We start from the raw sequence: 70106 nt of genomic DNA on the forward strand, positions 1-70106 counted from the left end.
TACTGGGAGGGATTGGTGGACTAATTAACCAATCAGAGCAGAGAAGGCAAAGAATGACGTGTAGGAAGAGATCCTATTGTGGTGATATCCTGAGGATGACAAAGTGTCTCACTCTAAAGGAAGACCTAAGGAAATGCAACAAGCATGTGGCCTCTCCCCAGAGAGGAGACAGTATCTGAGATGTGCCGTTGCCTTCTTCCTCCAGTCGTCTATGGTGTATATTATATTATTGGGCCGGTGAAAGCATGTGTTGTAAAGAAGCTTTGGTGGACTGCTTTGACTTTCTCATATCCTACTTAGCGTATTTAAATCTATAAAACACAGATAGTAAACAGAAGCCACTGAACACAATACAAACATTCCCCAGGCATCTGCCAAACAATGATTTATTATCATAGTGGGAGCGCATGGGCAAGTTCTGAGGATCATTTTGACTATTTAATGAGTAGCATCGTCTGCCACACCCATATAAACGTGATATTCAATGGTAAAACCATCATCTAAGACCTTGTCCACTAGCTTAGACCTGCAGTGTAACCAGGTTATACCTGTTTTTTTTATATAACTCTTGTATGATATGTAAGTACAGTATATGCAGTATAAGCACATTTAATTATTTTTCATTCCAAATAGATACATGGAAAGGAAGAGGGCAAATGACCATATCTGTTGAGTGTGCGCGTGCCTCATGCGTCTTACATGATCATACCTAGGGCTGGGTTAAAAAAAATCGATTCTCCGATTTTAAATCGATTTTTATTTTAATCCTTCGATATCGATTCATATGTCCAGAGATCGATTTTTTTTATTAAATAAACATAGGCTATAATATTATAGGCTGTGTGTGGTAGTTAAAACATAGTTTCAAGTTGACGTTTATTTGTGTTTGTAGTTTAAACAAAATAAATACTGTCGGCTACATAAATGGAAATGTTTGATCATTAATATCGACTTTTAGAAATGATATAGGCTGAAATCAAATCACTGTGCATAATTGTGAAAGTGACTTTATTGACAGATGAAAAGGCTGTTATTTACCCTTTGTCACCGCCTGCTGAGTAAATATATGTGTAACTAAAACCATTAAAATTGACAACCGGTCCGCAACTTTCTTTCCCATGTATCTACCGGTCCTTGGCGCAAAAAAGGTTGGGAACCCCTGTGTTACATAACTGGACAGTCATGTAATTCAGGTTACAGCTCAAAAAACATGTTTTAGTATCACTAACCAAATCGATATTGAAATCAATCGAATCGGAATCGAATCGAATCGAATCGGGATTAATCGATTCGGAACCTTGTGAATCGGAATCTAATCGATTCTTGAAATTTGAACCAATACCCAGCTCTAATCATACCACCCGGCATGTGCTCACCCACCTCCCCATGTGATGCCCCTTATCTCAGCGCTGTGTTAGCCTGTGTTAGCCTGGGTAAACCCAGCCTCCACATGACCTTTATGTACTATCAGTCATGAAGAAACTTACGCTACAGAAGAAGAAACTTACGCTACAGAAGAAGAACCCTACGCTACAGAAGAAGAAACCTACGCTACAGAAGAAGAAACCTAGGCTACAGGCATAGCATAGCCTGTGAAGTAACGTTGAAGGCTGGGTTTAGCCAGGCTAGCCTAGCATAGCCTGTGAAGTAACGTTGAAGGCTGGGTTTAGCCAGGCTAGCCTAGCATAGCCTGCAAAGTCACGTTGAAGGCTGGGTTTACCCAGGCTAGCGCTGTGTGGGACATGGGAATGCTCTGTATAGGCCTCTCAGTACAGCAGGCACCAATCAGCAAATAAAGTTGTTGCATATGAAGAGGCTATAAAGTGGAATATTACTGTAGTTTAGGGTTGTACTAAATAGTTTGGACATTCAATCTTTCATAATGCTGACATTAGAATAAATAAATAAAAAATCAGCATTTGAATATTAGTAAAAAAAAAAGTTTGTCAGCTTTCAAAAGTTATTTACTGTGTTCGTCATTGCAGACAGACCATTAAAGTGAGTCCAAGACTGTTTACTGTCTAGTATACTGAGATGATTGCCAGTGCAGTTTGCAGTATCCTTCTGTTAGTGTGGCTTCTGGCTTCTGTCATTGTGTTTCTCTTGAATTGTGCACATTGTGAATGGTGATGATTGAATGAACAAACTACTCCAGCTTAATGTACATCAATGAATGAGAAAACCAGAGATCATCCTAGTACAAGATTTGTGCTGTGTAACTTTCACTGCAGTTCGATTCATTAGTTTCTAGTGTTCATTAAAGAAAGTTGATTTAACAAAAAGATTAATCAGATGAATCTCTTTATTCAACTTGAGTATTCTTTTTAACGTCATGACATCACAGCAGATATTCGAATATTCGTGGAAAAACCTCAATAGAATATTCGAATGTGAAAAAAGTATCTTCGGTATTTTGTACAAAAGTCAAAGTAAACTTAGTCTTTACATCAAAGTCAAGGACCTTGATAGGCTAGGAAATGCCTGAGTGCTATTGCCCTGTATGTGTGTGTGTGTGTGTGTGTGTGTGTGTGTGTGTGTGTGAGAGTAATGTGGTGTAGTGTGTGTGAGTGCTATGTGCCCTGTATGTGTATGTATGTGTGTGTGTGTAGAGTGTGTTGAATGATGGTGTGTTTGTGACGAGGGGGAACTGGAAAGTTTCACGCCTGAAGGGAGGACAGTGCTGTCCTGAGAAGCTGGACTCAAACTAAAGCCCCGTGATGACACACTACTACACAGTCCTCTCCTTTCTAGCTGGGAGGTCACACATTGCCCTAGTTCCTGTTCACATGGGTGAGAATGAGTGTGTGTGTGCATGTCACTAAGATTTGCTGCTGTGTGTGTGTGTGTGTGTATGTCACTATGGCTTGCTGCTGTGTGTGTGTGTGCATGTCACTATGATTTGCTGCTATGTGTGTGTGTGTGTGTGCATGTCACTATGGCTTGCTGCTGTGTGTGTGTGTGCATGTCACTATGATTTGCTGCTGTGTGTCTGATCTTGGGTTGATTAATAACAAACATGTGATGGAGAAAAAACAAAAAAAGTGTTTGGTTCATTTGGGACAAAAAGAATCGATGCACGAATGATGACGTATTACATCAGCGTTTCCCAAACTATGGGTCGGGACCCAATTTGGGTCACGGAACCCGTGGGGGGGTGGGTCACCAACTGGTCGTGATGGCAACTCATTACCATATGTTTTTTGTGAGTTTGGGTCCCAGGGAGACACAAAATGTATCTTTTGGGTCCCAAGATGAAACAGTTTGGGAACCCCTGTTTGGGAACCCTTCCTGTATTCCATGGAAATGTGAAATAGTAATAGATGCAAGTTGTGCACGGTCAAGTCACGTAGAATCAGCTCCTTTATTAAGTACAGCAACTTGAGGCATCTGCACAGGAAATCGACATCTTTTGAACACGGAATACAGTGTGGCATAATATGCATCAAAGTACCAGGAATATATTCATATGCGAGTGTCTTTAGTGTTCTTCATTCCATGAAAGGAGCTCTTACACAGAGCCAGATACAGTGTACAGTCTACATCATCGCATTAGTCACACCCTAGATGTCTCCACAGTTCATCGAGGGAGTTAACAGTTCCTGGTTAATTAAAAGTGGAAGTGCCTCCATTTTGAGTTCAGGAATGGGCGCAGTTTGTGTAAACAGGGAAGTCTCTCATTCTGCATGGAATGTTCGCTCGGGAAAACCGAAGTTCCTCTTCTTCTCGATTCTCGTTCACTCCCGACTGTTCTGAAGCCACGCCCACCTGCTGTCCCGGTTGCGGCTTGTCACTCCCTTTTTTTTTAATGATGCGTCGCCATGGGAACAGTCTCCAACTGTCCTGGAAAAGCATCGTCATCCGCCAATGGAAACAAGGGTCAAAGTGCACGGAAGGATTAAGAGGGGAAGAGGGCAGCAGGGGACAGTGGCTCTTCCTCAGCAGGTAGGAGGGGCTTATACATAGATTGACAAGGGGAGAGAGAGGGCCTCTAGACATAGGCAAGACCTTCTGCTTGGAGGTGCAGTGTTGGAAGGAGTGGGGCTTATGCTATCCGGGGCGTTGGCTGGGGCGATGCAGCGCCATGCTAGGCTCAGGTGTAGCGCGGCATCTCGCACTGTTCACAGCGGTTGAGTGCAGGGTGGTTGAGGAAAGTGCAGCTTTCACAGTTCCACTGGGCGCCCTCGAAGTCCTCGTCCCTCTGGGGCGTCGCCACCGGCTTGGAGCCCTGCTCCCCTTCTGGCCGGAGCAGAGGAGAAGAAAGAAGAGACACAGTGTTTATCCACATGCTAAAGTGCAGACGACAGCAGCAATCTGAACGTGATTCACTCACATGGTGGAATAAACCATTTGCTGGAATAAACCACTCAGGTTTTCACTCGGGAGACGAGCGTGAGGCGTGTATTCAAGCATCAAGCGTTCAAGCATGAATGTGGATGGACGCTAAATGGCTCGGTTTCTCATCTGGTTTCCATGCCAACAGATTTGTCGAGGCCAACACATGCGCCAAGGACAGTCTCGTCTTTAGTCTTGCTTTTGACAAGATAATGGCCAAAAGCCTCAATGTGGTGGGATGCCAAACAGGCTTAAAGAGAGAATGATGAAGAGGAACAACGATCTAAACGGTAGAATGCAGAATATAGAACAACCCAGTGTTTCTCAACCCAGATCTTCCCACAATATCTCTGATCCCCAATAGACTTTTCAACACAAAGTTCCACCATTGTTTTGGTTTTTTTTGGGTCCACATCCATGTGAAAAATGTCCCATGAGCCACTTTTGTGTCCCAAGGCACCAGTCAAAAAATGATACAAATAAGAATAACTTGAGTTGGCGAGTTCTCACCTTTCTTCCCGGGCTTGGGCGGCACCACTGGCCCGGGCTGAATGTTGTCATAAAAGTTGTTCATGGCTTTCGGGTCAAACTTCCCTGTAGAAGGAAGCAGAAATGGGATATGCGGCGTGAAGAAGCCTCATCCATCAACTTGTGCCCAACGCGCTCTACTTCTGACTGGGCTCCACTCTTTCAACATGCTGCACGCTTCAAAGGGCTATGTGCACGAATACATATTTGTGTGTGTGTATGTGTGTGTGTGTGTGTGTGTGTGTGTGTGTGTGAGAGAGTGCGTGTGTGTGTGTGTGTGTGTGCATGCGTGTGTGTGTATGTATATGTGAGAGTGTGTGTGCGTGCGTGCATGCATGTGTGGGTGCGTGTGTATGTATGTATGCGAGTGTGTGTGTGTGTGTGTGTGTGTACGCGTGTGTGTGCGTGTGTATGTGTGTATGCGAGTGTGTGTGTGTGTACGTGTGTGTGTGTGTGTGTGTGTGTGTGTGTGCGTGTGTATGTATGTATGCGAGTGTGTGTGTGTGTGTGTGTGTGTGTGTGGGTGTGAGAGAGTGCGTGGCGTGCAAGTGTGTGTGTATACCTCTTGACTGCAGTAGATCTGTCTCCTTCAGGGTGCAGTCGATATCAATCTGAAGCTGTCTGTTCAGATTCCGCAATCGGGTCATCTCTTCAGGCTGCAGCCGGTACAAACACACACAAGCCGTTTAGATGAGACACAAAGAGACAAGAAAATGAGCCAATATGGTGACACACAATTCTGCTGTCGAAAATTGAGGAGAACAAGCCAATTTTACTCATTTTACTTGACAAAATAAAGTATATTTTTTTAAGGGATATTATTGGAATATTTCTATTTCATTTGACATCATTCAGTTCAACTGGATTTAATTTTGCATACATGAGCCATATCCTCCTGATATATATCGATGTAAAACAATTATTTGTGATTGTGATATTGATTTCCGCCATTGTGCAATTTGTGCCATTATGGATCAATGCACTGATCAGGTTTTTTGTGGTTGATTGCAATTGACCAATTTTGTAATAGTATGATCTGATCACCAATCCAAACGCTGATTGAAACAATAGCACATCATGTAAAAGTGCACAAGTAAACACATTGACATTTGAATAAAGCCTGTGTCTATCCTTTAATTGGTCTGGCCTAATAACCATGTGTAATAGTTCAATTTAGTTTTTACAATTGATTGTGTCCTTGTTGTGTGTTTTCATTGTGGCAGCAAAGCCTTCTGTCCAATGCATTAAATTGTTTCTAATCACACAGGATATGAAATCCACAACAATATAAATTCATATATGTGAGTTATGTATGTGAAGAATCAAACTAATGTTAAAGGAGCAGAATGAAATGTCTGCAAGGCCATTTAAAAAATAAGATCGGCCCATTCTCCATTAAAAAGAGTCCATATTCAATTCCAGTCACATGTCAATGAGAATAATTAATGTAGGCCCATTATGTGATAGTGCAGCTGACATTTAGTTTTTAAAAATTAAATTAAAATGAACATTTATTTCATTTAACCCATTGATACCTGATGCAGCATTTGTGTGTGTATCCCTTTAAGACCCGGGCTTAAAAGGATATACACAAATGAGGGATATTATCATCTGCATCAGGTATCAATGGGTTAATTTAATTTCATGTTTATTTGTGTAGGGACAGATATACATAAATAGAACATTTAGCAAGAAACGGTCTGATGTCATATATCGCAACATTTATAGCCTAAGATCATTTGCTTTGCAATCCCCATCCCTAGATGTTATTAAAAGAAAATATACAATACAATCAAATAAACATGAACAGACAGAGAGCACACATAGAAAGATAGAGGGTATTGAGTGGCAAAGTGACCGCCTACTTCCTGCTTCTGCACTGTACCAGAGATTTTCATCTGCCATTTATTTTCCCATAGACATTTCGTAAAATGCTTATAAAAATAGTTTTACTTGTTCAAACCAAACGGTTCAGATATATTTAGAAACAGGAGAGACAACATAACATTTCCCTCAGACAAAACGTTTTAAAAAAAATGCTGATTTTAGGTTTTGGTCTGAGTGAAATGTTCTATGGTCCTTGACAATAGCCAGCCCTAATGTCCAGCAGTAAGCTACGTAAGGGTGAGCAGTGACTGTGTGCTCCCTCTCCCAGGTGTGTGTGTGTGTGTGTGCGTCTCTGTGTGTGTATGTATGTGTGTGTATGTGCGTCTCTGTGTGTGTTCTCACTCTGGGGATCAGGCTGGTGGAGTTGACTCGTCTGAATCGTCTCTGCAGAGCATCGTACTCCATGTTGTTCACCTCCCCCTTCAGACCCTCCAGCTTCTGCTTCTCCAGCAGCAGCTCCTTCAACAGCCGCTCCATACGAGCCCGCTGGTGCAGGAGGAGAGCTGCAAAAACACACACACACACACACACACACACACACAGGACTCAAAACACATACACTGAAGCGCTAGTGTTGTAGTCTCAGTTCTATATCCGTGTCGCTCAGCTGGAGACAGAACTTTCATTCTACAAACTTGGTGGAAACAAAAGAAACCTGCATTGTGGAACAAATCCAGTGTTGATGGTGAGCCTGCATGCAGAACACTTGTAAACAGATCAAACACAATCAAATAATGTCACGTTGCTCAGGAGGACATCCATTTTTCTATTTGAAAAAGCTCTCTCCATGTTACCAAGTATGGGGGTAAAGCGTAATTTCCCGTAACCTGACAAAGGGGCGTGTGTTTGTTAGCGGCCGTTGGCGTTCTCTGCCCCATTCAAACGACTATTTTTGACAAGAAGTTCCCAGACGATTGGTAGGCAGAGCTCTCCAGAAGATTGGTAGGCAGAGCTCTCCAGACAATTGGTAGGCAGAGCTCACCAGAAGATTGGTAGGCAGAGCTCACCAGACAATTGGTAGGCAGAGCTCTCCAGACAATTGGTAGGCAGAGCTCTCCAGACAATTGGTAGGCAGAGCTCTCCAGATGATTGGTAGGCAGAGCTCTCCAGAAGATTGGTAGGCAGAGCTCACCAGACAATTGGTAGGCAGAGCTCTCCAGACAATTGGTAGGCAGAGCTCTCCAGACAATTGGTAGGCAGAGCTCACCAGATGATTGGTAGGCAGAGCTCTCCAGAAGATTGGTAGGCAGAGCTCACCAGACGATTGGTAGGCAGAGCTCACCAGAAGATTGGTAGGCAGAGCTCTCCAGAAGATTGGTAGGCAGAGCTCACCAGAAGATTGGTAGGCAGAGCTCTCCAGAAGATTGGTAGGCAGAGCTCACCACACGATTGGTAGGCAGAGCTCTCCAATCGTCTGGGAGGCTGAGAGACTCTAGTTGGAGGGATCCTGAGAATATATATTCCCTTCTTGCTCATACTCTGCATGACACACTACGAGTAGCGTTTTTGATTCAAAAAGTCTGTACTTGTTAGAGAAACCAGTCCGACTCCTAGCATCAAGTCTGTCTTTGTTAGAGACACCAGTCCTAGCATCAAGTCTGTCTTTGTTACAGACACCAGTCCTAGCATCAAGTCTGTCTTTGTTACAGAAACCAGTCCTAGCATTAAGTCTGTCTTTGTTACAGAAACCAGTCCTAGCATCAAATCTGTCTTTGTTACAGAAACCAGTCCTAGCATCAAGTCTGTCTTTGTTACAGAAACCAGTCCTAGCATCAAGTCTGTTTTTGTTACAGAAACCAGTCCTAGCATCAAATCTGTCTTTGTTACAGAAACCAGTCCTAGCATCAAATCTGTCTTTGTTACAGAAACCAGTCGTAGCATTAAGTCTGTCTTTGTTACAGAAACCAGTCCTAGCATCAAGTCTGTTTTTGTTACAGAAACCAGTCGTAGCATCAAGTCTGTTTTTGTTACAGAAACCAGTCCTAGCATCAAGTCTGTTTTTGTTACAGAAACCAGTCCTAGCATCAAGTCTGTCTTTGTTACAGAAACCAGTCCTAGCATCAAGTCTGTCTTTGTTACAGACACCAGTCCTAGCATCAAGTCTGTCTTTGTTACAGAAACCAGTCCTAGCATTAAGTCTGTCTTTGTTACAGAAACCAGTCCTAGCATCAAATCTGTCTTTGTTACAGAAACCAGTCCTAGCATCAAGTCTGTCTTTGTTACAGAAACCAGTCCTAGCATCAAGTCTGTTTTTGTTACAGAAACCAGTCCTAGCATCAAGTCTGTCTTTGTTACAGAAACCAGTCCTAGCATTAAGTCTGTCTTTGTTACAGAAACCAGTCCTAGCATCAAATCTGTCTTTGTTACAGAAACCAGTCTTAGCATTAAGTCTGTCTTTGTTACAGAAACCAGTCCTAGCATCAAGTCTGTCTTTGTTACAAAAAACAGTCCTAGCATCAAGTCTGTCTTTGTTACAGAAACCAGTCCTAGCATCAAGTCTGTCTTTGTTACAGAAACCAGTCGTAGCATCAAGTCTGTCTTTGTTACAGAAACCAGTCCTAGCATCAAGTCTGTCTTTGTTACAAAAAACAGTCATAGCATCAAGTCTGTCTTTGTTACAGAAACCAGTCCTAGCATCAAGTCTGTCTTTGTTACAGAAACCAGTCGTAGCATCAAGTCTGTCTTTGTTACAGAAACCAGTCGTAGCATCAAGTCTGTCTTTGTTACAGAAACCAGTCGTAGCATCAAGTCTGTCTTTGTTACAGAAACCAGTCGTAGCATCAAGTCTGTCTTTGTTACAGACACCAGTCCTAGCATCAAGTCTGTCTTTGTTACAGAAACCAGTCCTAGCATCAAGTCTGTCTTTGTTACAGAAACCAGTCCTAGCATCAAGTCTGTCTTTGTTACAGAAACCAGTCCTAGCATCAAGTCTGTCTTTGTTACAGAAACCAGTCGTAGCATCAAGTCTGTCTTTGTTACAGAAACCAGTCCTAGCATTAAGTCTGTCTTTGTTACAGAAACCAGTCCTAGCATCAAGTCTGTCTTTGTTACAGAAACCAGTCCTAGCATTAAGTCTGTCTTTGTTACAGAAACCAGTCCTAGCATCAAGTCTGTCTTTGTTACAGAAACCAGTCGTAGCATCAAGTCTGTCTTTGTTACAGAAACCAGTCGTAGCATTAAGTCTGTCTTTGTTACAGAAACCAGTCGTAGCATCAAGTCTGTCTTTGTTACAGAAACCAGTCCTAGCATTAAGTCTGTCTTTGTTACAGAAACCAGTCCTAGCATCAAGTCTGTCTTTGTTACAGAAACCAGTCCTAGCATTAAGTCTGTCTTTGTTACAGAAACCAGTCCTAGCATTAAGTCTGTCTTTGTTACAGAAACCAGTCGTAGCATCAAGTCTGTCTTTGTTACAGAAACCAGTCGTAGCATCAAGTCTGTCTTTGTTACAGAAACCAGTCGTAGCATCAAGTCTGTCTTTGTTACAGAAACCAGTCGTAGCATCAAGTCTGTCTTTGTTACAGAAACCAGTTCTAGCATCAAGGTTGAGATTGTAAAATGACACTGGTAAATAATTGATGATGATCACATAAACAATTTGATGGAAGATTGTGACCACACTAAGCACAAACAGCATACTGTACATAAAGCCAACACAAAACAGGCTATAGAGAAGACATTGGTAGTGCCATCAAAATGCCATCAAATGTGGCAAGGGGAATGATCTCAAAAATCATGATAACATGCAGTGACTGGATAGTTGTTCAAATACCACAAAACTATGGCCTCCAAATTTACCACATAACTGAATGTACACAAAAAACAGTACATTGTGAGCTTAACAAAGCTGCATTTATGGCAAAGCTACCATCCAGAAAGCCATAGTATCCAAGCACACATGCAAATAAAATACACATAAGCTGCTGTAACAAAGCCTGGACCAACAGTGTCAAGTAACATGAGCGAAATATACAGAAGGTTTATGTTGGGACAAATCCAAAAGGATGCCCTCACAAATCACAACCTGTAGCCAACTGCTACAGATGGTATGCTGTGCCATTCCATCCCAACAGCCTTTACAGGACCAGGTGCACCATATGGTGGACGGACACAAGTGTCACAAAGAGGGGGCACATTTATCAACATTCATTGAGAATACAGGAATGCGGCAGAGCAAAATGCCCCCCCCCCCCAATAAATCAATATTAATAATAATAATAATTATTATTATTATACGGTTCAAAAGGATTCTGATTTAATAAGGATATATGATACTGCATTCAGATTTGATCAAATTCTTCCAAACCCAAGATGATGCCCCAATATACACTGCTAAACAAATTCAAAGGAGGTTTCAGGAACAGTGAGTGATCTGTTGTTCTCAGGCCAAAAGGCTATTTCCTTATTGTAGACAGCAGAGATACAAACACAAATGCGAAGACAAACGCTACTAACAGTCAAGAGTGTGTGACACACACACACACACACACACACACACACACACACACACACACACACACACCTTGTGTGTAGGCGTAGTCATCGGAGCCTGAGCTGGAACGCCGTGGCATGCGCTGAAACTGGCTGGCGATGTTCCCTGGCAGGGCAGAGATGGGCAGGATGGGTGCGGGGGCAGCGTTGTGCTCCCCCTGGTGGTCGACTATATTGAGGAGAGACTCTGCCTCGGCCACAGGCGGCGAGCTGGGGGGCCTCTGGGCCTGGCCCCCCGGGGACACTTTGATCTTGAAGGTGTAGGCTGACTGGCCCGGCTGGGGAGAGGAGGCCGGCCGGGGCCGCGCGGGGCCCTGGTGCTGGAGGTACATCCCGGGGTGGAAGGAAGCCGGGCCGGGGGGTCCGCTCATACTGATGCCCCTGGAGGGTGAGCTGGGCGAGGGGCTGGTGGCCATGTAGAGAGTCCCCTGGGGTGGGTGGGGCGTGTGCACAGGGGAGTTGCTGCGGGGCCGCGGGCCCTCCAGCGTGATCTCTATCTGGTTCTTGAGGGCGCTCTTAGAGTGGTAGGGCCTGTAGACGGGCGGCTGCTGCTGGGCTTGTTGCTGCTGGTGGTGGTAGGGCATGCCGGCGGGAAGCGTCGGGGAACTGATGGGGAGGAAGACATATTGCTGGTGCTGGGGCTGTGGCTGGGGTTGGTGCTGGGGCTGGGGTTGGACCTGATGCTGGGGGGAGCTATAAGGCGAGCCATATGTGGGAGTGCTGTAGGGCGACTGCTGATGCTGATACACTGGCGCCCCAGGGGAGGACCACGGGGCTGGCTGCGGGCTCTGGGAGGGTGAGGGTCGGATATAGAGTGTGGTGTTGCTGTTGGGATAGTGGCCAGGGGGGATCTGCAGGGCCTGAGGGGCGTTGGGTATATTCTGGGACAGGGTCACTGTTATTGGGTTCATATTGTAACGTGGGATGGGCGAGTAGGTGGGAGACATGCCCTGCAAGCTGGGCGGAGGGGTGGGCGTGCTGGCAGAGCGGCTCTGATCGTTCATGAAGAAAGGGTTGTAGCCGGGTGAGGGGGCCATGGTGGCTGGGGCTGACAGCGGCTCCGGGTAGTTGGGCCGCTGGGGTTCGATGTGAGTGTCACTGGAGCTGTGTACGAGAGAGCGCCCCACTCCTGCTGCCCCTCCATTCGCCTTGCCTGCCTCTGGGGGCGGGTAGCCCAGGCTAATGTGTAGCATGTGGTTTCGGCTCAGACGGCCCTCCTCTGGACTGTGGTGGAACTCCCCATAGAGGTATCTATTACTCTCCTGAGCCAGCAGGTGGCAGCACAGATCCAGGTTATTGTTGTTCTGAGACACAGCAACACAGAGCATAGTCATGCAGATTAGACCAGTGGGAGTGTTAATGTACTCAAGTCATGTGGCTGCTGTCCTACTGTCCAGCTTACATCACAAGGGACTAGACTAGCCTTGGGCTGCCACAGTCTGATGAATAACACAAACATAACATCCTGACCTAAAACAAAGCAACTTTCTACTCAAGGCAATGCCTCAGTGACTCCAGCTTCTCTGAGTGTGTGAGTGAGTGAGTGAGTGAGTGAGTGAGTGAGTGTGTGTGTGTGTGTGTGTGTGTGTGTGTGTGTGTGTGTGTGTACCTGCAGAAGGCACTGGGACACTACCCCCTCTGGGATCTCTGGAAAGCGCTGCTTGAGGTCCTGCAGGATGTGGTAGTCTAGCTGAGAGCTTCCCTGCGCCATTCTGAGCCGACACAGAGTCAACGGCCCCACAGCTGCAGACGCTGAAATAACCAACCTCCTCTCATCCCCTAAAGATACAGTGACAGACAACACTGAAACCTACGTGTCATAGAACGACTGCATCAATCTTATTGTCCGTCTAGAGTAAGTCAAATGTCTGTCACACACCCTATGTCCTCAGGACATAGCAATTAAACAGCTTTAGGAAAACATGTCAATCAGATTTCAAAAATAAGATCAAAATATCCAACAAGACAGGTGAAACAACTGAATTGTGACACACAAACACCTCAACACTTTTGCTAACGTTACTATAACAATTCACAGAGGGCTGCTTCTTGGCATTGTGGCTGTCATTCTGTTGTTGTTTGTTTTAGCCATATTGTTGCACCCAGCAACGACGACATGCCATCGCTAGCAGGCTAGTTAGCAGCAACAGATAGCCTCCTATATCACTCAAATAACGTTAACGTTACTACACCGTACGTTGTGCTGTATGGCTACCAGAGGCATACGCTGCTGAGGCACTGCCCCGGTGCTTGTAATTCAATGCTAACGTTACAACCCAGTAAACAAGTTAGCTAGCTGGTTAAATGCGGTTACCTTAATTCGTCATTTAATTACCTGCTAACTTTGCTAATGCTAACATTAGCCATACTAAGTTAGCTCCTGATGGCTGGTCAGCTGCCACAGCTTAGGAGTTGATCAGCTAGCTAACCATGCTAAAGTTAGCTAGCGTTAGCTTAGCCACTACGGCTAGCTGCAACTTACCATATGTTTAGTTTCTCATGCATGTCTTCGACCATAGCACAGTCCAGAGGACATCTCCGATTATTTCTAAAGTGATATGCTGGGGGTTCTAAAAAAAATGTTTGCTAAATAATATTTGCAGTCTCGCATTCCAGTATCAGGCCCCTGTCGCTGAACTGCACAACATAAGGCTCTCTATCGCGATAATGTCAGATTTCTCAGGCTCAGGACCAGGAAGTTCCAAATCGACGCTGTCAATGCTGCGCATGTCTGATGACATCTGACAGTTAGTAGTGGGACCATAGCCTGGGACTGTCTACTTCAACCCGGGTACATGAGAGCACGCTGGCCCTTGGCCTTGATACAGTCCATTAAAACACACACACACACACACACACACACACACACACACACACACACACACACACACACACACACACACACACACACACACACACACACACACACACACACACACACACACACTGTAGTATATTGATGGACAGTAGGTCATTTATCAACTTCACTTCATATTTTTTAATTGAAAAATATATTCTTCTGAATTAAGTAGGCTACTTACTGATCATTCAACAAACGCAAAATCTTTAATTTAGTCAGATTGGAAATTATTCTTGGTTAGGACACCAAAATGCCATGAAACAACACACTGAATGTAGGCTATGGTTATGACAAGCACTCTATTTCATACACAATCAACATTGAAATAGGGTACTACATTCAAAAGCAATAGCCTCTGAAAAGAGAAAGCATTCCTAAATAAACTGGGAATGGAATGGAAAGTGAGTAGGCAGAAGCAAGAATATAATGCAAGAATATTAGGATGTGAGCGGATTAATGGGGATGGTCTATAGAATAATTAATACGTTATAAGCTGTCTTTCAGTGTAAACAAGTCCAGGCACCAGACATCCAAGCTATAGAAAACTAACAAAAAATAAAGAAAATTAGATGACCTCTCAACACTAGAACTGTTATTGATAATACTAATATCCCTGTCACTGCTGAAATGTATTTACTTTCAAATCATGCATGTAAAAAACACAAGGAAATTAATGACTTTGTTTTACTACAGTGATGAAATGGAAGACAGGGCTGTGATGCTCACTATTTATCTTCTTATCAAGTTCATTTGTCAGTTGCTCAGTCTAGTCTATGGTGGTTAGCCTTTGAGCAGAACAATAAGACACTTATAGAATCTAAAATGATTTTTTTTAACCCCACTTTTTGTTGTTAGCATAATAGACAAGCTAGGCTTTTCTCACTCTCTAACTAGCTGTTTTCACTAGGGGGCAGTGGGACATCCAGTAATTCGGCAGTAGCACAACTGTATAGAGACAATAGCAGGAAGGAACTTGCATTGGCTTCTGTCGAAAGGAAATAAAAGAGGGTGTAGAGTTTAGAGCAAGCCTATCAGCACTTAATGTAACGTTCACAGTTCAGCAGAGAACACAGTCAATATATGAAGGGGAAACAGTTAATGGTCTGAACTTGTGAGAGCAGAACATACCTGTTGAGTGGTGCCATGTGAAATATTATAATAAAGATAATAGAGGAATATGATATAGCAGTGTGTTGCTGAGGGTTTTAGGTCACTCACACCTCTCACTCCAGATCACAACTATACATCATGTGAAAAGTTGGGTAATGCTTTAGAATACAGCCCGCAAATAAGCATGTAGTTATAGTATATCTACGGGGTACAAGGAGTGTAGTTATAGTATAACTATGGGGTACAAGGAGTGTAGTTATAGTATAAATACGGGGTACCACACTGTAGTTATACTATAACTACAGATCTTGTTACCCTCTAGTTAAAGTCTAAATTCACTCCTTGTACCCCGTAGTTATACTATAACTACACCCCTTGTACCCCGTAGTTATACTATAACTACACTCCTTGTACCCCGTAGTTATACTATAACTACACTCCTTGTACCCTGTAGTTATACTAATATAACTACACTCCTTGTACCCCGTAGTTATACTATAACTACACTCCTTGTACCCCGTAGTTATAGTATAACTACACTCCTTGTACCCCGTAGTTATACTATAACTACACTCCTTGTACCCCGTAGTTATACTATAACTACAGATCTTGTACTCCGTAGTTATACTATAACTACACTCCTTGTACCCCGTAGTTATACTATAACTACACTCCTTGTACCCCGTAGTTATATAACTACATGCTTATTTGCGGGCTGTATTCTAAAGCGAATTCACTCCTTGTATCCCGTAACTGCACTCCTTGTACCCCGTAGTTATACTATAACTACATGCTTATTTGTGGGCTGTATTCTAAAGCGTTACCAAAGGTTGTTTGTAATGATAATTAAGTCAACTACTCAACCAGCCAGTGGGTGCAGAGTACAGTCTTGCTTGTCAGGGGTCCTTAATATAGCCAGCAGCTGTTAGCTGATAGCACTGGCATTTCTCTTAACTAGATACATAGGGAGGAAACTGAGCTTTTTAACTCTGGGCCACTTCAGATCACATTCTCTGGCCCAAATTGTAACCCCCCCCTATTAACCTCGGCTGCACAGTAAACACATGTTGAGTCATATGGAGTCATGTGTGTCTCTGTAACTAGCATTACATGAAACTAATACTAACTCTGCAAACGCTGCTCTCTGGAAGAACGCTCTTTTCCAGCTTAAAAAGGTTTTGAGTTGAACTGGCTCTTGTGCCCATGCAGGCTGGCAGCACCTGTTCGGTGGTGGAGTTGTTTACTTCTGCGGAGGAACATGACAGCTGAGCTCTTAGTAACCACAGCTGTTGAGACACTTTCATCATGAGTATTGTAGTCCTTTCTTGTGTAGTTCAAGAGTGGAGCTAACCGTAAGAAATCATGCAATTGACTCAGAAGAGCGCTATAGGAACTTCACATCCGTCATTCACCACAAGAGGAAAACAACACATAAATTACCTGGTGACAGCACCACTGCCACCTGCTGGCCGGGTGAGAGAGGCCTTCACAGGACTTTAAAGTTCACCACCTATGGGTCCAGTCTGGTTAGCAGCAGCACATACAGGCCTTCAGCAATGCCTCCACTGAACGTGTTTAGAACATAGCTTTCAGATCATCTTACAGACTCAACAGACACTAATACAAAGCTATTCTGTCCACCTCAGAGGCATTCTCATGTCTTGTAAAGACATTGCAGGCGCCGCACCTTAGTGAAATAAATTAGCCTATATATCATTTGGTGGACACTTTAAGATAAGTTAAGTTCTTGATCAGGGAATTGATATTATTGATCTTAATTGGTACCTTCGAGCTGTGGCAACTAGCCTGTCTGTGTCCCTCACCTAACCTAGATTTGACCCATTGAGCCAGTCCACTGGGGTTTCAGTAGGGGTGTATGGGCTCAAAAAGGGCCGTACCATCACAGAACATATTGACAGGGGAGTCAGGGCTGAGCTGCAGCAGCTGAGGCCCAGTCTGACTCAGGCTAGCTGTCCCTACCCTGCTGATTAGTTGCCACAGCTGTGGCGCTATTTATGGCAGTCCCCTTGTTGTCCCTGATGGCCTGCAGGACTCTGGACAGAAGAAGACAGAGATGCACCTGGGGTTCACAGAACTGACCTCCCACCCTCCAATCCATGCCTTCATCTAGAGGAGGAAGTGACTCAATGAGATGAGGTGAAGAGAGCATTTCCTAAACGTTGGCATGTCTGCTATGCAGAAGCAGAAGCCACCCCTTTCTTGCAACTCGTTTCTTGTAATGGTAGTTTGGAATGTAACATGAATTGCCTGCATGCTGATAATGTGTCCAGTTTCTGTTCCTTTCAAGGCTTCCCAGCATCACCACAAGATCCAAACTGCTTCCTGTCTTTCTCTCAGTCAACTAATGATGCATGCTGGTCTAGCTCTCAGATTTCAGCTCCAAGTAATTAGCTGGAGGTTTAGCCCTCTTGCTGTCCCGTGTCCCCCTCACTGGACACTGAGTGAATACTGCAATTATGTAACATTCCTTTCACTGCTCCAGCTGACATTGACCTTTGACCTGTAATGTGTATGTCGGGCCCTATTCTCCCACAAGCCTTCGGCGCTAAAACGGGCCTTAAACGCAAAAAAACGTGCCTTGCGCCTGTTTTGGGACGATATCAATATGGCTTTAGGCTGCCAAATGCGCTTTAGGCCGAATGGGCGTGGCGCAGCCCCAGAATGGGCCAAAGTGGGCGTGTCGGCCTTAAATCTCGGCGTACTGATATCTTGGCACCTGCCTTAAATTTAGCGCTTTGCGCCTTTGAAAACCAGGCCTATTCACTGCGCCAGTGCACTTGTGCCTCTCCCCTGTCACCCTTCTCTGTCTCTCTCTGAAACCAGGCGTATTCAGTGTGCCAGTGCTCTTCTGCCTCTGAGTCACCCTTCTCTCTCTCTCTCTGACTCCCTCGCTCAAACAGACACAACACATAGCAGCCACGCAGCACCCAGCTTCCCATAGGAAATAGCAGTTGTAAGTTTACTGCCTGTGAATGTCCACTCCCAGCATGCAATTGGGTCCTCCATTTCGCTACTAAATAGAGCCGAAATAGATATAAAAGGTAGATCTAAAATAATGTGTAATGGTAAGACAACCTGCAATTGTCGAACATTTCAATATTGGACCAAATAAAACATGAAATGAAACACCACCCTATGTGAAACATATATGTCCTCTTGAGCCTATATATACCCTGTGTGGATTTAACGTGATTTAGGTAAGTGACAGCGGAACGCGCTTCGGAAGCTTCTACTGTCATCTGCTATACTGTGATGTGCGCTCCAATAACTTCGCCCTACTCCACATTTAGTTTTACAATAAAAACACATTTATGCAATGACTTTACATAATGTAGGGTATATTTATGTGCATCATTCTACCTGCAGCAGGGGAGAGAAAACGATATCTTTCTGGACAAACTTTCACCAATCTAATAGGCTATATTTTTCTAGCTGATGCGTTTAGTACATTATTTTCACTTTGATCTTGCTATAGTGTAGCGTATTTACATGCTTGCAGTATTGAAACTGCAGTTAGATTGGTTTGAGAAGCATAATAATATGGAATAATAGCCTATAATGCAGACAGACAGGCTGGATGAAGAGAGGGGGGGGGGGGGCAGAGCGTTTGGCTTTCGTCTGGTTTTGCGGGATCACTGGAATTGGAGCTAAAAAGGCAAGCGTGCGATTCGTTTATTGCACTTATCCAATGAGCATGACGGTGCATAATTTTACGCCTAAAAGGCGTGGTTGTAATGCTTTGGGCTGCATCTAGCGCCAGCACGACGATATCAAGTGCGCCTTTCCACGCCCACTGCTTTGATCTGCGCCTGCCGCTCGGCCTAGAAACTGCGCCGATGCAACGATAGGGGCCGTCATGTCCAAATGAAGGCAGTGGGCTCTATTCTCCCACAGGCCATCGGCGCTATTACGGGCCTTAACCGCAAAAAAACGTGCCTTGCGCCTGTTTCGGCAAGATAGCAATAGGCTTTAGGCTGCCAAATGCGCTTTAGGCCGAATGGGCGTGGCGCAGTCCCAAAGTGGGCGTGTCGGCGCTAAATACCAGCCTAGTCATATCTTGGGAGCTGGCCTACATTTAGCGCTTTGCGCTTTTCAAAAGCAGGCCTATTCTTTGCCTTCACTGCTTCTTCTCTGTCACCCTTCTCTCTCTCTCTCTCTGAGTTCCCAGCATGCATTGTGTTTCTTCATTTCGCTACTAAATAGCCACCAAATGAGCCAAAATAGATATAAAAGGTAGTTCTAAATTAATGTGTAATGGTAACACAGCCTGCCATTGTCAACATTTCAATATTGGACCAAATAAAACCTCGAAATGAAAACACCACCCTATGTGAAACATATATGTCCTCCTGGGCATATATATACCCCTTGTCGAGTTAACGTGATTTAGAGAAGTAACAGCGGAACGCGCTTCGGAACCGCTTCTAATGGCATCTGCTATACTGTGATGTCCGTCCAATAACTTGGCCCTATTTCACATTTAGTTTTACAATAAAAACACATTTATGCAATGACTTGACATAATGTAGGGTAGTTATGTGCATCATCCTTCCTGCAGCAGGCGAGAGAAAATGATATCTTTCTGGACAAACTTTCACCAATCTAATAGGCTATATTTTTCTAGCTGATGCATAGAACATTATTTTCACTTTGATCTTGCTATAGTGTAGCGTATTTACATGCTTGCAGTATTGAAACTGCAGTTAGATTGGTTTGAGAAGCATAATAATATGGAATAATAGCCTATAATGCAGACAGACAGGCTGGATGAAGGGAGGGGGGGGGGGGGGCAGAGCGTTTGGCTTTCGTCTGGTTTTGCGGGATCACTGGAATTGGAGCTAAAAAGGCAAGCGTGCGATTCGTTTATTGCACTTATCCAATGAGCATGACGGTGCATAATTTTACGCCTAAAAGGCGTGGTTGTAATGCTTTGGGCTGCATCTAGCGCCAGCACGACGATATCAAGTGCGCCTTTCCACGCCCACTGCTTTGATCTGCGCCTGCCGCTCGGCCTAGAAACTGCGCCCATGCAACGATAGGGGCCAGTGTGTCAAGGAAGGTTTTCTAATCAATATGAGTATTACAAATTCTATGATTATACTTTACTGCACAAAATAAATACATCTGATGGCAATAACGATAAGGTTCTTGTGTGAATCACCTCTTAAAAAAACTCCATAGCATTAAATATTCCTATAGGGGGTTGTCGTTTTGCTGTGAAATGTGCATAGTAGCCTGTCCTTTTAATATTTATCATAGGACAAGTATTTTTCATTGGGGACTTGTGTTTTTGTACCCATTATACTTCTATGCCCAGTTGTCCACCAATATGAGGCCTGTCAGCAGCTGTGCATGGAGCCGTAGAGCAGACTCATTTGTCTGAATCAGGGTTTATATTTACAGCCACTTACTCATCTTAGATTCAAGGATGTATCAACAGTCAAATATGAGGGTTATACTGTATAGACCTCAAATTACATACATGAGTCTGTCTAGTTGTGGTAGAACTTGATGTGACTGATAAAAACAGGTTATTATGTGGCTCTTGACATGTTGATTCCGTTATTGCAGCAAAGTGACAGCCATGTCGACTTCAAAACAAAAGGCAAGCTGTTGTCTCTTCAAAGATAAGTCAGGCATGCAAGCTCTGACAGTGAGCAAGTGGCCTTGATACAAGTGTGTTTGGGTGCAAAGGTTTGCCATGTCAGTTACAAGCAGATCCTTGCAGCCCGAAGAGTAGCTGGTAAGAGTGTCAACTTTCGCTTGTAAAAATCACACATCAACAGACCATTTCTATCTATGCTATCCCCTGCACATTGTAAATGTAAGCCATCAACATCATATATGTACTTATCCCCTGTACATTGTAAATGTAAGCCATCAACATCGTATATTTACTTATCCCCTGCACATTGTAAATGTAAGCCATCAACATCATATACTGTATGTACTTATCCCCTGTACATTGTAAATGTAAGCCATCAACATCATATATTTACTTATCCCCTGCACATTGTAAATGTAAGCCATCAACATCATATATGTACTTATCCCCTGTACATTGTAAATGTAAGCCATCAACATCATATATTTACTTATCCCCTGCGCATTTGTAAATGTAAGCCATCAACATCATATATTTACTTATCCCCTGCACATTTGTAAATGTAAGCCATCAACATCATATATTTACTTATCCCCTGTACATTTAAAATGTAAGCCATCAACATCATATATTTACTTATCCCCTGCACATTGTAAATGTAAGCCATCAACATCATATATTTACTTATCCCCTGCACATTGTAAATGTAAGCCATCAACATCATATATTTACTTATCCCCTGCACATTTGTAAATGTAAGCCATCAACATCATATATTTACTTATCCCCTACACATTTGTAAATGTAAGCCATCAACATCATATATTTACTTATCCCCTACACATTTGTAAATGTAAGCCATCAACATCATATATTTACTTATCCCCTGCACATTTGTAAATGTAAGCCATCAACATCATATATTTACTTATCCCCTGTACATTTAAAATGTAAGCCATCAACATCATATATTTACTTATCCCCTGCACATTGTAAATGTAAGCCATCAACATCATATATTTACTTATCCCCTGCACATTTGTAAATGTAAGCCATCAACATCATATATTTACTTATCCCCTACACATTTAAAATGTAAGCCATCAACATCATATATTTACTTATCCCCTGCACATTGTAAATGTAAGCCATCAACATCATATATTTACTTATCCCCTACACATTTGTAAATGTAAGCCATCAACATCATATATTTACTTATCCCCTGCACATTTGTAAATGTAAGCCATCAACATCATATATTTACTTATCCCCTGTACATTTAAAATGTAAGCCATCAACATCATATATTTACTTATCCCCTGCACATTGTAAATGTAAGCCATCAACATCATATATTTACTTATCCCCTGCACATTTGTAAATGTAAGCCATCAACATCATATATTTACTTATCCCCTACACATTTGTAAATGTAAGCCATCAACATCATATATTTACTTATCCCCTGCACATTTGTAAATGTAAGCCATCAACATCATATATTTACTTATCCCCTGTACATTTAAAATGTAAGCCATCAACATCATATATTTACTTATCCCCTGCACATTGTAAATGTAAGCCATCAACATCATATATTTACTTATCCCCTGCACATTTGTAAATGTAAGCCATCAACATCATATATTTACTTATCCCCTACACATTTGTAAATGTAAGCCATCAACATAATATATTTACTTGGCTGAAAAGGAAAAGGAAATAGGCCATGGCAAAAGGATTAGCCTTTTTCACCTTAGCCATTTTGTCTGAAAGGCAGGAAGTAACTAGCCTGACTCTGCCAGACGGGGGCGGCACTGTTGTCAAAACAATACCGCCCCCATCTGGCTGTGTCAGGTTAGAAGTAACACAGGTGCAAGCAAAACATTAACGAGGGCCCCGGCACTGGAACACCTAAATGGATTGGAAGTTGGAAACCCTCATTAATGTGTGCTTGTTAACCTGTGTTACTTCCTGCCTTTTAGACACAAAATGGATGCTGGTGAAAAACATAGACTGTATGGTGAAAAAGGCCCATAGGATGGACTATAGGATAGAATAGGATAGGATAGGAGAGCACCTGTAAAAGACTGTATAAAACTAGATGTTTTATAGAACACTTTTCCAACCAAAGTTAGTGCTCCACAACAAGAGCATAGCCTAAAAGATGTAGGCCTATACAAAAATAAAAACCAAAAAGTTAGACCTACTATAAAAATGAATATCAAAGAAAGAAAAAAAGACAAACAAATGACAATAAATAAATGTTCAATTAGCCAAATACATTTTAATTAATGTTAGGCCTATTGACCATAGGAGATTCAAAATAAATGTCATTCTATTAGGTAATTAGCTTAAACTTACTGATTGAGGTCAATCTTATAATGATTTATAGGAGATAAAATGGTAACTTAATTGTAAATTCATCATGAGCATCACAGACTCACACATAGTGATTTTTCGTAGGCCTTTTCTAAACATTTGCAGCTGTGTGACTGCAAAGCAAAGGGGCTCAGCGTGTGTGAGGCAACAGCTGAGGCTGCTGCTGGCACGTGAGGAATGTGGTATCCGGTACAAAGTAACGTTACTTTTATAGAAACTAACGGCTCACCGAGGAGTAACCCCCGCCAGAGAGTAGGCTAACCCCAGCCAGTAGACCTGCTGCCGCCTGGCCTGTCCGGTGCATGTGGAGCGTCTCTGGACTGGATATTTACACGCAAAGGATTTTTATGAGAAGGACCACAGCGAACTAAAGAGGTAAACTGTCATTTTATTGTACTAATTTATTACGTAGACAAAAATGCTTTGTAAAACCTCACAGAATTGTAAAAAAGAAAAAAAGAAAAGGAAAAAAAAGTTTGTTCATCTGAGCAAGGTCAAAGTTGAGTTTGTAGAAAAGTTGCTTCAAGGTAGCCTATGGCCTGCCTGTGATCGTGAGACTATCTTCATTGACGGTTTTCTCATTTATAATAGAGGAATTGTTTTTGTGTAAGGCTGCATGGCCTCATGCAGACTTCAATCTACAATATTTGATTATAGTCAGGTTTCATGTTAGCAGAGTGGTCAATTAACATGTTCATCTAGATTTGCCTCACAGTTTAAAAACTTTTTTTTGACACACACTGTCATGATACCTTGTGCCAGCTGCCTGAGTAGCTACATCATGGCAGCCAGAAATAGGACTTCACTGACCTAAATTTATAGGGTTATATGATATGATATGACAGTCAAGTTAGTCATGTAAATGATTGGAAGAAATGGGTAAAGAATCCAAGATAATCCAGATTTGATCTTTGAAAATAACATCTTGATCTAAAAATGCACTATGAATATGGAGTCATAGCCTAATTAAATAAAGGATATGATTCACAGTGCAGAGACATTCAGAGGTTCATTGTTTTTTAGATGTCATATTGCAGGATAATCAGGGGGATGATGATTTGTACCTTAAACCAACCATTATAGCTAGACACATATCGTGATGCATTTAAATGTAGTAATTCATATATCTGCTTTTTTAAGCTATAATTTGGTTAATATCAGCCTTTACACAGAAAAATATAATCTATTTTTAACAAGTTAATAGTACCATTCACATAGCAAGGAGTTGAACAATTATTTAGTTAGTGACCCACTGTCAGGAAAGTTTTTGGGGGGTCGGCATCACTGTAATAAAGTAGGCCTACTGAAGCCTGACCTGAGGGCTGCATGTGGAAACTGCCAGGTGGCTGCTTGCCAGTTGAGACAACAGTCAGTTTGTGCCGTCAATCTTCTGACCTTCAGTCTTGGTTGGCAGTGCACTCATCTTTGTGAATGGAATGGCAAAGCAGGATCTAAGCTGAAGGTTTAGGGATCAGAGAAAACACAACGATCACAATAAGCTCCAGGCATGTTATCACTTCATTGACTGAATGATAAGCATCATGAGGTCAATTGAGGCCTTGGTTTCAACTTCAAACAAGATGTAGGCTACTGGCCTAGAATGAACATGTGTATTGTTATTTTGCTTCTACAAATTCAATCACATTTTTAGAAAATATCTACAATAAGTGATGCTTTTGGGAAGAAAGGAAAGCTACTCCATGATGCATAATTCTACATTCGGCTGCTCCCTGTTGCCCTGTGGCACTGAAACGACAAAACTCCCCATGAGCAAGGTCGTATCCCACTAAGATGACGAGAGCTTCTAAATTCATGTTCATAGCTGAAGTATTTCAGAACGCTGATAAACGGCAACAGTTTTGGTGATGGGTGACTAACAGCCCAATTGTCTCGCTCTAAGTCTGGCCATTTTGTCAAGGGTCTGTGGGGCGACATGTGGGTGCCAACTTGAGCTCCGGCCAACTGCCTATCACCTATCAGAAATAGCCACGATCACATGTCCTGGACACACAAGTGGGCTATAAATAGAGTCCAGCAGGCCTCTGGTGCGCTCTGTCTCAACATACTGTCTCTTCCTCTAACGCTGTAGTGAAGTGTCTGTCACAGAAACTAACTCTGTAGTGAAGTGTCTGTCACAGAAACTAACTCTGTAGTGAAGTGTCTGTCACAGAAACTAACTCTGTAGTGATGTGTCTGTCACAGAAACTAACTCTGTAGTGAAGTGTCTGTCACAGAAACTAACTCTGCAGTGAAGTGTCTGTCACAGAAACTAACTCTGTAGTGAAGTGTCTGTCACAGAAACTAACTCTGTAGTGAAGTGTCTGTCACAGAAACTAACTCTGTAGTGAAGTGTCTGTCACAGAAACTAACTCTGTAGTGAAGTGTCTGTCACAGAAACTAACTCTGCAGTGAAGTGTCTGTCACAGAAACTAACTCTGTAGTGAAGTGTCTGTCACAGAAACTAACTCTGTAGTGAAGTGTCTGTCACAGAAACTAACTCTGTAGTGAAGTGTCTGTCACAGAAACTAACTCTGTAGTGATGTGTCTGTCACAGAAACTAACTCTGTAGTGAAGTGTCTGTCACAGAAACTAACTCTGTAGTGAAGTGTCTGTCACAGAAACTAACTCTGTAGTGAAGTGTCTGTCACAGAAACTAACTCTGTAGTGATGTGTCTGTCACAGAAACTAACTCTGTAGTGAAGTGTCTGTCACAGAAACTAACTCTGCAGTGAAGTGTCTGTCACAGAAACTAACTCTGTAGTGAAGTGTCTGTCACAGAAACTAACTCTGTAGTGAAGTGTCTGTCACAGAAACTAACTCTGTAGTGAAGTGTCTGTCACAGAAACTAACTCTGTAGTGAAGTGTCTGTCACAGAAACTAACTCTGCAGTGAAGTGTCTGTCACAGAAACTAACTCTGTAGTGAAGTGTCTGTCACAGAAACTAACTCTGTAGTGAAGTGTCTGTCACAGAAACTAACTCTGTAGTGAAGTGTCTGTCACAGAAACTAACTCTGTAGTGATGTGTCTGTCACAGAAACTAACTCTGTAGTGAAGTGTCTGTCACAGAAACTAACTCTGCAGTGAAGTGTCTGTCACAGAAACTAACTCTGTAGTGAAGTGTCTGTCACAGAAACTAACTCTGCAGTGAAGTGTCTGTCACAGAAACTAACTCTGTAGTGAAGTGTCTGTCACAGAAACTAACTCTGTAGTGAAGTGTCTGTCACAGAAACTAACTCTGTAGTGAAGTGTCTGTCACAGAAACTAACTCTGTAGTGAAGTGTCTTTCACAGAAACTAATCCCACCAACAGACCTAAGGCAAGGAAACAAATATGAGAAGCTGAAATGAGATGCATCCGATAACTCATGATGTATTCCACATCACAAAATACCACCGCTTTCTCACGCAGCTCGTGCGTGCGTGTGCGTGTGCGTGTGTGTGTGTGTGTGTGTGTGTGTGTGCGTGCGTGTGTGGGATGTTAACGCAGTACCCGTGTGATACACACACGGACGCACTGTGCACCTGGTTGGGGTGAGGCAAAGGTCAAGTGACGCCTTGGGGTTAGGGCAGGGGTGGGCAACTATTTTTCATGGGGGGCCACATGAGAAACCCAGATTGTTGCCGGGGGCCGAACAAATATTGTCATGCCATAACCCATGGATGGACAACTTTGATGATAGAGAGGACCACAAAAAAATGTCCTCACTACCAGATTTTGCTGAGGGCTGAACGGCACCAGCACAAAAAATTTGGGGCATTTGAAGCCAGGTTTAGAGGAATAACTCATTTTAAATGAACAATTGTGATGTCATTATTCAGTCTTAACCACCAATATTTGATCCTTTTCCTCACTCACTCCTATGTCACCACCTGCTCTCCCTGCAGGGCTTGAAATTAACTTTTTTCACCACCTGCCAATATGGCTGCTAGATTTTAAAGTTACCAGCCAATTAGAATTTCCACTAGCCGAAATGTTTTTCTTGAAATAAACCAGAATATGAGTGGGTTAATTTAAGCATAAGTATCAGTTAGTGGCCCGGGATTCTCAAAGCCTGTGTTGAGGGTCACACAAGAACAAAAATGCACTCTTGAAGCTAAATAAATCCAAAACCAACAAGTTAATTATTTAAATTTCTACTTCAATGTAGAACAGTCATTTCTTACACATGAGATTACTTTTAGCCTTTTAGTCATAAATATTATTGAAAGATATTCCATATTCCAGACTGAAATGCTATAACAGAAGAGTATTGCCCAGAATGACATGAACATTTGGACACTTATTCAGCGGATATATATATATATATTTTTTTTTTGCAATTCCATTGCGGGCCACACAGGGGACGCCCGCGGGCCGCATACGTTCCCCATGTATGGCTTAGGGTGATGCACAGAGGGGTGAAGGGGGTTGGGTTTAGGCACTGGTAGCCACTTGGTTGGGGTTAGGGTTTGGATACGATGGAGGACTACAGGGGAAGGGTTAGAGTTAGCATCTCCATGGGAAGACTTTAGGGGTCGGGACCCCCTTTGTCACCCCTTAAAGGGGCTCTTTCTTGCCTGGAGACCCCCTGGAGACCACCCAGCCTCCAACCAGGTGCGCAGTGCTTGTTTATGGCTTGTACACACTACCCGACGGTTGTCAGTCGTCAGCCTCTGTTCTTTTCGCACTACTGTCTGTCCTGTAACCAGGAGTGTTTGGATGGTGGTTTTCACACTACTGTCTGTCCTGTAACCAGGAGTGTTTGGATGGTGGTTTTCACACTAGATGACTGAGCTGTGACAGGATGACACATTACAAGAGAATCCCTGATCAGTCCACAAACACAGTCTTACACTGGGCTTTATTCTGTCTAAACTCTAAACAGACCCTAAAACACAGACTTACACTGGGCTTTATTCTGTCTAAACTCTAAACACACCCTAAAACACAGACTTACACTGGGCTTTATTCTGTCTAAACTCTAAACACACCCTCGCACAACATATATGAGTCATTCTACGCATTTGATTCAAAGTATGATTTATTAAGTCAGCGTTATTAAGTTTACTGATATCTCAAATATTATTTGGGGTTTCAATAGATAACAGAGTGATCTTAGCACACATCTAAGATTTGCATAGCTACTTAAATGCTTTTTATTTATTTATTTATTTTTTGGTTGTGGGACAGCAGTTTGTACCAATCCCATAAATTGTGGGACAGCAGTTTGTACCAATCCCATAGAATAACTTCTTCCATCAGACCACTCGCCTGCTTGACCAGATACCAGAGCAGATATTTAGCAGGCTAGATATCTGTGGGACCTCTGTGACTCATCGGCGAGCACTCGGAGAGCTCTTTGAATAGTTCACACTTCACAAGCGAGCGCACCGAGCCAACGTGATTCGTCTCTAATCTGGGGGCGTGTCGCTCACAGCGCCTAGTCTGAACCTGGCATAAACGCTGCGTCCACATGAGTATCATACTTACGCACAAGGGTGCCGTGTGCGTTAACATCCCGTGTACAACACGAGTGAGAACGGGTTGCATTTTATGACCTGCTTCTGTTAGTCGACACTTCATGTCCCAGATCCACTTTGTTTGAACCAATCTGACATCTTCCAATCAAATAATAATAATAATAATAATAATTGATTGGATTTATATAGCGCCTTACTAGACACTCAAAGCGCTTCACATATCAGGGGAGGGAGGGGGAGGGGCTTCACATATCAGGGGAGGGAGGGGGAGGGGCTTCACATATCAGGGGAGGGAACTCAACTCAAGTTGCAGGAAAGAACCATGAACTATAATGTTACGTTACTTAGCGGCAGTTGGAAAAAATGATACCAAAGATAATTCTGTTTGTGTACAAAAACTATGTGGTGGTCAACAAAAAACAAATTGCAGTATGGAAAACGTACAGGTCGAAAATGACAGACATAGACGACTTAGGACTTGGGACTTTTCAGTCTTGACTTGAGACTTGGACTTGCCTGTCTTGACTTGGGACCTGAGTGCAAAGACTTGAGACTTGTGACTTGCAAAACAATCACTTTGTCCCACTGCAGATTACCAGTGGATGACGTGTGCATAACACCAATAATGACAAGACTTTCTCTAATCATATTTAGGATCAAAGTAATGAGACAACATGGTAACATTCCCTCCCTGCTTTTGCTTTGCAGCTATATTTGAAGAACCTGTTGGAGAACTTGTCAGTGTGGCGCAGACATGACTGAGGTGGCACAGGTGACGGCTGACGTGGCACACCACATGACTGAGGTGGCACAGGTGACGGCTGACGTGGCACACCACGTGGATGATGTCACAGAGGAGCGCGACATGAGTGACGTGGAAAACGAAGAAGAGGACGTAGCAAACGAGGAAGTGGAGGCAGAGGATGAGGAAGATGAGGAGTCACAGAAAGAAGACATAAGGACACATAACACAGATGACGAAGCCAGTGATACGACTGACGACACACAATGTAACGGGGTGGAACACAGAGAGAGCGACACGGCCAATGAGAAGAGGGACAAATCGCAGGGCGTAAATGGTGTCACACAGGACACAAATGAGGAGGGCGACGCAAATGAAGCACAAGAGAATATTTCTGATGTAGCACTGAAACAAGAGGTGAGAAGAGTGTCCCTTTAGAGTCAGCTAACAGCTAGCTGCTAGCCCATTCAGGACTCAGAAATGAATTGCAGATGTTTTTTAAGGCTTAAAGGGTAGTTCTGATTTTTGGAATCCTATTTGCTACTGACATTTATTGGTAGACTCCTTTCTCAGCAACATCCATGCTGTTCCTCATACTAGCTCCAGAGTAAGTGCACGTTCACACAATAGGCAGGGCCGAAGCTTGAGGCAGGCTCAAGCTGAACTGACGCTTAACCGTTCACACAAGAAGCCTTCTCTTTTCCTCTCAGCGCCTCCTCGGCACACCTTGAACCCGCCCACAACTCCCATTGAATTAATGCCCGGCAGCTTCACGCGTCACGCCTGGAAAATAGGACTGAATCCTGAACGCTCGCTTCAGCGTGGCGAGGCGTGCGGCTGGTGTGAACGCTCTCACCTGTTAACAAGGACGCCGAAATGAAACTGCGTGGCTTCGGCGTTGCTTCGGCATAGTGTGTGAACGGCCACTAAGCCACAAACCCATACAAGGTCAATGGGGTCACGCTCCTGTCTGTGCAAGCTGACTGAGGCTAACTGATGTCTTGGATAGTCTTCAGTCAGCTTGCACAGACAGGAGCTAGTATGAGGAACTATTCCTTTAATATCTCAGTGGTAGCTACTCTGTCTACAACCACCATTTTGTTCCCTGAAAACATCAAATGAAAGCTATATACTACTAGCTGCTATCTGGATATATGATTTGTGTTTGGTGTTTGATGCAGGATTTCCTGTACTATTAAAGGGGAATGGAAGCCATTTACAGAACATTTTTCCCACCCTTCACAAGATTATTTGTATCTTTTGAACAGAAAAGGGTAAATACATTCTGATTTCTGTTCTGTATCACCCACAAGTTTCTCTCTAATTTGAACATATGGTGGAAAAGGCAAGTCTGAGAGAACTGTCTTTAAGACACTTTTCTTGCTTAAAATCTTTGAGGTTCTGTTAATTTAAAAGATTGACTACAAGTAGCCTACGTATAACATGATCTATACTGTCTGAAAGTGTGCATTCTCCTCTTGAACATTATGTAAACTTTTATTGTGTGTTTATTGTCTGAGCACACAGAAAGCAGTTATATACAGACAATGATACAGACCAATGCCCCCTAGTGATTGCCGAATTCGGCAATTTTCATCGCGGGTGATAGAGTGTTTTCATACATTTTGGTGATGTGTTATATAAGTGATGTGTTGTAGGATTCCCTTCCTTATGGATCTTACTTTTCACACAAGCCTTTACCCCCTCATCTTATTGATCCTTCATAGAAACTACTCCGATCCAGGAAGCCGGTGGCCAGGAGCTACGTGCCCAAGGACAAGGACAAGGGTGATGTGAAGAACAAGTTTGAGGCCATGCAGAAGGCCCGGGAGGAGCGCAGCAGGCAGAGGAACACTGACGAGCAGCAGAGGAGGAAGGAGCAGTACGTCAAGGAGAGAGCGTGGAGCCTCAGGAAGCAGCAGGTCAAACACTGACTGATAACCACTAACCCGCACCCGTGACCCGCATGGCACGACCAGGCATGACCCGACCAGGCATGACCCGTGACCCGCATGACCCGACCAGGCATGACCCGGTTGGTGTGACCCACTACAGTGCAGCAAAGACATCCACCACACAGTGTTTCATATAAATAATTCATATGGTAATAATATCAGTCCAAAGTGTTCTATTTGTCATGATCTTAAAGCCATTTCGACAGTAAAGGGTATGCTTAAAGGACAACTTCACCCAAAAAGCAATGCTGATTTATTTTGCACCTGATCTCACATATCCAGCGTTTGGCACTTATTGAGAGTTCCTTTGAGTCAAGTTGTGGACCAGTGATGTCATTTGTGCATAAATGATACTATCTTCACTATGATTCTAACATGTAAAATAAATAATATATTAAATAAAGAATTAATACAAATAAAAATAATATAGTGAATATGGTCATTTTAATTTGCACTAAGTACACCTACAGAAAGTGACTGCTACCTGCCTGGTTTCTATAGACAAGCTCTGCATCAACACTGACTGTGGTCAAATAAATGATGTGATGTGAGTGCATAGGCAGCGGAACACATCTGAACTTGGGGGGGCCGGGGGGCGTGTCCCCCCCACCCCCCTTCACACACACACACACACACACACACACACACACACACACACACACACACACACACACACACACACACACACACACACACACACACACACACACACACACACACACACACATGTCTGTGAACCACCATCATTGATTATTATTATTATCATCATATAAAGATTTTGGTCGTTTGAAGCCAGATTCATATAGGAATATCTAATTTTAAATTAACATTAGGATTAGACGGTTGTGATGTCAGTATTCAGTCTTAACAATCATATATTTGCTCCTTTTCTCACTCACTCCTATGTCACCACCTGCTCTCCCTGCAGGGTTTGAGATTAAACTTTTTTTTTATCACCAGCCAACAATTAATTTTGACGCTGCGTCGAAGAAAATTTTATGTTTTTTGGACTTTTATCCATATTTAGAAGAATATTTAATTTTAAATTAACATTAGGATTATACTGTTGTGATGTCATTATTCAGTATCTTCTCCTTTTCTATTATTAGTATTAGTATTAGTATTAAATACTGAGTATCTCATGAAAAACTATTAATATTGCATCTTTTGTGTTTAGCTCCGTCTCACAGCATTGTAACATTGTAGTGCAGCAAGAAAGGAAAACTACTGTAAACATTTGAACCATATTTCTTGTTTAGTTAGAACCTATAGCTAGCAACATCACACATCTCCTGAAACACCATTTATAATGCATCTTTCTTGATTAGCTACATCACATCGCCATCTCCTGAAAAACATTAGTATTGCACCTTTCTTGTGGCTACATCACAGCATCTACTGAAAAACATTTACAGTATAGTGGATCTGACTTGTTTAGTTCACTTTAGATTCACATCACATCTGAAAAACAACCAGTCGAGTGTGATAAGTAAATGAGGTTTAATTGTAAAAAAAAAAAAAAATCTTTAAAAAAAAAATGCCTATGTGTGAGTGGATTATCAGTGACAGAACAAAACAGCCTCTGTGTGTGTGTGTGTGTGTGTGTGTGTGTGTGTGTGTGTGTGTCTGCGTGCGCGCTCACGCGTGTGTGTGCATGTATGCTGCATGAGTGCATGTGTGTGTGGCCTTGGCGCAGCTCACCAGGACCCGACACTTGGCTCATCTCCTCTCCATGCCACAACAACCTGCTCCAATCAAAAGCCTACCTGCAGGTCACATGACCCAGCTATTAGCAGGGATTAGGCCCTGGTTCTTGCTGGGACCAGCATGGCTCCTGAGATGATCCCAGCTAAAGCGTCGCCTCACCAGTCACACACTCTCTGTCCTGTATCTGATCCACCACAGATAAAAGAACTGCTCGCCTCCAGCGATGAGGAAGAAGAGGTGAAGCCAGCCAAGGTGGAGAAATCCTACGTCCCCAAGATCACAGGTACATGCTGGGGGAGGGGAGGGAGGGTTACAGGTACATGCTGGGTGGAGGGGAGGGAGGGTTAGGGGGGCTGAGCAGTCTGATAGGATGGTGAGAGGAACACCACTGATTAGGGCTGGGATATCAACATTATATTGATATCGTGATATGAGACTCGATATCGTCTTCGATTTTGCATATCGGAATATGGAGATATGGCATGTGTCGTCTTTTCCTGCTTTTAAAGGCTGCATTACAGTCGTGATGTCATTTTCTGAAATTACCATTTTTATTAGCAGACTGTTCTATTAGCTGTTCTATTATTTGCCTTTACGCACTTAGTCATTATATCCACATTACAGATGATTATTGATCAAACATGTCATTGTGTCAATATGTTGTGAAAGCACCAATTAGTCTGTTTTTGATCACAGTCTTGTTTGAGTCAGAGTGGTTGTGACATCTCACATGTGAATTTGACTTACAACTGAATATTTAGCCCACTTTGTAGAAAATACCAAGATATACATTCATTGTGTATCACCATTCAGCCTACAAATACAGAGATACCATTTTTTTTGTCCATATGGCCCAGCCCTAACCGATGGTGACGTGTTGTGTTGTATTGTGTCGTGTTGTGTTGTGTTGTATTGTGTTGTATTGTGTCGTGTTGTGTTGTGTTGTATTGTGTCGTGTTGTGTTGTATTGTGTCGTGTCATGTTGTGTTGCGTTGTATTGTGTCGTGTTGTGTTGCGTTGTATTGTGTCGTGTTGTGTTGTGTTGTATTGTGTCGTGTCGTATTGTCGTGTCGTGTTGTCTTGTGCTCTGTGGGCTCCTCAGGCAGTGTGAAGGTTGTGAATCTTGTGCTCTGTGGTATGGTCCTCCTCAGGCAGTGTGAAGGTTGTGAATCTTGTGCTCTGTGGGCTCCTCAGGCAGTGTGAAGGTTGTGAATCTTGTGCTCTGTGGGCTCCTCAGGCAGTGTGAAGGTTGTGAATCTTGTGCTCTGTGGTATGGTCCTCCTCAGGCAGTGTGAAGGGGAAGTTTGCAGAAATGGAGAAACAACGACAAGAGGGGGGGAAGAAGAAGACGGAAGGCGAGAGGAAGAAGAGGGCTGCCCAGGAAGCCATGGAGAAAGCCAAGATCCAAAAAGAGTTGGCTCAGAAAGCTGCCGAGGTACAAGCGCTTTGGGGAGGGGGGGTCCTTCATGGGGGGCAGCTTTGGGGAGGGGGGGGGGTCCTTCATGGGGGACAGCTTTGGGGAGGGTCCTTCATGGGGGACCGCTTTGGGGAGGGGGGGTCCTTCATGGGGGACAGCTTTGGGGAGGGGGGGTCCTTCATGGGGGACAGCTTTGGGGAGGGGGGGGGGTCCTTCATGGGGGACAGCTTTGGGGAGGGGGGGTCCTTCATGGGGGACAGCTTTAGGGAGGGGGGGTCCTTCATGGGGGCAGCTTTGGGGAGGGGGGGGGGTCCTTCATGGGGGGCAGCTTTGGGGAGGGGGGGGGGTCCTTCATGGGGGACAGCTTTGGGGAGGCGGGGTCCTTCATGGGGGGCAGCTTTGGGGAGGAGGGGGGGTCCTTCATGGGGGACAGCTTTGGGGAGGCGGGGTCCTTCATGGGGGGCAGCTTTGGGGAGGAGGGGGGGTCCTTCATGGGGGACAGCTTTGGGGAGGCGGGGTCCTTCATGGGGGGCAGCTTTGGGGAGGCGGGGTCCTTCATGGGGGGCAGCTTTGGGGAGGAGGGGGGGTCCTTCATGGGGGACAGCGTGACTGGATTGTTTAGCCGCAGCCTTCTGGAGGGAGTGGCTTACTTGTATCTGTAATCATTCAGGTAATCCTCAGCTGCCACTCGGCTGAGTTATTTTAGGTGGCATTTGAAAGACAGACAGTTGGCGGAGGCTGGATGTAGGTTGGTCTAAAAGCAGCAATAGTGTTGCCAGCATGGGAACTCGATCTAAAAAGATAGATTCATTGCATTGGCTCTTAGAGTATATGGGCACAGAGGGCACAGAGGGCACAGAGGACATAGAGGACACAGAGGACATAGAGGACACAGAGGACATAGAGGCACAGAGGACAGAGGGCACAGAGGACACAGAGGACATAGAGGGCACAGAGGACATAGAGGACAGAGGACACAGAGGACACAGTGTCTGCAGATAAACACACTGTCTTTAGGAAAATGCAGGGAAATTCTGCATAGTATATTTCCTTTAAAGCAGCCCAGTTAAAATTGGACAAAGAACTGACTCGGTGATCTAGAAACAACTGGACCACCCCACACTGCCAGGTGTAGACAGCAAGTGACTGGCAACTGTTTCCCACACCACCCACTGACTGAATGAGCTCCAGTCCTCCTCCTTGCTATGACTGAATTAGACGCTCCTATCTTAGACTGACACTTATACACTGACCTACTGTGGTGATGGCCATCAGGCAAACAGATACACTCCTATCAGCAGTCTGTCTGTGAGTCTGCAGTGAGTCACCTACATCTCATGTGTTTTGCCCTCTACCACTGAATAGTAGATTCACCAATATGAAAATGTTGGCCGATACCGATATTAACATTGATGTTTATTGCCGATAACTGATATTTACAGATGTCGATATCTGTATAAAAACAAGTTTCTATGATAATCATGTTTTGTACATAGTGAAGAACCCATGTAAACACTGTGAATTTGAAAAAGTACCGTAATGTCTTTCTTAAAGTTTGTTTATTTCCAAAACATTTGGAAAAGCCCATAAATCATAGATTTAGCGCATTGTTTCCTCTCATATGAAAATTTTGGCCGATAAGATGACCGATATTGACATTGCCTGTTATTTTGCTCATCGGACTGATACCGATATATTTAAAAATGACTAACCTCGGCCGATATGATTGCTGATATATTGTGCATCCCTACGTGTTTGAGGAACACAGTTTCATTTGTCTTTTTTCCAATATAAAGCTTTTGTTTTATGCAGTGCCTAAATTCCGAGGCCTTCCAACCCAATATCTTGCCAATATCTTGTATTTTTTACGCAATACTATTTTGTATTTTATGAATGTCTTACATGTAATTCCTTAAACAATCGTACATTATCCTTCATCTACCTTCCAGGATGGAGATGACACCATCCTGGTACGGGTGGTGCCTGTGAAGTCATCGAGAGCTCCAGGCAGGATCAAGGTGAACTTTGAGGATCTGGAGAAGAACCGTGAGGAGGAGCTGCAGAAGAAGGCAGAAGAGGAGAAGAAGAAACGTTACAACGAACACAGACGCTCCTTCAGGGATGCCAAGCGGCGCTCGGTGGTCGAACAGGTTTGGACCAACGCTTGTTTGTGTTTAGAGACATTATCGCCCCCTATCTCTCTGTTTGTTGTTGTCAATTTTGTCCTGCGCCTTTAACAACTAAATTGAATATCAGTGTACAACTTCAAAATCACATGAAAATTCTTAGAAGTCAAAACTGGTAATTACCATATTACAATGCTGAAATTCATCCTCAAGTTCTGAATATCCCCTTTTGTTTTCAAGGTACTGTACTGTAATTATCACACTATTAGGAAATAAGGCTTTTAAAACTCCTAGAAACATTTTTTTATCAGATGGCCTTTTACAACCTTCTACTCTCTCATGGCTGAGTTTTATTCTATTTTATATTATTTATCATATTTTTGTATATTTGATTTGATTATTAGATATTTTATCCGACTGCACTTGTTGTCTATGGGATCTGTTTTATGTCTTATCTTCATCCTGTTTTATTGCCTTTTTGATTTGTCTGTGTGAAGCACTTTGTAACTTCTGTTTTGAAGTGCTATACAAATAAAGTATTATTATTATTATTATTATTATTATTATTATTATTATTATTGGTTGTTACCGATCTGCAATGTAAAGTGCTACTGAATCTCTTTAACACTAAACATTTGAACCCTTGGTGTCCTCTGCATGGCATCTGTAGGACGAGGAGGAGAAAGCTGTGGACAAGGAGCAGGTGACTCCAGGGAAGCTGAAGATGACGTTTGAGGAGCTGGAGAAGGAAAGGCAGGAGCAGAGGAGGAGGCAGGCGGAGGAAGACGCCAAGCGCCGCCTGCTGGATGAGAAGAAAGCCTTCGATGAAGCCAAGCTGGAAATGGTAAGCAGGAGTTCCAAGAGGGTCTTCTTTAATAACATTTTATAACAGCACGTTATTTTTGCAATACAAAATGTCAACACATTTTGGAGATAATCATATAGTGGAGGAGTAGTATAGTATAGTATTTTATGATCAATCTCCTTTCCCATGTATTCTGGTTTTGAGAGGCAGAGGTAACAGGGAAAATGTAATTTCTGTTGTGATCACTTTATGGCAGTGGTTCTTAATTTGAGGTCCAGGGACCACCAGGGGCCATTAGGATATTCCAGGGGGTCCCCAGGAAATGGATGGATTGTTTAACTTCACCATTATTTCATTTAGAAGACATTAATACAACTAGTGCAGTGCCCGTTCCCCCATTCACCACACCGTGAGCGCTCCCCCCCCACTGCACTCAGTCAGGTCCCCCTAAACGCACTCCCCAAGTTTGAAGTCGATCCGACAAACGAAGGAGAGACCTACAGAAGTCGATCAGACGGACAGTCCTGGAGATACAGTACATGAAAGCTGTGATCTATCTTATTGGTTGAATTGCACAAAGTTTACCACTGCAATTTCTCGGGTTCCCAGCAACGCACCCGCCAAGTTTGAAGTCGATCGGACGAATGGTTCTCGAGATAAACCGCTTTTTGTGTTAACAGTAGGTGGCACTATGACTATGCATACGTCCAAATTGCATGAAATGCGGCACCGCAGTCCATCGGGGTCCGAGCAGCACACTCCCCAAGTTTGAAGTCAATCGGACGAATGCTTCTCGAGATTAACTGCTTTTTGTGTTGCCAGTAGGTGGCGCTAAAGTTGCTCAGTGTTGACAACATCTTCAGACTTAAGAAGAGTCTTCAGTTTTCATTGACACTTCACAATGTGCTTTTTGTTGTGCATTGACATGTGGTGTTTGAACTGTTGATAACAGGAGTTTGTTCACCATTGTTGATGGTATCTTCTGTGTTCTCAGGGAGAAGATGAGGAGGACGGTCAGCAGGCTCAGGGAGAGAAGGATGAGGTGCGACCTGGAAAGCTGAGGCTGAGCTTTGAGGAGCTGGAGAAGCAGAGGGTGGAGGGAGTGAAGAAGAAGGCAGAAGAGGAGTACAAGAGACGGATGGAGGAGGAGAGAAGAGCTTTCGCTGAAGCCAGGAAGAGCATGGTCAATATGCCTCTCATGTCAAATATCAATATTCTAAAAGTGGCAGTGGCAGTTGCAGACATAAATACAATGCTTTTCAAAATGTACACATTCACTGCATGGGCAAAATAAGAAAACTACATAATTTATGTTATGTAAAACATGCTATATTTTTATTAATTTAATATTTTCTTTCAAACAAAACTGTAATTATTTAGTTAAGTATTTAGTCAAGCATGGAGCATTTGGAGATGATTAAAGCATAATTTTACCAGCATGTCATATCGGCAGGAATGTTTGTTTCGGGTCGATGCCGATCCGATATTTAATTTGAAAGCCTTTATCGACCGATACCGATGGCCCTGTCGATATCATTGTTCATCCCTACTTCTCAGCCTACATCTGATATTGAATAAGGACAGCCTCATTTAGAAAAGTGAAATAAAACCAATGGACTGAGCTAGCCGAAGCTGAGCCTTTGGGTTGTCATCAGTTTGTAGATGAAGATGACGAGGTGCTGATGGCCATGCTGAACCTGGAGGGAGATAAGCCGGGGAAGCTGTGTGTGAGCTTTGAGGACATGGAGCGTCAGAGGAGAGAGGCCGAGGAGAAGAAGGCAGAGGAGGAGGCCAAGAAGAGGCTGGAGGAGGAGAAGAGGCTCTTTGCAGAGGCTCGCAAGAGCATGGTGAGTCTACCCCACGTGAAGCCATGCAGCATGTACACATCTCGTTAAAGCACCAATCTGGGAACCCCAAGTCTCTAGTATCAGTCTATTACTGACAATCGTGTGGTGTTGTGATGATAATCCAACATCGGCCTAATACTGGACAGAGTCTGTCAATTCACCCCCTAACAGAGCTGTGTGCGTGTATGTGTGTGTGTGTGTGTGTGTGTGTGTGTGTGTGTGTGTGTGTGTGTGTGTGTGTGTGTGTGTGTGTGTGTGTGTGTGTGTGTGTGTGTGTGTGTGTGTGTGTGTGCGTGCGCGCGTGTGTGTGCAGGTACCAGACGAGGAGCCAGGCATGGTGAAGAGTGAGTCTCAGGAGGCGCTGCACGTCAGGAAACTGGAGATGAACTTTGAGGAGCTGCTGAAGCAGAAGGAGGAGGCAGAGAGGAGACGCAAGGCAGAGGAGCGCAAAAAGAAAATGGAGCAGGAGAAGCAGGAGTTTGAACAACTTAGACAAGAGATGGGAGAGGTCAGTCTGGAATTATGTGGACTATCTACATTCTGCGTATGTTCATTATATTTAAAAGTTCTTATTTGTAAGCTTACTGGAACTTTCCATACAGGTTGTAACGGTCGCAATCCTATATGCTTTGAGAACATCGTTTGGTTGCAGTAACAGATTAAGTCACTGGGTGGTGCTCCTTGTTTTTACTGAGACTGAGTTACAGCAACAGGTTGAGTAGACTACTACCCCCTGTCTATCTCTGTTCAGTAATGATTTGGAACATGTTATCAGGCCCACCGACAGGGGGGAACTGGGTCAGTTGTCCCGGCTGGGCCCTGGGTCAGTTGTCCCGGCCGGGCCCTGGGACGGGGTCAGTTGTCCCGGGGGTGCAGAAGGGCCCTCTTCTAATTGTCTAATTCAATTGGATGGGTTGGGGCAGAGCAGAGCAATCTAGTCAGAGAGTGGCGTCATCGGATGTCCAAAATGCGTGACTGCCAATGAATAGCCAGGAAGGAGGCTCGCGCTACGTTTGAATGCTAAAATAAAGCTGATAATATACAATTTGATTCTATAAACGTCTGACCCTTTCAAAGTACATCACAAACTGTCCATTTTGCTGCAACTCGACAGTGCTGCTTAATCCAGGACCTTACTTCCGGGAACTCTTGAGAGTAAAAAACTGGTCCATTGGAGTGAACTCTTCTATATACATGACTCTGGGTTGGGGCTGTATGCCGATCATTTTGTCCCAGGACTGGGAAAGATGTATGTGTATGTATGTTGAGAGATTATAGTGCCCTGCATGATATATCAGTCTACATGTATGTTGAGAGATTATAGTGCCCTAGAGACCTGGCATTGTATGGTTGACAAGTATAGGTGAATAAAGTGGTATGTGTGAAATCCCAATACTGATGTCCTCTGGCTGTCATGCTATCCAGGAGCACCCTACTTCCCTAAAGTTAATGTAGGCTAAGCTAAGACATGCCCACGTTACGGTTTTGACTGAAAATGCAGGTCTGCTTTAACCACAGTTTGTGAAACATAAATGTCAACACATCTTTAACAGCATCAAACATGCCAAATGTGTGTTTAGAGGTCAGATACTGCCGCCTCTGCCCTCAAAATCGAATAATACAATTCCAACAGGGGGCACCAAATTGCAATTACAGACTGTGTCTTCAAATCATACACTGAACCTCTTGGTATGCAATTTATTTTCCATCATGTCCTGGTGCCCTCAAAGCTTTACCAATTAAATCTGTATCTTTGTCATAGGATGAAGTAAATGAAAGCTCTGATGTTGTAAGCAAAGAGTATGAGGAGCTGACTAAGCTCAAGAGGACCGGCTCCATCCAGGCCAAGAACCTCAAGTCCAAGTTTGAAAAGATCAAACAGCTGACCGATGAGGACATCCAGAAAAAGATTGGCGAGGAGAGAGCACGGAGGAAGGCTGTGGATGAGGAAATCAAAGAGAGGGAAGCTGAGAGGTTCCAGGAGGTATGAGCACCAGGACCTTTTACAAGCATGATTTGTGGAACATAACGAAAATGCTCGTCTCCATCTCACTCTTCAGTCTCACTTTCACTTTGAAGGTTTACATGCTCATGTATGTGTAGATTACAACTTTTATCATGACAGGTGTCCATCAAGCACACTCAAAATCCCCCAGGTTTTCTAAAATCCTAAAATATAACTTGTTGAAGACACAGATTTTCTTCGGGCAGCATTGAGAGGATGATCTCAGTGTCACATATTGAGAGCGCGCGCTGTATTTTTCAGGAGGATGGAGAAGAAAAGTCGAACCCGGCGAAGCCTGACGAGTCACCATTCAAGCAGAAGGTGGACATGCGGGCGCGCTTCCAAAACATGGCCAAAGCCCGAGAGGAGGAGGAGAGGAGGAGGGTGGAGGAGCAGAAGCTGCAGAGGATGCAGTTTGAGCAGCAGGAGATTGATGCCGCCCTCCAAAAGGTACATCTTTCTCCGTTCTCCGCTACACACAATTCCGCTACACACAATTGCTTTTCCCAGGATGGCGAAGGCATGACCCAGCCTATTCTGCCCCTCATTGGGTTAGGGTTAGGCATGGAGAGTGATGATTGGTTAGGTTTAGTTTAGGCATGATGAGTTATGATTGGTTAGTTAGGGTAAAATATCAGGATAAGCAAATCAGAGGCAGAGTAGGGCGGGTCATGCCTTTGCCATCCTGGGAAAAGAAATGTCATGTTAGGTACTGATCTGAGCAACATATAGCCAGGGTTGAGGGAACATAGGGTTGAGGGGACATATGGCTGAGGGAACATACTATAGGGTTGAGGGAACATAGGATTGAGGGAAAATAGGGCTAAGGGAACATAAGACAGGCTTGCCATGAAAGCTGCTGATTTGTGATGTCTCGTGTCCTGTGTCTCGGCAGAAGAAGGACGACGACGATGAGGAGGAGGGGGCCATCATCAATGGCTCAGCGGGCTTAGAGGACGAAGAGGACCATGCCAGGTCAGGGGCCCCGTGGTTTAAAAAGCCCCTGAAGAACCAGTCTGTGGTGGACTCCGAGCCGGTCCGCTTCACCGTCAAGATCACCGGAGAGCCCAAGCCGGAGGTGACCTGGTGGTTCGAGGGGGAGATGCTGCAGGATTGTGAGGACTATCAGTATATCGACAGGGGAGAGACGTACTGCCTCTACCTGCCCGAGACCTTCCCAGAGGACGAGGGAGAGTACATGTGCAAGGCTGTCAACAGCAGAGGCACGGCCGCCAGCACCTGCATCCTCACAGTAGAAAGTAAGACCACCTTGGTGTGACCGACCGACCGACCGACCGACCGCATGCCTGCATGACCATCGAGTTTGCATGCTCCTCTTCCTTGTTCATCTCGGCTCCCAGACAAGTGAAGATCTCCAATCATCATAAGTAGTTGCTGGAACAGCGGCGAGAACGGCCGCTAACAAACCTATGCCCCTTTGTCAAGTTAACGGAAATGATGCTCTCCCCCATTGTCCTCTGTAGTGAAACAAACTGGAGATAGTTCATCATTTTGTAACATGGAGAGCTTTTTAAAACAGTGAAAATGGATGTCCCTAAACAACGTTACATTATTTGATTCCGTTTTATCCATTTACAAGCACACGCCTTCTGCATGTAACCGCCCCTTCTGCATGTCACCGCCCCTTCTGCATGTCACCGCCCCTTCAGCATGTCACTGCCCCTTCTGCATGTCACCGCCCCTTCTGCATGTCACCGCCCCTTCTGCATGTCACCGCCCCTTCAGCATGTCACCGCCCCTTCTGCATGTCACCACCCCTTCAGCATGTCACCGCCCCTTCTGCATGTCACCGCCCCTTCTGCATGTCACCGCCCCTTCTGCATGTCACCGCCCCTTCAGCATGTCACCGCCCCTTCTGCATGTCACCACCCCTTCTGCATGTCACCGCCCCTTCTGCATGTCACCGCCCCTTCTGCATGTCACCGCCCCTTCTGCATGTCACCACCCCTTCTGTAGGTCACTGCCCCTTCTGCATGTCACCGCCCCTTCTGCATGTCACCGCCCCTTCTGCATGTCACCACCCCTTCAGCATGTCACCGCCCCTTCAGCATGTCACCGCCCCTTCAGCACGTCACCACCCCTTCATCATGTCACCGCCCCTTCTGCATGTCACCACCACTTCATCATGTCACCGCCCCTTCTGCATGTCACCGCCCCTTCATCATGTCACCGCCCCTTCTGCATGTCACCGCCCCTTCAGCATGTCACCGCCCCTTCAGCATGTCACCGCCCCTTCTGCATGTCACCGCCCCTTCTGCATGTCACCGCCCCTTCTGCATGTCACCGCCCCTTCAGCATGTCACCGCCCCTTCTGCCTGCAGGCCACCATAAAGACTCTGGATTGGTTCTGTGATGCAGTTTTTCAAAGAGTTCATTTGCAAAAACAGGTAAATGCCATTCTTAAAATGCATAAACAACACTGATACTACCTGGAGTGCACATACATTGTTTTTATTGAGGTGATTTATGTGAAAGTGATCAAGTGAATGATTTGATTATAATTTATAATAAAAAATAAATAAAACAATTACAATATAAATAAATCAAAATATAATATAAAAGGATAAAAAATACAAACCCACCTGTTTTTTTTCTTGAAATGAACTCTTCGTTTCCACCCAGTTTTAACAGCAAAAGCTGGGAGTGGATCGAGACTGAGAACTGCCCTCTTCCTCGTGAACTCTGAGTGGCAGATGTTGTGGAGATAACCGCTCTTCTATTTCTTTCTTGCAGCTGATGACTACTGATGATGCCCTCTGCCCCTTGTTCTGGAAACTTTCCCTGTTGTCTCTCACTCCTTTTATATATCAAATATTCCATCCCTCATGGTATGGTGGTCAAACAGCAGAGGGAAGGGAATAGCAGTATGCTTGGCATTCCTAAGGGAGGGATACACAACACACACACACACACACACACACACAAAGTGCAAAATGTTGTTTACGTATTGCTCGTTAGTCAAGATGCACTCCCTGGTAGAGTAGGATACTTGTGCCAAAAACAAATGTATTTTTACCATTTGCACAATACTTCAGTACTATCATTGCTCCAAGCCCTCGTGATACTAGTAATTTTTAAGTATAGCACTGTATTGTAAATATCACAATTTATATGATGAAGAAGAAGAATAAGTTGTGTTGGAGGCATTGAATTTTGAAAAATGAGTGTCCTCATTGTAAAGTCCCCAATAAAACTCATATATAGGAATACCAGTGAAAGAGCTTATGCCTGTACTCTACCACTACTCCACTACTCAAATATCAATCAGCATGTCGTTTTCCGTACTCTCTGCCATATTACTTTGTGGTATTGTGATACTTGCCTGGTGTCAGTATCGTAGGGTAACATTTTCAAATCATGACAACCCCACCCCATGCTGTCAGTTAATGGAAGGGCCGATTGACAATGATGTGAAACATGAAAGAAAACTATTTCAAATAACTTGTAATAGACACCGTCAACATGCACAGTTGATTGTCGATAACACTCGACATAGGTTCAAATCAAGTTTATTTTCCGTTGCAGTATTATCTAAAATATTTGATTATAATGAACACTAGACTTTGATTTTTCATGCCTTCCCCCCACAAAAAAAAAAAAACATTTTCCCCCTTCTCCATCTTGAGTTGAATGTTAAATTCTTGATGCAGTTGTCATAATTCAGGTGTGTTGGACACTAGGTAACTATTTCATGGTTTGATGCTGGAAAAAGTGTTAGTCTAGCCTGAATATTTGTCATTATGTCATAATTGAAAATGTTTTAATAAAATGTACAAACATATTGATTTGTGATGTCTTTCATTGGGACACAGGGTAGACTGACTAGGCCTAACTGTGAGTTATTATATATTAGGGTTGGGCGATGTCAACCAAACAGCCATCACGATGGTTTCACAGTGAAACATTGCAATGGACGATGGCATCGTCGCTGACCGGCGGGATTAGGGATTAATTAATTATTTATTAAGTCGCAGTACTGGTATAATATTACTGAAATCCTATAAGTAATAAGTTATATTACTGAGTTAATGCTAAAAGTAATGTTACTTTTGTAATGAGTTACCTACACTGCCAGTAGCCTAGGCTATGTGATTTGACTCAAATGTCACTCTATTGCACACATGGGCAAAATGCAGCCCCAGAGCCGGACCCGGCCCCTGGACCATCTCAATCCGGACCCCAAGGTCCTTAAAGAAAAACTAAACAACACCCAAAAACTCAATAAAAGGCAGAATTATGTTAATAAATCTCATCTGCTACAGCCATTGGATTTGTATCACTATTATATCGGGAGTTCAACATGAAATTACCAATCACAACGGGAGAGAGGGTTAAAATAGGGAGACAGACTCCCGTGAAAAGCAGGAGTGTTGGCACTCCTGCCAACTTGGCAGTATGATCAGGTGTGGCCCTTCGCTTACTGATGTAAGTCAAATGTTGCCCACCCCTGTTCTAGCGCATGTGGATGATGCAGCACCGACACTGGACTGGAGGGCTGAACCAAAGAGTATAGAAGCCAAGACCAGGAGGGCAATCTGCTTTTTGACAACAGCGCTGCCGCCATTTTGGCTGACACACCATTACCACAACAAGAAGCGGCCTGAACAAAGGTAATTTCGGTAGATGTACTTACGGCACTTTGTAGGCGGGGCGTTTTACTGGCGTCATTACGGTAGTTTACGCTAATCTCCTTCAGGCCAAGATGGCGGATTTGCTGCGCGCTGATGTTGCAATGAAACAGGCTTGCCTTCAGTTCTTAGCAAGTTCTTTGGCTGAAACGGAGCGGCAGGCGTCACCATAGCAACACACATTCACAAACAACAAACTCTACAAGGCATGCGCAGTTTCACTAATCTGTAATACAAGCGGATAGTCTGACTACTCACAAGCACCCACGGCCACGGTTGATCCCGCACATCTGGATAGTAAACAATACGGCGCAGCACATCGCGCAGTGTAGGTAGTGTGCTAACGACCACCATGGTCAATCTTGTTGATTGATTGATTCCCTCTAGCAGAAGACAGACGCGTTCCCATCATGGTTGTGCTAGTTGAAGAAGTCTCGTCCTCTCTTGTGCGGGAATATCTTAGTCGAAAGGTAAGTTAGGTCGTGAGTCACGAGCACAACAACAGAGCTAGCTTGCTGGTAGCCAGTAAGGCTAGGCTAAACTGTACCGTTATGTGTGTGCAGGGACTAAAGAGAACTATTGCCTGCATGGATGAGGAGCAGCCTCGCACGGAGGCCAGTATCAACAACAGAGCAGACTTACGACAAATTCTTCACATGGAGGGCCTCTATAAAAAAAACAAGGTGAGTTTATATGGTCTATTGGTTGGTTAGCCAACTTGAACCAGGTGTTCAGACACTGTAGCTAACCTCCCAGGTCTATCGTTTCAGGTTCAGAAAAACCCTGTCAAAACATTGTTGGAGATTATTGTAAAACATCACATCGACGAGAACAAGAATGACAAGATAGCCTTCAACAGTGATCGCCTGCAGCTGTCTACCCCAACTATCAACGTCTTAACTGCTGCTAATTGTCCAGCCATGACACCAACAGTGATGAATGACACCAAGACAGAGGATAGCACAAGAGGTTTTGTTAGCAAACCTACCAAAATAAGGTCATTTAAAATCAATACCTTCTGTCATTTTCGTGTGCTTTGCATGTTTGTGTGATAATCCATTTGAACTGATGTGGGATTTGTCTGACTCGCAGATCATTTACAGAGGAAAGTTGCCTTTCTCAAGGCCTATCATCATTACCTGAGTCAGATAGACACTCCACACATAACTGGACAGGTTCCTGGAGTGACAGCTCAGGAAGGGAGAAAGGCCAGCCAACATCGATGGCTTCCCTCCACGGGTATGAGAGCTCCACCAGGAGAGAACCAGAAGGAAAGACTGCTATCACTGAGAGCGCCCCAAACAACAAAACACACCGTGTTAGACGTGGCTTGATGGCTGGACCAGTAGCTAGCTCAATTCAGGTATTGTTAAATTAAATAAAGTAACTAAACTAACTCAATTACACTTGAATTGAGCTGAGCTTGTGATGCAGTTAAAGGAGCTGTAAGTGATTCTGGAGGGAGGATCGAGTCAACATGGTTCTCATTCCCGACCCGTAAAATACTGACGCTTTGGGTTGGCGATCCGGTCCTGAACACCAACCAGTCAGTATTTGACTACTTGGGAATGAGAACTGTGTTGACCCAATCCTCTTTGTGGAGTTCTGTCTCCTGTTTGAATAAAGTGGGAGGGGATAACAGAAAGTTTCTCTTCTGTTTACCACAAAGCGGAGGGAGTGGGAGACCCATGTTACTGACCAAACACTTCACATCAGTGATTGCTGTCAGAATATAGAGCTATTTAACACTTATTTTAATAATCATATATTACTTACACCAGCTTTAAAAGAAGAACTTCAGAATCAGAATCAGAATCACTTTTATTGCCACAGTATGCAAGTTACATACAAGGAATTTGTCTTAGTGTCTGTATGCAGCATTGCGGTCACATCAATATACAGAGATAAGAAGTAGGAAGATAACTAAAGACAATCGCAAAGTTGCAAGTGCAATCAAATCGAGTAAATATATACAATATGTACATGAGTGGTGAAGTGTTCTGTGGATAATAAATATGAATTTACGTTGGATTTACATGAGATTTACAGACTGAGTTAAATAGACAGTGGATTTACATGAATTTACAGTCGGAGTTAAATAAGAGAATGTGCATGAAAATTACAGGCCAAGTTAAATAGGCATTAATGTGCAGGGAATTTACATGAATTTACAGTCCCAGTTAGACAGGCATTAAATTAGATATCAGTTCCAGTTTTATGAGGGGGGGGGGGGTTCAGTTGAGCCCATTTCATATTGTTTCCCTCTTCTTTCTTCCTTTTAGGAATCAAACAGAAAAAGGCTGACTCGGAGGGCGGGGCTGGAAGACAACAGGCATTCTGCTGATTCTGCTGAAGTCAACTCACCTGGCTCTGTGAGAGAGAGACCCTCACCTGGCTCTGTGAGAGAGAGACCCTCACCTGGCTCTGTGAGAGAGAGACCCTCACCTGGCTCTGGGAGAGAGAGACAGCAGTCGTGGAGTACAGAGAGAGGACAGAGCCAAGAAGGCTTTGAAAAAGTGGGGAAAGACATCCGGAAGACAAGAAAGTAAATGGCTTTGAGCTGCTAGCTTCAGTCTGTGGTGAATTTATGATTTTAAACTGTTTCTGTTTATGTTGTGATTTGTTCAGAATGTTTTGTTCATTGTGCCCTTTCTTCTAGAACAAAGTCACTGACCAATCAAAATGTGGAGGATCTGGGCGTGTCAGAGATGATTTTGGGTAAGTGTGTTTATACAGTACAGGAATAGAACAAGAGGCTGCATTCAGCACCAAGCTGATGGCGTGTTCATGGATTTCCAGATGATATTGATGACGATGAGGAATTAGGAGAAATCTCCAAAGTGTCTTTCCAGAAAAGCGTCCCAAACCAGAGCTATGCAAGCCACCCTATGGACCAGCACACTGCAATGGTAGGTGAACTACTACACCATCTTTTGTTTGTTTGTTTATTATTATTATCATTATTATTATTATTATTATCACTATCATCACTATTCATTTTAATTTATAAAATAAATTGTATTTGGCCAATTCCCCCTGCTTTCCCGGTCGTTGCGCCACCCCCTCTGCCCATCTGGGGAGAGTTGTAGACTAGCACATGCTTCCTCTGATACATGTGCAGTCGGCAGCCGCTTCTTTTCACCTGACAGCGAGGAGTTTCACCCAAGTTCCCCTCCCCCGAACAGGTGCCCCGACCGACCAGAGGAGGCACTAGTGCAGCGACCAGGACACATACAGTACCTTTATTCCAGCTTCCCACCCCGCAGACACGACCAATTATGCCTTTATGGACGCTCAACCAAGCCAGAGGCGACACGGGGTCTCGAACCTGCGACCCTCGTGTTGGTAGGCAGGGAATCTACTGCTGCATTTCTAAATATGGAGAACGGAGTCTGTCTTTGACTAACTGTGTCTTTTCTGTATATTTTTGCAGGCATTGAAAGAGGTTCTGCTCGGCTCCGGCTCAAGATGTTTCAACGTTGAGTGGAGGAATCAGGGTTTGACCTTCTCAGAAACACATGACCTGAGATATGGAATTGTGCAGAAAAAGGTTGCCACCAGTTTGCCATCTGTTGCCTTTTGCACTTTGATTTTCATGTGATTTATATGGCTTTATATGTTTATGCCTTTACACTCTTACATATATATATTTGTTTTCTAGGGTGGTCCATGTGGAGTTTTGGCATCTATCCAAGCCTGTGTTCTAAAGAAACTCCTGTTTGAAAGCATGGAGCACAGTAATACAGGCCTTCAGTAGGTTCCCCTTCAGTTCAAAGCTCTACCTATATAATATGCTCATAATATAGATTATTATTATTATACTGTCATCACTTGGATGGCATTTAGCAGCCATTAAGTCACATCAAGGAGTGCTTTGTAGACATTGTTAAGTAGTGGCCTGTGCATTGTGCTATTACCTCTGAGATGAACTCACACTACCTGCTTTTCATTCAAATGGAACTTTGTTACCAGGAGGTTAAGACCTTCCAATGCTGCCAGAAGAAACTGTCTCATTTTAGCTGCTGCTGAGATCCTGTGGAGGGCTGGGGACCAAAGACAAGCCACCATTGCAATGTAAGATCAAGCTTTTCTCCAGTGAAGCTTTTCACAAGCAGACATTTCATACAAATCTGAATCTCATACCTATCATTTCCTTGTGCTATTTAAATGGACACTTTGCTGACTTTCAACCAGCTTTGTATCATTACAAAATCAGTAGTATATGCAAAGGGACAATGTTTAACTTGCCTCCACTTCAGCATCGTCATGGCTGTGTGTGTGTGTGTGTGTGTGTGTGTGTGTGTGTGTGTGTGTGTGCGTGTGCGCGTGCGTGCGTGTGTCTGCACAATAGTCACATCGCAGGACTTGACTCATTCCATCACATTGCTTTGTTGACTTGAGCTCAGATCAGATTAGATGAGCCTTTATTGTTTCGCTTAGGAGAAATGTGTCTTGGGCATTTGAGAGAACATCCAGTAGGTGGCGTCATAGCACACATATGCACACACTGCATGTACTGTACAATCAAACATTCAATACCGATTTCCCTATACATCAAAAACATACACCAAGAGTGTTGCCCCTCCCCCCAAGAAATAGGTTTGAGGATCAAATGAAAAGTTAAATATTGCACCGATGCCCTCGAAATATTGCATAATAAAGTGGAATGTTAGTTATTGCACAGAGGAAGAAATCACCTCTAGAGGGCTCCAACGGAAATTCTCATGTCTCATAATCATCCCAAACCAAAATCTTATCTCAGAAATGCTTGATAAGGTATGTATCTCACGTGGAGCATTATTTAAAGTCATTTGTGTGCTCTGTTTACCTTTCTTAACAGAACTTCAGGAAGAAATCATTTCATCCCAACTGGACTCTACAGATGTGAAGGAGTGCTTGAAAAGGTCCAAGCTCCCACCTGTTGTAGATCCTGATAATAATATCACTTTGCAAAGAATTTGCGAGTGAAATTATTCCCTCCCCTTTTGGATCTATTCAAGTTTTGCTGTTGTATTAAAGAATTTCTCTAATTGATGTGATGTATATACAGCCCAGGCCCCCTGGCATGTTAAAACCAACACCAGTCTTTCTCCACACCACAATGTGACTGTTCTGTACATCTTGTGTTTTAGGTCACCTGTTTCACTGTGGACAACTTAAAGGACCTGCAGTTGCTTCTAGAGCAGCACATTGAGCAGGTGAGAGATTCTTTGTTACCTCCGCCAACAGAGTTAGCTGGAAGGTTATGTTTTCACCCCTTTGTCTGTCTGTCTGTTGACAGGATATCTCAAAAAGATTTCAATCAATCAATCAACTTTATTAACGGACACATAGTCCATAGAAAAAAAAACATACAAACACACAATAACAATTAAAAGATAGCACTCAGGAGCACAGTAGGAGAAATAAAATAAATAATACTATAAGAGGCACTTATACCAACATTTCCACATATTAGACTGGTATCTCACAGAACACCCGGATTGGTCAGCAGCACGACAATGACATTTTGAGAGACATTTAAACGACAAATAAACTTGTACGTCAAGTATAACACCTGAAAAGTGTCGACTCCTGCCTTACAGAACAGCTCACTAGCTGTTTTTTCCCCCAGCAATATGCCTCATACACAACCTGAAGTTTTTGAAAGGTTGCTTTTTTTAAATTCATCCACAAGGGGGCAGTATGAATAGAAAGTCATCTTTACATCATCAGAACATGAATGGAATTTCCTTACCAACATGTTTGCCTGTACATATAACAGACAACGCTGTCTATACATGTCATCATTGTCATCAGACATTTGATCTGTAATGGAATGACCCAGATATTTTGTTTAGTCACAAACAGAAAGAGCATGCTCTGACAAATAGAAAGCAGGAAAAGTGAGATCCCTATCCCCTTTTGTTCTACAAATCATAACTCTTTTTTAGCATTGTATTAATTTAACATCAATCATTTCATCATTTAACCCCATAGACAGAACATATATTCAGTAGCTGTTGAAACCCAGCAGCAAAAAATCTCCAGGTCGTCGGCATACATAAGATGGTTTACCAAGGTGTTACCAATTATACAAACTGTCCTACAGCCTCTTAGCTGGTCAGATAGATCATCCATATACAGCTGGAAGAGAGCTGGAGAGAGTAACCCCCACTGCCGCACCCCATTACCAACACCAAAGACTATTCTGCCCCATTTCACCTGCATACTCTGGTTGGCATACCAGCATGCCAGGATACGAATGATGCCAGGCAGGCACACACCCCCCTTTGACTCAATTAAAAAAAAACGCTTTTGATGATTGCCTCGATCAAAGGCCTTGGAGCCATCAATAAAACCCTAACCCTTAAAACAGAAGAGTTCTGCCTTCTATAAGTTTCAACAATTTCTTTCAAAGCATAGATGCATAAATGGGTACTGTGCTGAGCCTTGAAGCCAAGCTGATTTGAATGGATTTGCACGAAACTTGGTAGAAAAGCAGGTCAAGGGCCGAGTGGCCAACTTAGAAAGCGATTAACTTTCCACGCCCACTGGTCAAAAAGGGGCGTGGCAATGGCCGTGGCCAATCACAAAAAGGCGGCCAATTTCCAAACGGATTCACGTACCACCACAAAACTTAGTTGAAAGTTTGGTGGAGGTGTGCAGTCTACTGAGTGCCCTCTAGTTACTAACTTAGTGTTTCATCTCAACTGTCAAATCATTATTTATATATAAATATTAAACATATATATAAACATATTAAACATTCCTACAGTCAACCTTTTTTGCTTTAATTGATGGTTTCTTTTCCCATAGTTTGAGTCTGGAGCCTCAGCATGCATTCTGCTGATCATCTCTGCTGTCCTCTCTCGATCCATCGAAAAGTATGTGGAGCTTTTTTCAACATGATTCCTGCACTTCTTCATGATATAAAACACTGTGAGCCAGATGGAGGAACATGATATAAAACACTGTGAGCCAGATGGTGGAACATGATATAAAACACTGTGAGCCAGATGGTGGAACATGATATAAAACACTGTGAGCCAGATGGTGGAACATGATATAAAACACTGTGAGCCAGATGGTGGAACATGATATAAAACACTGTGAGCCAGATGGTGGAACATGATATAAAACACTGAGCCAGATGGTGGAACATGATATAAAACACTGTGAGCCAGATGGTGGAACATGATATAAAACACTGAGCCAGATGGTGGAACATGATATAAAACACTGTGAGCCAGATGGTGGAACATGATATAAAACACTGTGAGCCAGATGGTGGAACATGATATAAAACACTGTGAGCCAGATGGTGGAACATGATATAAAACACTGTGAGCCAGATGGTGGAACATGATATAAAATACTGAGCCAGATGGAGGAACATGATATAAAACACTGTGAGCCAGATGGTGGAACATGATATAAAACACTGTGAGCCAGATGGTGGAACATGATATAAAACACTGTGAGCCAGATGGTGGAACATGATATAAAATACTGAGCCAGATGGAGGAACATGATATAAAACACTGTGAGCCAGATGGTGGAACATGATATAAAACACTGTGAGCCAGATGGAGGAACATGATATAAAACACTGTGAGCCAGATGGTGGAACATGATATAAAACACTGTGAGCCAGATGGTGGAACATGATATAAAACACTGTGAGCCAGATGGAGGAACATGATATAAAACACTGTGAGCCAGATGGTGGAACATGATATAAAACACTGAGCCAGATGGAGGAACATGATATAAAACACTGTGAGCCAGATGGAGGAACATGATATAAAACACTGTGAGCCAGATGGTGGAACATGATATAAAACACTGTGAGCCAGATGGAGGAACATGATATAAAACACTGTGAGCCAGATGGAGGAACATGATATAAAACACTGTGAGCCAGATGGAGGAACATGATATAAAACACTGAGCCAGATGGTGGAACATGATATAAAACACTGAGCCAGATGGAGGAACATGATATAAAACACTGTGAGCCAGATGGAGGAACATGATATAAAACACTGTGAGCCAGATGGTGGAACATGATATAAAACACTGTGAGCCAGATGGAGGAACATGATATAAAACACTGTGAGCCAGATGGAGGAACATGATATAAAACACTGTGAGCCAGATGGTGGAACATGATATAAAACACTGTGAGCCAGATGGTGGAACATGATATAAAACACTGTGAGCCAGATGGAGGAACATGATATAAAACACTGAGCCAGATGGTGGAACATGATATAAAACACTGTGAGCCAGATGGAGGAACATGATATAAAACACTGTGAGCCAGATGGTGGAACATGATATAAAACACTGTGAGCCAGATGGTGGAACATGATATAAAACACTGAGCCAGATGGTGGAACATGATATAAAACACTGTGAGCCAGATGGTGGAACATGATATAAAACACTGTGAGCCAGATGGAGGAACATGATATAAAACACTGTGAGCCAGATGGTGGAACATGATATAAAACACTGTGAGCCAGATGGTGGAACATGATATAAAACACTGAGCCAGATGGTGGAACATGATATAAAACACTGTGAGCCAGATGGTGGAACATGATATAAAACACTGAGCCAGATGGTGGAACATGATATAAAACACTGTGAGCCAGATGGTGGAACATGATATAAAACACTGTGAGCCAGATGGTGGAACATGATATAAAACACTGAGCCAGATGGTGGAACATGATATAAAACACTGTGAGCCAGATGGTGGAACATGATATAAAACACTGAGCCAGATGGTGGAACATGATATAAAACACTGTGAGCCAGATGGTGGAACATGATATAAAACACTGTGAGCCAGATGGTGGAACATGATATAAAACACTGTGAGCCAGATGGTGGAAGAACATGATATAAAACACTGTGAGCCAGATGGTGGAACATGATATAAAACACTGTGAGCCAGATGGTGGAACATGATATAAAACACTGTGAGCCAGATGGTGGAAGAACATGATATAAAACACTGTGAGCCAGATGGTGGAACATGATATAAAACACTGTGAGCCAGATGGTGGAACATGATATAAAACACTGTGAGCCAGATGGTGGAACATTGCTGTCATTGTGGTTTCTCTTCTTCACACTTTCCTCAGAGTAAGAGAGGATATGGACGTGCCAACCTCCACACTCATAGGAGCCCATGGCTACTGTACACAGGTCTGCTACAAAATAACAATTTGCATGGTGTACGGCAGTGATACTCAACTTGCGGCCCACGGGCGCCCCCTGTGATGGAATTAAAAAAAAAAAATTTTTTTTTTTTTTTACTGTGCACCTGAACGCAACATGCAAGATACCCGCTGAATAAGTGTCCAAATGTTCATGTCATTCTGGCCAATACTCCACTTCTGTTTTTCAGCATTTCAGTCCGGAATATGGAATATCTTTCAATAAACTATGATTTAGCTGCTAAATTGTCAAGTACCGCTGTCTGCTTGCTACCCAGGCACTTATGTAACTACCTTAACCTAACTACCGGTAACTATCCAGTGTGCACAACATTGTCAGACTAAACTCCGGCTGACACCCCAAAAACCTACAATCCGATACAGAAAAATGTATATTGTTTGTTTATTAACTGGCCCCTGGCCTTCTATCATTTCAAGAAAGTGGCCCCCGGGCAAAGCAAGTTGAGTATCTCTGGTGTACGGGCTCAGAGCACATGGCTAATTTGCATGGTGTGTACGGGCTCAGAGCACATGGCTATTGTGTTTGATTCTAAATTAGAATTGCTTTCTAAGAACAATAAATATACAGGAATTTGTTCAGGTGACAATTGTCATTGTTATTTGAACTCGGAGTTAACCAGTGTTTCTCTAATTCCACACACATCAGAGTAATACATGTAGACGCTTTTGAACAGCTGCATCTGATCAGCTCCAAAAATGAACAACCTGCTCTCTACTCAACACTTGTCATCTTCAAATAATAGACCCCTTTCACGGGGGCCATTTTGTGTCGAAAAGGCAGGGTAAACACAGGTGAAAGCAAAACACTAATGAGGGTTTCAAACTTCCACGATTGGAATTTGGGTGTTAGTGTTTTGCGTGCACCTGTGTTTATATCTGCCTTTTCAACTCAAAATGGCCCCCGTGAAAAGGGTCACTGGAAAATGTGCTGTGAACTACTACCACAGTAACACAAGTACATAAGGGCACACGTGGTACAAAATCAACAGGACCTAACTACAATACATAGAACAGACAGTTAGCGATATGTACTGTACACCGTGTGTTCTTTATGCTGACACAGCCTTTTTGCTTCTATGTCTCCAGGAGCTGGTGAACCTGTTGCTGTGCGGACAGGCAGTTTCTAACGTCTTTGATGATGATATGGAGCTGGACTCAGGGAACGGCAACTTGACCCTGCTGAAGGGGATCCACAGCCGATGTGACGTGGGCCTACTCTCCTTATTTGAACATTATAACATCTGTAAGGTGAGGCACATTATAACATCTGTAAGGTCAGGCACATTATAACATCTGTAAGGTGAGGCACATTATAACATCTGTAAGGTGAGGCACATTATAACCTCTGTAAGGTGAGGCACATTATAACATATGTAAGGTGAGGCACATTATAACATCTGTAAGGTGAGGCACATTATAACATCTGTAAGGTCAGGCACATTATAACATCTGTAAGGTGAGGCACATTATAACATCTGTAAGGTGAGGCACATTATAACATCTGTAAGGTGAGGCACATTATAACATCTGTAAGGTGAGGCACATTATAACATCTGTAAGGTGAGGCACATTATAACATATGTAAGGTGAGGCACATTATAACATCTGTAAGGTGAGGCACATTATAACATCTGTAAGGTGAGGCACATTATAACATCTGTAAGGTGAGGCACATTATAACATCTGTAAGGTGAGGCACATTATACAGTAACATCTGTAAGGTGAGGCACATTATAACATCTGTAAGGTGAGGCACATTATAACATCTGTAAGGTGAGGCACATTATAACATCTGTAAGGTGAGGCACATTATAACATCTGTAAGGTGAGGCACATTATAACATCTTTAAGGTGAAGCACATTATAACATCTGTAAGGTCAGGCACATTATAACATCTGTAAGGTGAGGCACATTATAACATCTGTAAGGTGAGGCACTCATCAGCTGAATGAAACTTACCAAGGCCGTCTTTACTGTGATTATAGTTTACATTCAGGTTGGTCACGGTTGAAGTGATGTTTCTCTGTAACTTTGATAAACCTGTAGTCTGTGACTCAATCTAACTGAATATGACAGATCAGATCAAAGTAGGATGGAGTATGAGGAGACTCTTGTGTTGTGTTGTGTTGTGTTGTGTTGTGTTATGTTGTGTTTGTGTGTTAAGGTAGGAGCTAACCTGTGTTGTGTTGTGTTGTGTTGTGTTGTGTTGTGTTGTGTTGTGTTTGTGTGTTAAGGTAGGAGCTAACCTGTGTTGTGTTGTGTTGTGTTGTGTTGTGTTGTGTTGTGTTTGTGTGTTAAGGTAGGAGCTAACCTGTGTTGTGTTGTGTTGTGTTGTGTTGTGTTGTGTTGTGTTTGTGTGTTAAGGTAGGAGCTAACCTGTGTTGTGTTGTGTTGTGTTTGTGTGTTAAGGTAGGAGCTAACCTGCAGACTCCCCGCTTCCCCATCTGGGTGGTGTGCAGTGAGAGCCACTTCAGCGTGCTGTTCGGCCTGCAGACGGAGCTGTTGACCAATCAGGACAGCGCTCAGCAGGAGTTTGACCTCTACTATTACGATGGACTGGCCAATCAGCAGGAGGAGATCCGCCTCACTGTCTGTACGTAGCATCACTCTGTGGTCTCACCCTGTCAGTACATCACTCTGTGGTCTCACCCTGTCAGTGTGTGTTATACTTTATATGGTGTGTTATACTTTATGGGTTATATATTGCTCAGAATCACCAAGCACCAGTGAAAGAAACGCTCTGCTCTCCTGCTGTTGATATTGGCTGAGTTTCCCAACAAAGAAGCTTCTTAAGAGTTAAGAAGCTTCTTAAAGGAGAATTTCGGTTTTTTACACCACGGTCCTCATTTCCAGTTTAGAATATGATGTTTTACTCACCGAAATAGTTTTGCGTCATTCGGATGCCCAGGGAAGATTTTGAGCTCCGAGTACACTCTTCAAACAGGCTAGAACCGCTAGAACGTGAGCCCACGGGGCATTCTGCACGGCAGTGCACGCGCTCTCTAAATGACACTTTTTCTGTCAGATCACGGTTCATTATGGTTGTAAATATAATTATCTAGCTAATAGCTACAAGCTAGGCTAACAACAACACCGGAGTCAGCGTTGATCTGCCCCGGTGGGGTTACAGTGCGTATCGTCCCCCTTCTGTGGTTTCTCTGAAGAAGTGGTTTCACAGAGGGGGACGATACGCACTGTAACCCCACCGGGGCAGATCAACGCTGACTCCGGTGTTGTTGTTAGCCTAGCTTGTAGCTATTAGCTAGATAATTATATTTACAACCATAATGAACCGTGATCTGACAGAAAAAGTGTCATTTAGAGAGCGCGTGCACTGCCGTGCAGAATGCCCCGTGGGCTCACGTTCTAGCGGTTCTAGCCTGTTTGAAGAGTGTACTCGGAGCTCAAAATCTTCCCTGGGCATCCGAATGACGCAAAACTATTTCGGTGAGTAAAACATCATATTCTAAACTGGAAATGAGGACCGTGGTGTAAAAAACCGAAATTCTCCTTTAAGGAGTTAAGAAGGCTCCAAAGAAGTGTTTCCCCAAACGCCTTCTTAACAGCCTTCTTAACACATCGCTAAAGAAGGCTCTTAAGAAGCATCTTAACTGGAGCTGTCCACCATCTCGATGTGAGAGGTCCTCTGCGGCCCACTAGATGGCACTCTGAGCCCACCAGTGGGCCACGACCCAGTGGTTGAGAAACACTGTTGTAGAATAATCTAATCGTGGTCATGTTAAACAAGAACTTCTTCTATTAAACATTATTTATTTCAGACATGGAGTGCAGTTCAAATTGCTTTATATACACAGCATACAACAAAATTGCGAGAAACACTACAGAATTTAAGTGACCTTGGGTTCTGTGAAAGGTGCTATATAAATCCACAACATTCTTAGTATAAAAGGAATCCATTCTGATTAGAGGAATATAGCCTACGGTAAAACATTTAAAACACAAGTAACCATACATACAGGGGAGATTTTCAAGTGTTCCCCAATTTTAAACACTAAAGGATGCATGAAAGAAAGGAAAAAGGGAAAAACACAAGAGGAACAGTGGACGCGGCTGGATCTGCCAGTGTTTCGTCATTAAGAAGGTGTTAAGAATGCCCCAGACCCTTCTTACAAAACCTTCTTAACGAAAGATCATCTTAGCGCTAAGAAGCTTTTGGGAAACGCAGCCTTCTTAACGGAAGATAATTTTAGGCTAAGAAGCAATCGGGAAACGCGTTGGCTTCTTACGGGAGCCTTAAGAAGGGTTAAAGAAGCTTCTTAGCGCTAAGAAGCTTTTGGGAAACCCAGCCATTATCTTTAACGAGTGATTATTATGTAGTGCAGGGCATTCTGAGTCAATTTTTTTTTTTTTTTATCAATGTTGTTTTACATGTTTTTTATTTATTATTATTATTATTAGTATTATTATTAGTAGTAGTAGTAGTATTAGTATTATTAATATTAAGTGTATTTTTTAGCTGTTGGCACATCGGCCCCCTGCTGTCAAGAAGATGTGGACCCTGACCTTGTCCCTCCTCTGGAACACTGCATTCGAACAAAGTAAGGTTCTTTTGCATTTCACACGCACGCGCGCGCTTGGTCATAATTTCACTCTAAGTGGAATTAAAAAGGTCTTCAAAATGTGTGATGTGTTTCTTCCTGTTGTTGTTTTATTGACTGTATTTCCTCTGCTGTCCTGTAACATTTATTTGAGGTTTATTGTTACTGATCACTATGCAGGGATTTGTAAACCGATTTAAAAGATGTGAATCTCTATATTTATTAATTGTTTTTTTTTGTTTTTTTACCAAGGTGGAAAGATGCAGTTGTCAGTTGGAACGACACAGAGCCGATTCTCTGACTGGACACATGGTTTATAATGGAGAGGAGCATTTAGCGAGGATGGTAAAAAGAATCAAACACACACATTCATCTATATGTGCGGAATGCCCCTGCAGCGTATCAAGTGGAGACTGCACAGCTGTTGCACAGCATTGCAAATTCGGCCAATAATTGTCCCTAATTACCTAAATAAACAATCTGACTCCATTGGGTCACCCACAGGGGGCGCTCTTTACACTTCCTGAAAGATTCAGCATGATCGCACTTAACTCATTGAGTGCCAAGGACGAGTATGTTCGTCAATTCAGATACTAACGTAGAGTGCCAAGGACGAGTATGTTCGTCAATTGCGTTTTTTGACGGTGGGACGTGGATCAAAGCCTCAGGCATCTCCTGTACAAATATTGTAGCTATTGAAGGTGTATAACCTATTTTACGGACTCATTAGGTGGCGACAGTGCTCTCCAGATTAGAGAAAGGTCCGGAAAACAGCAGGAAAAAGCCCCGTGATGAAAGAGAAACCGCTCATGCTGCAGCCAGAGCCATATAGATTGCTCTGTCTGGAGCTGACGTTGGCTGCGAACAGCAGTCAATCCGCGCCCACAACTGAGCCCCTCTGCCTCTGTCTGTCTGTCTGCATAGTTTCTCTACACGATTAGCCGCCAGAAAAGCAGCACCCGACGCCGAAGGGCCAAACCATTCTCAGCAGTCCGGTTTGGCTTTTCCGTGTCGCGCTGGGAGCCGGCGCACAAAAACAGAGCACTCCGAAAATAGACTGGGTGCATGTTAGGCTGTGTGTTAGTGTGGGGAGGAGTTTGCAGCTGAGGGGGGGAGAGGGGGGAGAGGGGGGTGGGGCACGCAGGGCACCACACAACTACACCACGTCACTACATCAGAAAATATTATCTTATCAGAGTCAGTGAATGTGCTTGAAATGCTTCATTTCACAAAAGGCGGAATAACTCAGCTTCTAATTTGAAACGCCTGTATTTGCTCAAAACAACCTATCTTCTCCGGCTCATAACTAAAGAACGGAAAATGGTATCAATAAACTTTTTTTTGCTGATGATACAATAGTCAGCTCGTTCTTTGTGCGTGTTCGGTGTTTACATAGTAATATCACACAATATTCTGTGGGCCTCGAGAAATCACTGAAAACGCTCTGAAACTCTGGCACTGGGAGCGTCCGTTCTCCAAAAGTGGCTGGCACTCAATGAGTTAAAATGGCATAGCTGTGGCCAAACACAATTTCTACTCACTCACTCACTCCAGGGTATCAACGGGGTCTTGAAAAGTATTAAAAGTTGATCAATCAATTTAGGCGAAATTAAGGCCCTTAAAAATTCTTTAAAAGTCTTAATTACCATTTGAAAGGTATTAAATATGGTAGCTAAGCTATTGTGCTGATTGTGTTAAATGAGCATTATGATATCGTCTCATCTCGAGCGCAGACCCCTGAATTGAATCGATGTCGTATTGTGGCAGACTTTGTGATGTCAACAAATATTGGATCATTCTCCAAAGAATCGATATAATATCGTATCATGATGAAATTAACAAATTTACCACAAGAGGAAGGGGGTTGTGGCCACATTTACCACTGGTACAGGGTTGTGGCACGAGGCGAAGCCAAGTGCTATAAACCCTGTACCAGTGGTAAATGTGCCCACAACCCCCGACCTCGAGGGGTAAATTTGTTTTCTACAACAGCTACCAAATAATATAAAAAATACACAATTGTAACATCCAATTCATTTATTTATAATCATTACTGGTTTCAGAATACATTTATCCTTCCGCCACAGAATATAGTTCCATACACAAGATCAATGATTGCACTAAACATTTAGTTGCCTTTGAGCCAAAAAACAACTAACCTATTCCTTAAAGGATGGGTTTTCCGTGGGGAATATGAATATATATTAAATCTCACGCCCCTAAGGTTTTCGAATCCGTTGAAATTTTTGAAATTGGATATTCACTGCCAGAGATATCAAGCATCTCTCACATATTTTTTGGGCCAGCCGACGCGTTTCGCGTCATCTGGCCTAAGTCCGCCTTGCGGAAGTCGTGCACCTATGAACTACAACTGTTGTTGGCCATGGTCCCGCCTCTAGAGGTCCTCCACGCCCCTTCAGAGGCCTTGACCAAAACAAAAACGCAGCCATCTTGTCAACCGCCTAGCCTGCTGTAGCTAATATTAGCTTCCCATAGTTCCTTGCAAAGAGACCATTATCTCGGGAACGGAAGCACTAATCGACACGGGACTGGCGGCATTGGAAAGCTCGTCAAATTTTACATCTAGTAGTAGGTGGGTTGAAGTAACGAAATCAACGCTGAGCAATGTACCCGTTTTTACACATTTTTACAGAAAATAGTTACAACATCAGATGCGCGTAACTCCTACGAAAATGCCTTAAAATGCATGAAAAAAAATTTATGAAGACATCTCCCGACATATATACTACCGTTTACATTTGGTGCAATTTGGAGGCAATTTTATTTTCGATTTATTTCTTGTTCTTTGTATATTTCATTGTCGAAGCCTTCTTCTTCTTCTTCTTTGAGTTTTATGGCGGTTGGCAAACATATATGTGCATTACCGCCACCTACTGGAGTTTGATATCAGCCAAATGCCTGAGGGGTGGGCATAAAAACGAAGGCCACGCGAGCCCAGTGCATTGTGGGAAATGTAGTATTTCGAGTCCCCGCACCCGCACCTCCCCCCCACCACCCCCCCCCCACACACAGAGTGGATTTCGGTTGATATCTCTGTGAGTAAACCTCCAATTTCAAAAATTTCAACGGATTCGAAAACCTTAGGGGCGTGAGATTTAATATATATTCATATTCCCCACGGAAAACCCATCCTTTAACGGGATTCACAGTTATTGATACATTGCCTGTAAAAGTACAGTTATTTAAACAGTTATCTAAAGCAGCCCGTTTTGGTGGTGGTGTGTTGATATCTGGTGACGGCAGAGGGCGTTTGTTTGTTTGACAGTCCCAGGTTCGGGGTCCGGGCGCTAGTCCAACCTCCCGCTAGTCCGACCTCCCGCTAGTCCGAACTCGTGACAACTCAAGCTCAGCCAGTTCTCTCTCCCCAATTTCACCATGTCGTTCTTTGTTCACTTCACCTTCATCTTCATCTAACCACTGCTCAAAACTCAATCCACCCAGTAAATCAAACGTTACTACGAAATCGGACATTTCCTTGTTAGAGATTGGCCATTTCCTTGTTGAAGATTTGCAGACTGACAGGCTAACAGTGGGCGGAGTCAGCACAGGGAGCGGAGTCAGCATCAGGGAGCGGAGTGATACTGCGGTTGGAGCCGAACTGTAGATTGTTGGCGTATTTACCACTGTTGCTAGCCAATAAGAATCCAGTATTCACTCATGCTGTTGTAGAATTTGTGATTTACACCTCTATCACTGATGTGACAAAAGTGGCGTTGAGGTCTTAAAATATATTGAAAAGGTCTTAAAAAAAAGGTCTTAAAAGCTAACATCAGGATTCCTGCATATACCCTGTCACTCACTCACTCACTCACTCACTCACAGATACTTTGTATTCTTGTTATAGGATACTTTAATAGTTGCATTATTCTCCATCCAGAGTAAGATACACATACAGTGCTGATCAAAGTGGACTTTGCAATAGTTTATCATCACACAATGGTCTGGATGATGTTTATATAATATATTGTACAATACCTTTGTCATATTTGCTATTACAGCCAAATGTGGTTGCTTACAAAAGAATGATAGTGAAGAGAATGCAACCACTTCCATTTGTGAAACATTTAACAAAAGGAACATAAGTCCTAGAATGTCTGTAAAGTTTGGAGTGAAACTTTGAAAGCCTTCAGTTTGAAAGTTCTGTTCTGTTCAGTTCTGTTTCAGCTGAAATTAATATTGATACAAGACATGATTGATCACCGTGGCCTTTTTAGATGATGGTCACAATGTAACACAGATGTTGTCCATATTTTACTGTACATAACAAATGCAATTCTACTGCTTATTGCTAATGAAATGAATATTCAATGTTTTTGTGTTGAAATGACTAAAAATTGAATTTATTTGTCATTTGTTTGTCAAATCTACATTATGAGCCGGCTTCCCCTGGGTCCTTGAAATCCTTGAAAGTTTGAGAGGAAAACAATCAAGGCCATGAAAGTTTTAAAAATGGACATAAATATAAATGGATCATTGAAAGTGCTTGAATTGATATATTTTGTGCAATAATAGGAATTTGATCATATTTCTTTTAGTTAATGTGTATATCCCAGTACAGTTGAGAAGTGTTCACACATTCAAGCCTCTCTCTCTTTTTAATTGTGGATAACCTCACTCCAGCCTTGTGGGTCATGAGGGGAAAAGAAGCACTGTAGCAGAGTAGCTACTGTTACAATACAGGGGATCTAAATAAAGGAGGTTGTGTTTTCAGGTCTGCTTGTCTGTGAGTGAGTGAGCAGGATTACAGAACTACTGGGCCGATTCTTCATGAAACTTGGTGGAAGGCTGTAGCACGGGCCAAGGAAGAAGCCAGTACATTTAGAAGAGGATCTGATTTGACATGAAATTTGCATCTCATAGCGGACTGACTATAATTGGCTTTTGCGGAGGTCTGCGCTCACTGAGTGCACTTTCTAGTTTTCTTTCTAAAGTGGACCGTGGTGTCAATCTGGCATCTTTTTGCTCGATGAAACGAAAATAAACTTGGAAGTAAATTGCTTATTAACGTCTTTTAATAAACATCTCTTAAATAGCTATTTAACTATGTCACTTCCATTGTGGTGAAAAATAGACTCGGCTCTAAAATGCCTTGCAGATAATCAGTGGTTATATTTGAGTCATGGCAGGGTGTCAGAGCACAGTGTAGTAGGGCATGCAGAGGCTGGGAGGAGGGAGGCCTCTGCCAACACCTCCAGGACCACCATCAAACAGCTGGCACCCAGACAGCTGCAGCTATCGCCTATCTACAGTGGGTCCCTACCTGGGGGCCAGAAACCCCCAAGATAGGGTGAAAACTTGAAGGGTGTGGGTGGGTGTGTGTGTGTGTATGTATATATATATATAGATATAGATATGTTATATATAACGGAACTTTGGCTCATTTGACATTGATCTGCCTGGTTGGCCTGGCTCTTGAAGCTCGCTTTCTCTCAGCAGAAGTTATGACATCACTGATGATGTCACAATGAAAACATGACCAAAATTGTGAACCTAATTGATTTATGAGATCACTGATGATGTCACAATGAAAATGTGACTAGACATTTGAAAATGTATCCTTGGACTGCGGGGAACTTTAACAGAAGATATTTTGTGGACAAAACGATTTCCCAATGAATCAAAACAATTTGGTAACTTAATTGGTAGACAATGCAACATACTTTGCTTTATTTCAAGGGCTCACAGGCCAAAAAGATGTGGGAACACTGTCCTATCAGACTGTCCTGCACAATGTGGACAAGCGACTGCTGTATGTATCTCCAAGGCGCAGAGTTAAGGGTTAACAACACAAAGAAAAGCCCAAACCTGCACGCTGCCTGTTGGCAGCACACAGTCAATCCCTGGGAATTAGTTTATTCAGATTAAATCTGTCAAAGTCACTCACGTCCGTGCCCAGTGCAATGTGGACTTACTGTGCATACAAGACAATTCCTTTTCCACACGTGAAATGACAAATACACATCGTGTTGCTACTTATTTGAATGTTTATTATTGGTGACTCATGTAGATTGATGCATTCTATAAAAGAGATAGGAATGAAAAGCTATACATTAATCATGAGACCCACAACATGAATCCACGAGCACTCGATGCTACGATGCTACTGCATCACTATAAATAAGGTTGTTTGCTTACATGAGGCCTTGGGGGCCGAGCAAATTGGATTAGTGTTTTACTTTTGCAACTAAATTCTTGTGGGGATAGTGAGGTACGTCATATAGGAACCGCATTTCAGGTTATATGCTACTCGTAATCTCCTATGAATAGGTGGCATTTAATGGCATTTAATCATTTTAGTAATGTTTTAACTGCCAAAGGGCTATTATTGTGACCAAATCACAAGTGGTTATCATTTCAAATCCCATTATAGGCAAAAAAAACTGGACAATTCATTCACTTGCTGAACTGTATTATCACCTCACAACTGGGATGTGATGTTGTTGGGTCAAGTCTGGTGTCAGTCCAAATCACAGCCTCCTCATGCAGAACAAAGGATAGAAAGTATTTATGTAATGTACCGTATGTATGTATCAGCTATATATGTATCTGTATGTACTGTATGTATGATACATACATACATTTTTACATCAGATTTCAGTCTGCAAAATCAAACGATACATGAGGAGCCTTAAACTGGTGAAGCTGCAGCGTTGTGACGTCACATGTGTCTGCTCTGTGTCCCTGTGTCCCTGAGCTGTGTGGGGACAGGAAGGAGGCAAATGGCCATGGCTTTGTCTCACTTGATCTGTCGGGCGTGTCTCAGAGGGGTTTGGTGCTGGTGTGTAATTGTGTTAGAAGCCTCCCACATGCCGTCCCCAATGCCTCTTCTGTCTCTTCTCCTGATCTGTGCTGTTTGTCTTCAGGTAAGTGATCTCCTCCTCAGATGAGCATCGGGTGTCCCTGGCCTGCCCACACCGGCTGAGAAAGGCATCCCCCGTGCAGTTCCACGGCCATATTTTTAGCTCCATAATCCTTTTATAGCAGCAGCAGAAAACATCCGGCCGTTGCATTAATTGTGCCAGCTAATCATGACAGAGTGAGAGAGACGCTACAGAGGAGGCAATTTGCCCGTCTTCAAATAAACTTTTGTTTTGGGCTTTAAATGATCTGCAAGTTTGAAGATACTCAACAAGTAGTGTGGAGCATCAATTTCCAGGTTGGACTTTTTGCTCCTTTTCCAGAGGTTGTTTGGTCCACAATGGAGGCCGTGATTTGTGGAAGAGAAGCAGACTGAGTGGTTTTATGGCCCCAGAGGACGCTGGGACATCCATCTCATATCAAGTTGAAAACAAGAATACCACTGAGAGCAATAACAAAGACATTGATAGGATGTGCACGTCATAAAAGCAGCATTTCCCCCCTCAATGCAAGTTGTATTCCCAGCTTTTGAACTGACGCTTTCTGTGGAGAGGCTTTTTCCTGCATAGAGGCATTTTGGCACCCCCCCAAAGAGGTTTTAGCCTCATCTATCTTCTGTCTGTCTGTCTATCTATCTATCACTTCATCAGTCATGTCAGAGGCATTGTGACATCATCAGTGATGTCAAACAACAGCAGTAGTGAGCACACTCCAAAATAAAGTAAATCAAGGTGCAGGGCCAAGGTAGAAACGTAAAAGGGAGAAAAGGCCTCAACGCTGATGAAGGCTACCTGCTGAAACGCGTACGTTGTTTGCTGCTGTACCAAACCTATTAAACGCCTAAAGGACATTCTAGAGTGCTGGCCTTTTCTCCCTTTTTCTCCCTTTTACATCGTCAGTGATGTCATAAGCAGTTGTGATGTCATCAGTGATGTCATAAAAGCAGTTGTGACATCATCAGTGATGTCATAAGAGTCCTGATGATGTCATCAGTGATGTCATAAGAGCATATCAAGTCTCAGGGGCAGACACTGAAAGAAGTGGGAGTCTGGCTTCAGACCCCCATCTTCAGCCATGGACAGCTGTATGTTGCCAGCTCCAGGTACAGGTGATCCAGCATCCCTGACGTATGCCATCAAGGAGCAGATGCGAGCTGCAGGGCCAGCTCGGTGAGCTGGAGGGTGGGCGAGCCTAGGAATCGAGCGTGCGCGAGATGCCTAGTGAATTAAAACATCCCACTAAAGTTGTGAGGGACAACGTTACTTTATTCTTTGATTTTGGTTTGCAATAAGATTTGAGTTCAGGACAACCCTGATTGCATAAATCAAGCATTTTTACTGTATAATTTCAGATAATTTCAAAGTTAAAGTCCTAATACAGAAACTGTTGCAATATGGTGCAGCTGGTGCTGGAAATGAAACATGGCTTGAATATGTCCTCAGAATGGACCCCGAGCGCATTCCTAAAGTAGCCTTGAGATGGACTCCACCTGGAGAGAGGAAACAAGGGAGGCCAAAAACAAGCTGGCGGAGAACTGTGACCTGGAACTGAAGGAGAACTGAGACCTGGAACTGAACTGTGACCTGGAACTGAAGGAGAACTGAGACCTGGGCCCCGTTCCAATACCCATACTTGTACTTCTTTCTTGTAGTATGTACTGCCGCTGCCCTCACAAAGTATGGATTGTAGTGTGCAGCATGCATGCAAAATGCATACTATTGGGACACACTACATCTGTCGTCACGTGAGCTTCCTGAACTCCGACCTCTTGCTCACTTCCGCCGACGTCTGCAGCGCCACATTTGAGTTTTTTTTTTTTTTTTTTTTCAATAAACAAAGTCTGGCAGTAACAAACAGTACATTATACAAAAAATTCAGACTAAACATTTACAAAATTGGAACAGACAATCAAATAAACAAAATAAAATAAATAAAGCAAAAACATTAAGTCAGAGATCTAAACAGGAATCAAGATATGCATGTTTTGGTACACACCATGCTTGTTTGGTTTTAACATATTTCAAGGCTTTCTTAAAGTTAATTATCTCATTCATGAACATGCAGCTCAGTCAGTGCGACGTAACTCCAGTAGGTGGCGGTAATGCACAAAAAGTTGTTTGCCAACCGGCATAAAACATTAGAAGAAGAAGAAGAAGACATAACTTCCTGCTGCGCAAAGGATTGTGGGGAAGTTTGGTTGAAGCAGCATGCATCGATGCATACTCCGAAATAGGAGCTGATGTAGTACAACATCCTGGTACTCTTGGCATACTGCATCTGACATACTATGTATTGGGACATACTAAATCTTTTTTTGCCTACTAAATAGTATGGAAGTATGGGTATTGGAACGGGGCCCTGGAAGTGAAAAGAACTGTGACCTGGAACTGAGACGTGCTGTGCGTGTGTGCCCGCAGTCAGGCCACTCACTGAACAGCAGGCCAGGCAGGCCACTGCTCATTTCTGGACTCTTGTGTTGGAGCCTTGAGTTTTGCATTGCTCAACACTTGGCTATAGGCTATAGAGACTAAAACCATTATTGGCCTAATTTTTCAGAAACAAATGTTGGAGCTTGAGCAGAACACACTACCATGTGTTTAATGTTAGGGGCTTGCTTAAACAGGAAGATGTTTAATGAAACTGAGAATATGTTGATGTTTATTATTATTGTTATTATGACGTGTAGTTCTTAAGCCTGTGGAGAATAACGCAGTATGCACCATCTGATCACTCTTCCTTAAATAAAGTTTGCTGTGAAGCGTTTGTACAGAGGCATGTTTTTGGTTTTACTTCTTCATATTATACTTGCAGTTATCTAGGCAATGTTGATGTTTCTATTAGTGAACAAATAGGTAACATATATCATCGCGTTAGCATTATATTCACTAAATCTTGCTTCAAACGACCCAAATTGGGCTTCAAACGGCCCAAATTTTTCGCGTCGGCCCGTATTGGCCTGGCATGCATGAATTATGATCCCAGTCCGCCCCTGCACAACGTGCTGCACATAGCAGCAGATGGAAGCAGATAGTCACAGCCTTACTGTATCTTCCACAGGGAACTAACTACATTGTGAGGGACATTATATTATTCTTTGACTTTGGTTTGCAAGAAGATGAAAATCCTGACAATGACTGATATATTTGAGTTCAGGACAACCCTGACTGCATATTAACTCAAAATCAAGCATTCTGTATCATTTTAGTTTTGCAAAGTTAAAATCCCACATTTGTATCTTGAAATGGCTTCCTTTCTAAAAACTGGAGGTGCTTTAAAAACACAGCTCCATAAGTTCTGACAATGATGGTATGGTTCAGGACAACTCTGACTAGGCTACACACTAACCAAAAACCAAGCATTTATTACGGTATCATTTTAGAGAATTTCAAAGTTTAAGTCCCACATTGTTATGTTGAAATGACTTAAGTGTGAAACTCGGGATGCTTTAAGAACACATTGCTCCATAAGTTCAGTCTTTACGCTGAGTGATCATGCTTATGTCGTTT

General features: G+C 43.2%; 4 protein-coding genes across 5 annotated transcripts; 3 read left to right on the plus strand and 1 right to left on the minus strand.

The window, feature by feature from the left end:
- Positions 1–3343: 3343 nt before the first annotated feature.
- tab3 (TGF-beta activated kinase 1 (MAP3K7) binding protein 3) lies at positions 3344–13862 on the minus strand. The gene is made up of 7 exons (XM_083648199.1): positions 13718–13862; positions 12845–13014; positions 11267–12539; positions 7090–7250; positions 5423–5516; positions 4843–4926; positions 3344–4236 (listed from the first exon to the last, which is right to left on the minus strand). Exons 2-7 carry the CDS (start codon positions 12944–12946, stop codon positions 4091–4093), a joined length of 1860 nt encoding a protein of 619 aa, XP_083504325.1. The 5' UTR covers positions 12947–13014; positions 13718–13862; the 3' UTR covers positions 3344–4090.
- A 15567-nt stretch (positions 13863–29429) lies between these two features.
- LOC310786163 (uncharacterized protein) lies at positions 29430–31647 on the plus strand (the record flags this gene model as incomplete). The annotated part of the gene is made up of 2 exons (XM_083647336.1): positions 29430–29834; positions 31145–31647. 2 exons carry the CDS (start codon positions 29430–29432, stop codon positions 31349–31351), a joined length of 612 nt encoding a protein of 203 aa, XP_083503462.1. The 3' UTR covers positions 31352–31647.
- Positions 31363–44123, plus strand: LOC310785978 (nexilin-like; the record flags this gene model as incomplete). Of its 2 annotated transcripts, XM_083647162.1 has the most annotated exons (12): positions 31363–31452; positions 33278–33362; positions 34366–34514; positions 36446–36646; positions 37293–37466; positions 38422–38610; positions 39083–39274; positions 39588–39782; positions 41037–41258; positions 41541–41729; positions 42175–42538; positions 44034–44123. In XM_083647162.1, exons 1-12 carry the CDS (start codon positions 31384–31386, stop codon positions 44045–44047), a joined length of 2043 nt encoding a protein of 680 aa, XP_083503288.1. In that variant the 5' UTR covers positions 31363–31383. The 2 variants fall into 2 exon arrangements, with proteins under 2 accessions (XP_083503288.1, XP_083503287.1); XM_083647161.1 differs by lacking the exon at positions 44034–44123 and having other exon boundaries at positions 42175–42558.
- Positions 44124–46338: 2215 nt separating this feature from the next.
- Positions 46339–60082, plus strand: mindy4 (MINDY lysine 48 deubiquitinase 4; the record flags this gene model as incomplete). Its single annotated transcript, XM_083647338.1, has 19 exons — positions 46339–46398; positions 46492–46611; positions 46699–46897; positions 47104–47291; positions 48211–48300; positions 48391–48473; positions 48588–48646; positions 48728–48837; positions 49362–49478; positions 49590–49681; positions 49901–50002; positions 50769–50832; positions 51061–51126; positions 52727–52794; positions 55066–55129; positions 56248–56409; positions 57572–57755; positions 59640–59721; positions 59974–60082. 19 exons carry the CDS (start codon positions 46339–46341, stop codon positions 60020–60022), a joined length of 1959 nt encoding a protein of 652 aa, XP_083503464.1. The 3' UTR covers positions 60023–60082.
- Between the last annotated feature and the right edge of the window lie 10024 nt (positions 60083–70106).

Source organism: Poromitra crassiceps (assembly GCF_964638095.1).
Source record: "Poromitra crassiceps genome assembly, chromosome: 12".
In the NCBI taxonomy this organism is placed as follows: domain Eukaryota; kingdom Metazoa; phylum Chordata; class Actinopteri; order Beryciformes; family Melamphaidae; genus Poromitra; species Poromitra crassiceps.

What these genes read in the sequence shown, in the direction of transcription:
- tab3 (XM_083648199.1), bottom strand. Translation starts at nt 12,946, where the DNA reads ATGGCGCAGGGAAGCTCTCAGCTAGACTACCACATCCTGCAGGACCTC. An exon ending in TGACTACGCCTACACACAAG is followed by an intron (nt 7,251 to 11,266) that starts GTGTGTGTGTGT and finishes GTGTTTTTGCAG; the next exon opens with CTCTCCTCCTGCACCAGCGG. An exon ending in AGATCTACTGCAGTCAAGAG is followed by an intron (nt 4,927 to 5,422) that starts GTATACACACAC and finishes TTCCTTCTACAG; the next exon opens with GGAAGTTTGACCCGAAAGCC.